Source organism: Pelobates fuscus, chromosome 9, assembly GCF_036172605.1.
Source record: "Pelobates fuscus isolate aPelFus1 chromosome 9, aPelFus1.pri, whole genome shotgun sequence".
NCBI lineage: Eukaryota > Metazoa > Chordata > Amphibia > Anura > Pelobatidae > Pelobates > Pelobates fuscus.
Genome location: NC_086325.1, coordinates 69,823,750 through 69,895,838, shown reverse-complemented (window position 1 = coordinate 69,895,838; position 72,089 = coordinate 69,823,750). Strand labels below are relative to the sequence as shown.

Sequence of the window (72,089 nt, the reverse complement as noted above, 5' to 3'; positions counted from 1 at the left end):
GTAGAACAAAGGGACAGCACCAGCAAACTCCAGCACCAGAAAACTATACAGCACTGATTACTGTATCTTTATGGTCCATGTCCATTTAATCATTGTGGGCTGGTGTCCAGGGGGCCATCAATGCCTACCTGCAAGCCTTACAGGCCTAATATTGAATCTGCAGCAACTATATTCAATGATGCCAGCAGACTCCATACTGTACTATCTCAGAAGTAGTCTAATTCAGCTGTGGCCGTTTACACACCTATCCTAGAAAATGAATATGAAGAAATGTGCATTTGTGACATTGTGGGAATATACTGCATTTTATTATTTTATAATGGGTTTTTTATTGGATTAATTTGATTCCTGTCATTATGATTCACTAGTTGATATTCGCTCTTGGTTTATTCTTAGAGGAGAGACTGACTGTTTATTAGCTGTTACTTCTCTATATAGCTAGTTATATAGGTTAGCTTAATTTGTGATTTAGAGATGGTCTGGTGTTTTTTTTGGCTGTCTCTTAGCAACTGAAATAATTATATGCAAGGACCATTATTACCCTCTCTACTTTTTATCCTTCCCTCTTTATCTATATCTGTGCATAGATGGTATAGTAGGCTGCCCACTTGTTTATACACAGTTGAGGTATGGAGATTTACAGAGGTTTAACCCCTTAAGGACACAACTTCTGAAATAAAAGGGAATCATGACGGAATATTTCCATCATGTGTCCTTAAAGGGTTAATTAATCATGGCGCTATTGGAGCCTTTGAGGATTCACTATCGGATAGCTAGCCTCATTAGCCATCACAAGTGAGAATTACTCTTTTTCTCCAATCACCATAGGGGGATATATAGCCAGATTGATATACTATTGGAGCCTCTGTGGACTTATTATCTGTCTGGCAGCATGTGTGAGGGACACCCTTTGACCCTTAGTTATCTTAGGATATATCTCCAGATAGGGAGGTTTTGTTTATTTGGATCTCTTCAGCCTGTCACCAAGGATACCTTAGTCTTCTATATAATCTAGTATATTTAGCTTTTACTAGTTTATAAATGTTTTGGGCTATATGAACCTTAAAGTGTGACTTACAGTTTAATGAGATTAATAAATAATAACCATACCGATATTGGAAGTTTACGTCCTTAATATAACCCAGATTCTTAACCATATGTGAAGTTATCCTTGAATCATTCTGGAACTTCAGTGTTTATTTTGATGATAATATATCCAGCATTACGCTCACTGGAAAAACAAATAATAAAGCCATTTTGAGACACTGTCCTACCTAATTTACATATTTTACTATTAACATGACGTAAAGTCATGATTTTATTAAGACACGGAGGCTCCTATTATGCTGCACTCTTTCTTTATTTACCTCAGCAGCAAAGAAAAATAACATTAAATCAGTATAAAAGAAACCAGTAAATAACATGAGGTATATCTTCCTAGCAACAGGAACAGCCAATCAGCATCCTCTTTGTAGCATAATACGCAGTGTCCAGTATACAACTTCCTCTTTCTTGCGATCCCGAACAAGGACAACAAATCCAAATAAAACGTGGGCTCCAATTAGAGGGTATACGAGCCTTAAACTGGATCTCGAAGTCAAGCTGGAAGAGAAAGGCGAATATGGTAATATTGGATTTATGCATAAATTCACATTACATGGAATATCAGATATACATACATAACATGAAATTCATTAACAAGGATAAAACCCAGTAATCAAAAAAAGACTTACCGTGAAGTCAACTTACCAAGAGAAGACCAAACCTCCAGGGATGGGAGGGAGGGATAATAATCGCCTCCGTGTCATTAATAAAATCATGACTTTACGTCATGTTAATAGTAAAATCTGTCAATTTTATTAAGACACGGAGGCTCCTATTATGCTAGTTCAAAGCTGTGAAATTATGTCTCCAGTGAAGTGTTGAAAAGGTCTAAAGTAGAAATCACGGAATGTAGACTCCGAAGACCAGCCACTCTCATAATATCCTCCAAGCGACAACCAACTGAGAAAGCCTTAGAAGCCATTGCCCATTGAACCGAATGAGGCACAGACACATAGGTATCAATACCTGCTAGAGACATAACGTATTTGACCCACCAGGCTAGAGTAGACACCGGAAGATCCGACTTTTGGAAGGAGATGAAGAGTTCCTGTTTCAAAGGATTCCGTAACGTAGTGGAACGATGTTCACACACCCATCTATTAGGGAAAACTGGGTAAAATTGGTTTTAGAGGAGGTTTTTGTCCTCTGTGAAATGTCAAAGAGGACACCTTCTGGAGTAAAGGAACGAGCAACCACCTCAAGAGCTCGTACGTCAGAAAAACCTCCTGCAGGAAAAAAATTCAAGACAATAGAGACGTCCCACAAGACAGAGTATCGTGGTAAGGGTGTATGAGCAAACCATATTCCTCAGAGAAGTCAATATATGACAGGATGTCAACCGACAGGCGTCCAATTGAAACTTTGATGGCCAGCAGAAATGGACGATCGGTAAGGTCCACAGTGCGATAGGCTTTACCTTCATCATAGAAGTCAGAAAAATGGAGGATAGACATAAAAGGAGCCGATATGGGATTTAAATTTAATTTCATGCACCAATTATGCCATCTGCTCCAAGCAGATTTATAAGCCTAAAAAAAGGAGAAACTGTCCTTGAGAAGAAAGCTGATAGAGGGATATTAGTATCAAAAGAGATATTAAAGTAGGTTTGGTATCCTGTAGCAATTGGCGTTAAAATATCATGCTTTAATAGGGTAAATTGACGCCAACTCTGAGTCGCAGTAAGTGCTGGCTAGCTTTTGGCTAGCACCCAGACTTACTTGCACAAGACAAAGCGGGGCGTGTAGGTAGGGGGTAACAGGTAATAGTACTTTATTAATGTATACTAAAATCACATAGTACAAACCAATTACAAAAATAATAGAAAATCAATCCACCCTGTCCTTTGCTCTTGGTCTGGTCCAAAATAATGGACAGTGGCAATAGGAAGGGAAGAGCGAGTTTAGGAAAAGGGGAGGGGGAGATGGGTGAACGAAACTAGGCTAAGCGGAGTGTGCAGTGCCTAGAAGAAAAAACTCATTTCAATTACTGCAGTGTACTAGTAGCGTCCTATGGTAGTTGACCACTAGGGGTCGCTACAGAGTTAACTTCAAATCTGGTAAGCTTACTTCATTGACACAATAGTATCCGATGTAGGTGTATATACAAGTAAAGGCATAAACTAGTGTCAGACAGTCTAAAGTAGAATGTAACAAGTCTGTCACTCTGGTACTGAGCCAAATACTGCGTTGACATCCAACATGGAAAAATGAAGTCAGTCCGTGGTATGAACTTTTACTCCAGTTCTGAGAGGAATCGTATACATCTTAATCGTGGTTTCTCAGAGAAATGGTTGATCCAAAAGTCAGACACATTTTAGCTAATCTGTTAGTTTGGTATTGAGCCAATCCTGACAGGATACGCCAACCAAAAAGAACGGTTGCGTATTAGGTTGCTACTGTGTCTGAAAGGGTGTTAAATGCATGTGTGATCTTGCAAAATTAACACCTAGCTCGGATAGTAAAGTAGATCCGTTGCGTGGGCTATATCTATAGTGCTGTATGGAATTCTGTGTATCCAATAGTACACTGTAATCCCAGTACCTAGTTCCCTGCGTTTAGTATTCTAGATAATTTGAGTCCTCTGTTGATCCTGTGTAGCATCCGATTATGCTCACGATTTATCAGGATACTAACAGTGGTTGGATTAGCAGGTATAGCTCACATGCCAGAAAGTCTATGTTTAGAGAAACCCGGAAAAAGAATAGTGCCTTCATGGGCACTAGTTATAGTAAAGAGAGTGTGCCAATGAGACGGCACAATAGTAAATAGGTAAAAAGAATTATGTACACTGTGAAATGGTTTAGATAAATGAATACCCAAATCGGTATAGAGATAGCTTTCCGATTCAATTATGTCAGAATGTCAAATCCCCAAGACAAATGTATACAGTGTCCCCTCATAACGTAATCGGTCTGTTAGCTGTCTGCACTTCCAGGGGGCTATAGAGACCGCTAGGGTAAATTTTCGTGAGGCAGGTACTGAGACCCGATCGTCAGATATTTGGAGGAATGAAGTCTTTTCTTAGGAGATGACGGAAAGCAGGTAACGATCTCAAGCTGATGTCGGTGTAAACCCGACGCGCGTTTCGCCCTGTTTAGGGGCTCGTCAGGGGGAAATGTCTCCCTCCAGTGGTAAAGTTTATAAATCCCGCCCTGGCAGCTGATTGGTCGGATTTCGGCTGTCATGGAGTGAGAGGCTACGGTGGCTCACTAGAGTCAGAAATGTGAGGAGGTCACTGTAGTGTAGTTTCGATGTATATACATGCCGGAATTCTTGTACAATTAGTTCACAAACTTGTCCCTGAAATTAGAAGCCTTTCAGGATAGTGTTCTACCAAGTTGTGTGATATAGTACATAGGAGGTGATTGGTGTATTTATGATCGTGAGTCCATATTATTTATATATGATAGTAGATACTCCATTCGTCATCACCTCTTAGTAGTGTCATATTTTAACATATTGTATCCAAATAGGAAGTGATACAATGGGGTTACAGGAGGTGATCTTTTGATACAAGAGTATTATAAAGATCAGTGGTGGTATTCTTCCCTTGTTTTCTAAGAATAATGTTGGTCCATATGGTCGGTAGCTCCTCATTATATTATGTATAGGAGCATAGAAAGTATAGGGACACCGTTTTGGGAATACATCGTTTATGATTAGGCACCAGTGGGTGAGGAGTGATAATTGGTTGTACTTAGTCACCCCAAATTACTGGTGGATAAATGGTGTATAATTAAAGTCTTCGTTTAGGCCATGAGGGGCTAAAGTTTTAAAGGTGAAAATCCAATGTGATTCTTTTTGTAATAGGATTTTATTGAAGTCACCTTTCCTTGGGTTGGGCATTAGTTTTTCAATGGCCTGGAATCGTAGGTTGTCACTGATGCCATTATGAAAATTAATGATGTGTCGTGCTACTGTAGTTGGAGTAACAGTATTTTTGATGGAGTTTATGTGCTGCAAGACCCTTCGTCTGAACTGTTGGAAGGTCTTGCCTATATACTGGATACCACAACTACACGTGATCAGGTAAATCAGTCGGGTGGTGCCACAGTTTATCAAAGCATTGGTGACTACGCTGATACGTGTTTGAGTGGAGATCACTGATTTGGTGGGTGAGATGTACTGGCAGGCCTTGCAATGGCCGCATTTGTAGGTCCCCTTTATATCAGAGAGCCAATTTGGTGGTGCTGAGGGGGAGGAGAGATGACTGTGAACCAGTTGATCCTGTAGGTTAGGGGGTCTCCGTGCTGTTAGGGAGGGGTAGCTGGGTAATATTTTTTGAAGAGCGGGATCATGTTGGAGAATGGGCCAATTCCTTTTGAAGATATTGGTCATGCATTCCCAACCTTGGTCGAAGGTAGCGATACAGCGGGGGGTCCTGGAGTCTTGTACAGGTCTGGTGAAGTGAAGACTGGTATGTCGATCAGTGCCACTTGCTCGTTGAAATGCCCGTTTGAGAACCCGATTTGGGTATTGTAGTTCTTTAAAGCGGGATTTCAGGAGTTGGCATTCCTTGTAAAAGGTCTCATCTTTTGAACAGTTCCGTCTTGCCCTAAGATACTGCCCATAGGGGATAGATGCTTTGCGTCGATAGGGGTGGTGGCTGGTCCAATGTAATAGGCTGTTTGTGGATGTTTCTTTTCTAAAAAGTTCGGTCTTGTTCCAAGATAATCTTGAGGTCCAGGAACACTAACTGGTGCTCATCAATCACGTGTGTCAGGCTAAGATTAATGTCATTGTAGTTTAACAACTTGACGAAATCTTCAAACAAAGTCACGGAACCTGTCCATAGGAGCAGCATGTCATCTATGTACCGGTGCCAGGTTAAAATGAATTCATGAAACTGGCTGAATTTGGTGGTCGTGACGACATGCTGCTCCCACCATCCCAGGAATAAATTGGCGTATGTGGGCGCACACGCTGTCCCCATAGCGGTGCCGGAGATCTGGAGGTAGTAGGCACCGTTAAACACAAAATAGTTGTGTGTCAACACAAACTCGAGTGAGGCCAAGATGAAATCCTTTTGCGCATCATTGTATGAGGTGTTGTCTAAAAATAACCTGCAGGCCCTCAATCCCATCTGGTGGGGTATGTTAGTATAAAGAGAGACCACATCTAGGCTAGCCAATTGTGTGTATGGGGGAACGGTCATGTCCTGCAACATGAGTAGAGTCGATTTCGTATCCTGGAGGTAGGAAGGTAATTTTAGCACTAGGGGGTGTAGAATTTTTTCAATAAATTTACTCAGACATTCGGTCAGACATTTATTGCCCGAGACGATGGGTCTCCCGGGGGGTGGTCGAATACCCTTATGCACTTTGGGTAAACAGTAAAATGTCGCAATGGTTGGGGTTCTGTTTGGATGCAAAAATTTAAATTCATCTTGGTTAATGATTTGTTGGCTAAGAGCGTCATTTAGAAGAGTTTCAAGTTCATTAACGTAGATATTAGTGGGATCTGAGGGAAGTGTTCTATAGTAAGTGGTGTCATTCAAATGAGAAAGGCACATAAGGACATATTCCGAGCGGTGAAACGCGCGTCGGGTGAAACGGGCGAAACGCGCGTCGGGTTTACACCGACATCAGCTTGAGATCGTTACCTGCGTTCCGTCATCTCCTAAGAAAAGACTTCATTCCTCCAAATATCTGACGATCGGGTCTCAGTACCTGCCTCACGAAAATTTACCCTAGCGGTCTCTATAGCCCCCTGGAAGTGCAGACAGCTAACAGACCGATTACGTTATGAGGGGACACTATATACATTTGTCTTGGGGATTTGACATTCTGACATAATTGAATCGGAAAGCTATCTCTATACCGATTTGGGTATTGATTTATCTAAACCATTTCACAGTGTACATAATTCTTTTTACCTATTTACTATTGTGCCGTCTCATTGGCACACTCTCTTTACTATAACTAGTGCCCATGAAGGCACTATTCTTTTTCCGGGGTTCTCTAAACATAGACTTTCTGGCATGTGAGCTATACCTGCTAATCCAACCACTGTTAGTATCCTGATAAATCGTGAGCATAATCGGATGCTACACAGGATCAACAGAGGACTCAAATTATCTAGAATACTAAACGCAGGGAACTAGGTACTGGGATTACAGTGTACTATTGGATACACAGAATTCCATACAGCACTATAGATATAGCCCACGCAACGGATCTACTTTACTATCCGAGCTAGGTGTTAATTTTGCAAGATCACACATGCATTTAACACCCTTTCAGACACAGTAGCAACCTAATACGCAACCGTTCTTTTTGGTTGGCGTATCCTGTCAGGATTGGCTCAATACCAAACTAACAGATTAGCTAAAATGTGTCTGACTTTCGGATCAACCATTTCTCTGAGAAACCATGATTAAGATGTATACGATTCCTCTCAGAACTGGAGTAAAAGTTCATACCACGGACTGACTTCATTTTTCCATGTTGGATGTCAACGCAGTATTTGGCTCAGTACCAGAGTGACAGACTTGTTACATTCTACTTTAGACTGTCTGACACTAGTTTATGCCTTTACTTGTATATACACCTACATCGGATACTATTGTGTCAATGAAGTAAGCTTACCAGATTTGAAGTTAACTCTGTAGCGACCCCTAGTGGTCAACTACCATAGGACGCTACTAGTACACTGCAGTAATTGAAATGAGTTTTTTCTTCTAGGCACTGCACACTCCGCTTAGCCTAGTTTCGTTCACCCATCTCCCCCTCCCCTTTTCCTAAACTCGCTCTTCCCTTCCTATTGCCACTGTCCATTATTTTGGACCAGACCAAGAGCAAAGGACAGGGTGGATTGATTTTCTATTATTTTTGTAATTGTTTTGTACTATGTGATTTTAGTATACATTAATAAAGTACTATTACCTGTTACCCCCTACCTACACGCCCCGCTTTGTCTTGTGCAAGTAAGTCTGGGTGCTAGCCAAAAGCTAGCCAGCACTTACTGCGACTCAGAGTTGGCGTCAATTTACCCTATTAAAGCATGATATTTTAACACCAATTGCTACAGGATACCAAACCTACTTTAATATCTCTTTTGATACTAATATCCCTCTATCAGGTTTCTCCTCAAGGACAGTTTCTCCTTTTTTTGTACTTTATACTTTGAGAGTTACCCCCTCCCTGTCCGGTCACACTTGATAACCTCATTGGCCAACCCACTCCTTCATTACGTTAATTTCAGGTTTTAATACCAAATTGGCCACGCTAACAAGCCTCTCTATATATAGATTAATGGTGGTTGTCCATTTTCCCACTTATTTGTCTTCGTGTGTAATTATTCCTAACTTTATCCTCACTAATGACTGACCTCCTTGATAAATTAGGTTACCCTAATTTAGGCCAAGAGGAAATCACGAACGTGTTTTCTACCAACCCCTTATCCCTGCATGGCATCAGCAAGGATAACATCAATTCTGCATTCTTCGAAATTCAAAAAACATACCAGGAACAAATAAAAAGTTTCTGGGAATTAACAAGCCTCAAACAGTACCTAGAACAGAAACTAGTACCGAGAGGTTTACCAATAGACTGATGACTTGTACCCATCTATGGAAATCAAACTACAGCAAAATATTATTAATTACAAACAACATTTGAAAACAAAAAAACATAATAAATTTCAAAGAGACTATAAAGATTTCAAAAACGGTAACATCTTTAGGCAAACTAATACTAAACGCAAAAATAACTACAGGGGATCATCGTCTGGGGAGACGGACTGGTCAGATCAGGACCAATATCCATTAAACAGACGGAAACTTCCAAACCCAAGGAATAGGTCACGTCCAAGAGATACCAGCTCACAACCAAATCCCAACAAGAGCATTCTTAGGAATCTAGACAAAACTGTCTCATTTCTCGACATTCCCATTACAGGCGACACTAATAATCCTGAATCAAGTGCATCCACCTCAAATCCTTTTTTAGACCAGGTACAACCACACCAATTACGGGGACGCCTGAGAGACAGAGACCGCTGGTCATACAAATCCCAAAATCGGACCCAAAGACAGCAACAACCATGAAAATAATTAACCTCTCCGATTTCCAACTCTCAGCACACCACAAGAGCCTGCTGAACAAAGGACTATCTTTTGTACCGACACCTATTTGTAATAAATTTAACTGGGCCAAAGATCTCAACCTTTTTGGAAGAAAATTGGCCCTTAATATTATGCATACCAAAAAAGACCAAGCAACAGCAAATGAACTGGGTCTATCTCTTCAGGACTATGAACTGTCCAAAACATTGGACAGTCTCTTGCAGGAAAATAACCCCATGAGACCACTAACAGATTTTAAGCCACCAATTTATTTCACCCCCAGTTTTTCGGACACCCCCCATGTTGATTTATTTCTCCAGATGTCACTTAATGAATTTGAAACTGACAGCAATGTGAACCACAGGAAAAGTAATCTGAACTTCTCAGAGCGTAGAGCCCTGAAAGATCTACAAAAACAACCCGACCTAATAATTAAACCAGCCAATAAAGGCGGAAATATCGTGCTCCTAAACCGCTCGGAATATGTCCTTATGTGCCTTTCTCATTTGAATGACACCACTTACTATAGAACACTTCCCTCAGATCCCACTAATATCTACGTTAATGAACTTGAAACTCTTCTAAATGACGCTCTTAGCCAACAAATCATTAACCAAGATGAATTTAAATTTTTGCATCCAAACAGAACCCCAACCATTGCGACATTTTACTGTTTACCCAAAGTGCATAAGGGTATTCGACCACCCCCCGGGAGACCCATCGTCTCGGGCAATAAATGTCTGACCGAATGTCTGAGTAAATTTATTGAAAAAATTCTACACCCCCTAGTGCTAAAATTACCTTCCTACCTCCAGGATACGAAATCGACTCTACTCATGTTGCAGGACATGACCGTTCCCCCATACACACAATTGGCTAGCCTAGATGTGGTCTCTCTTTATACTAACATACCCCACCAGATGGGATTGAGGGCCTGCAGGTTCTTTTTAGACAACACCTCATACAATGATGCGCAAAAGGATTTCATCTTGGCCTCACTCGAGTTTGTGTTGACACACAACTACTTTGTGTTTAACGGTGCCTACTACCTCCAGATCTCCGGCACCGCTATGGGGACAGCGTGTGCGCCCACATACGCCAATTTATTCCTGGGATGGTGGGAGCAGCATGTCGTCACGACCACCAAATTCAGCCAGTTTCATGAATTCATTTTAACCTGGCACCGGTACATAGATGACATGCTGCTCCTATGGACAGGTTCCGTGACTTTGTCCAACATCCAAGTGCCAGTCGCTGGAATCTCTGAGTTGGCGTGAATACCAGTTCGCCGTAGTGTTGGAGAGACCTTGAATATATTCTGCCGTGACTGAAATGCTGTGTCTCAGGCAAAATTGCCAGCAATCACGAGGCATGTAGGTCAGAATTTTGTATTTTGTACCTCCAAGTGATTGATGTAGTGGACTGCTGACACGTTGTCCATCTTCAGAATGATAGCGCATTGGGCTTGAGTTGGGGAGAAACTGTGGAATGCAAAGGGACCGGCCAGATGTTCCAAACAATTGATGTGGAGTGTCGATTCCAGGTTTGATTATCTGCCCTTGGTGGAAACTTGCGTCGGATTTGATTATCAAATCTGGAGCTGTTCAAAATATGGTGCGCTTATTCCAAGCTTCTATGTGAAGAAGCCACCATTGGTGTTCACCCTCCGCTTCTGAGTCCAGAGTTACCATATCTGTGTATGATGCGCTGCCCTTGAGATAAAGTTTGTAATCGTTGTAGGGCTCGATAGCCAAGAAGACCTGGAAAAATGACATGTATAGATGCCAGTAGAAGGCCTAACATTCTCAACAGTTGTTTGAGAGAGAGTTGAGAGGTTGCTAGTGTTCGCCTATCTCCTTCTCGATATTGGCTAATTTTGCCACCGGAAGGTGTAGAGTTTGAAGGGTAGAATCTACAATAATCCAATATAACCCAGAAATTTGATTTGTTGCGTGGGAACGATAATGGATTTCTCCCAATTGATCAGGAAGCCTAGGTTCTCTAACAGAGTTAATTGAATAGACTGAGCCAGAATGAAAATGCCGTCTAAATATATTATAAGACGTGAGCTTGGTGAAGCACCATGGAGCCGAAGACAGTCCACATGGGAGGCACCTGAACCAGGGCTGGATTAACATAGGGGCTGATGGAGCTGCAGCTCCAGGCCCAGGCCCATGGAATAGGCCCATTTAAAAAAAAAAAAAAAAAAAATTTACTTTTTTTTTTTTTTTTTTACACACTATTCTGAGGTTTGCCACCTGGCTGGTATTTTAATGGCACAGCCGGTATTTGAGGCTGCCTGGCACAGCCGGTATTGCAGTAATACCAGCAATACAAATGCAGGTCATTTTCTTAGTATAAACGGACATTACTCTGCAATGCCAGCACCGGCCAGTAGGGGTCACTGTGTGTGGAGAGAGGCAGGGATAGGAAGTTACAGCATATCCCTGCCTTCTCTACTACTCACTGATCCGTGGGGGAGCAGCTACACAGCACAGAGAGTCCAGACAGCAGCTCTACAGCTCAGGTAAGTGAGGGATAGGGTGAAAGGCTGCAGGGAGACATGGGGACACTGAGACACTAGAGGACACATGGGGACACATACACTAGGGTACACTGGGAGACCTGGGGACACTGAGATACTTGGGGACACTGGAAAACATGGTGACACTGAGACACTAGGGGGCACTGGGAGACATAGGGACGCCGAGACACTTGGGGACAGTGTGAGACCTAGGGACATTGGGAGAAGCTGAGACATTGGGACACGGAGATTCTAGGGACACAGTGTCCCCATGTCCCCAGTCAGTGTCCCCATGACTCTCAGTTTCCCCTAGTCTCCCAGTGTCGGTGTCCCCATATCTCTGTGTCCCTATTGACTCAGAGTCCCTATGTCTCCCAGTGTCCCCATGTCTCCCAGCCAGTGTCCTCTGTGTCCCCATGTCTCCCAGTGTCCACAAGTCTCCCAGTGTCTGTGTCCCCATGTCTCTCAGTGTCCACATGTCTTCCAGTGTCCCCATGTCTCCCATGTCTATGTCCACAAGTGTCCCCATGTCTCCTAGTGTCCCCAAGTGTCTGTCTCCCAGCCAGTGTCCATAGTGTCTCAGTATCCCCTAGTCTCCCAGTGTCCCCTAGTCTCCCACTGTCTGTGTTCCCATGTCTCTGTGTCCCTAGTGTCTTAATTTCCCCCAAATGTTTCAGTGTCCCCATGTCTCTGTGTCCCCATGTCTCTGTGTCCCCATGTCTCTGTCCCCATGTCTGTATTCACATGTGCCCCCATGTGTCCCCAGGTCTCTGTGTCCCCAGGTGACTGTGTCCCCATGTCTCACTGTGTCCCCTAGTATCCTAGTGACACACTGAGACATGGGGACAATGGGAGAAATGGGGACACAGACACTGGGAGACTAGGGGACTGGGCTACATGGGGACACTGACACTGTGATACATAGGGACACTGAGACACTGGGTGACTTGCAAGACTGGGAGACAGGGAGACACTGGGAGCAATTCCTCTATACAGCAGAATCAAACTGTGAGTAGTTTGTTGGTGATTTTACAGAATTTTCTCTCATGTCACTCCTTGTGATTTACATCATGTGATGTCACGCATAGCTAATTAATTATACAAATGATTAAGGCTGGTATTTTTTTTCCAAGAAAGGTGGAATCCCTAACTACTCTTCACATACTCTTGCTTAAAGGAACACTATAGGGTCAGGAACACAATCATGTATTTCTGACCCTATAATGTAAAAACCACCATCTAGCCCCCCTGGTCCCTTCTTGCCTCCCTAAATATAGTAAAATCTTACTTGTATTCTGTAGTCTGCAACTGACTGTCTGCTGACATCATCAGAAGTGGTGGTCTGAGCAAATTGCAATGCTTCCCTGTAGGATTGGCTGAGACTGTCAACTAGGCAGATCAGGGACAGAGCCAGCACAAGTCAAACATAGCCCTGGCCAATCAGCATCTCCTCATAAAGATAAATTGAATCAATGCATCTCTATGAGGAAAGTTCAGTGTCTGCATGCAGAGGGTGGAGACACTGAATGGTAGTGCTGCACACTAGGCAGTACTGCCCCAGGAAGCACCTCTAGCCGCCATCTAAGGAGTGGCCAGTGGAGTTATTTTCTCTGAAAAGACATTGTTTACTGCAAAAAGCCTAAAGGGAATGATTCTACTTACCAGAACAAATACAATAATCTGTTGTTGTTCTGGTGACTATAGTGTCCCTTTAAGTTTGTTTAAGAGGGATGTATGGCAACAAAACTTGTGTGGACTGGCTGACAATAAAATTAGGTAATTAGGTAATGCAGACTTTGGTTTCTCTAACACTGTGACATGTCCTCTTTCTTCTACACTCACTATATACACCTTTACTCTGTCCCAGACTATATACCAGGAACATCTGCCTGCTAGTAAGATATTAAGGAGGCAAGTGGACGTGTGAGTGCTAGGGGACAGTCCTTAGAAAGCGTGGGGTAGGCGCATCATTTGATGCATTTATGTCAAGCTCTGGGTGCTGCCTTCATAGTATGCCCTTAGTTGGACAGCATTCATGCCAGGCTGGCCTTCCAATTCTTTGGACAGACATGCCCCCTTTTTGGGCATGTTCACCCCTTTTGGCAGGTCTGGTCACGTGATTTGCGTCAGTGGCACACCCTTTTACCCTTCCCTTTCACTTCCTGCTTCACTGGACACTGCTGTTAGGGGTTCTGGATTTACTTGAAAGATGAAAGCATAAATTAGAGAGAGATTAGCATAGAGTATGTGTTTTCATATAGCTGCATCCTTTGAGTTTCCCTCCAACGCCATCTCCATCAGATACATGACGCTTGGGAGGTATGTTTTAGTGTTTTTGGTCGATAAGATTCTGTAATTAGGCCCATCATAATTGTCAGCTCCAGGCCCTCTAGGCTCTTAATCTGGCCCTGACCTGAACCTCTATTTACTGCCCTACCATGTAAATTGCAGGAAGTTCCCGATCTTGATGTTGTACTGGGATAGGCACTGTGAGATATGCATCCTGCAGATCCAATGTGGCCATCCAATCTGCTGGTTGGAGAAGATCCCGTAAACAATGCCCTTCTTCCATCTTGGAAGTGCTAATATGCTCATAACTATTGAGCTGTCTCAAATTTATCACTGGACGGATACCTTTGCCTTTTTTGGGAAACAAGAAAAGGTTGCTCACGTAACCCAGGGTATGTGCCGGAATCTCTACGATTGATTGTCCACTGAGACAAGGTCTGCGTCTCATTGGGAAAAAACAATTTCCCTTGATGGGGAACATTGAACAGGTAGAGAAAGGAAGTCTATGCAATACCCTTTCACAGTGTGAAGAACCTGAGCATCTGATGAAATGAGGGATTATACATGGGAAAATGTGTGAGCCTGCCCCCCACTATCAGTAAGGAAGAATGGAAATTGTGAAGACTTCTTAGGAGCACCTCTTAGGCCACTAACAACCCAGGGTATATCACTTTGTGGGAAGGAGGTTGGTATAGTGCATTGTTCAAAGAAATCGGCTGGGCAAGTATAAGAGCCTTGGTTCTGTCTAAAAGAACTTCTGTTTGTTTAGCCGGACAAAGGAGCCCAATTCTTTTACAAATTTGTCCCATAACCTTTTGCCTGTGTTATCTGGCTTGTTCAGAGCCGTAGTTAAACGTTTGGGCTCAATCTTGAGCAAGATCGATTTGTGGCGTTCTGTGACAACCGCATTGTTGGCGTTGCCAACTTAAATCACTCTCTGGATCTAACCACTTAAGATGGCGCAATCTAATTCTAGATCATCCTCTACTGCTTCAAAGATCTTGGCTGCTGAGCTCAAGATGCCCAGGATTTTATCCCGACAGTTTTGCAATGAGAATTTAAGCCTTTAGATGGCTTGCATCCTGTCTTACTCAGGATTTGAATGATCTTAGGATCGACTGATAGCGTTTTACATGAGTCATCAGGGACTGTTCGGCATGGCCATTCAGCCTGCCATTTATTTCACTTTGCCTTCTCAAAAGGCTTGCGTACTCTGGATGCAATATACTTGGCTACATGGTCTGAGGAGACCAGTGGGTGACATAGGTCGTCAGGTTCGAATAGGGGTTCACATTGAGTGTCCAAGATCCTATTGGTGTCCCTGAGTCCACATAATCTACCTAAATCTTGGTAGGTTTAACAGGACATGTATCCCAAACGGGATTAGCATCCTCTTCATCAGTAATTTCATAATCAGGAAATATCCTCTGAATCCTCATATAGGACTCAGGGAACTCATCCTCAATATCACTGACCTCAGATTCAGAGTTTAGTTGGGCTTTTTACCTTTTCCAAAGTCTAGTCGATTTTGCACGACTAGTAGCTCTTTTGCGCGGTGGTAAATTAATCGCGCCATCCATGACAGGTATGGTACTGTCCATCTCTATTGTTTTGGAGGAGTGTTTAGCCTTAGATGAGGCCTTGCGGGCAGGCTGAAGCAGAGCAGGTGTGAGTACAGATACACCTCCATATAGTACTCAGGGAACTCCTCCTCAATATCCCTGAGCTCAGATTTAGAGTTCAATTGGGCTTTTGCCCTTTTTCAAAGTCTAGTCGATTTTGCCCGACTAGTAGCTCTTTTGCGCGGTGGTAAATTAATCGCGCCATCCGTGACAGGTATGGTACTGTCCATCTCTATTATTTTGGAGGAGTGTTTAGCCTTATATGAGGCCTTGCGGCCAGGCTGAAGCAGAGCAGGTGTGAGTACAGGTACACCTCCATATAGAATGTGGGGAACTCCTCCTCAATATCACTGAGCTTGGATTCAGAGTTCAATTGGGCTTTTGCCCTTTTCCAAAGTCTAGTCGATTTTGCCCGACTAGTAGCTCTTTTGCGCGGTGGTAAATTAATCGCGCCATCTGTGACAGGTATGGTACTGTCCATCTCTATTGTTTTGGAGGAGTGTTTAGCCTTATATGAGGCATTGCAGCCTGACACCAGGGCCTAGTCATGGAGTTTGCCATGGAAGTGTCAATTAAAGCCTGCATGTCAGCAGGATCAGTAAAGCAGAAATTCATCCTCACTTTCAGAGATACCTGGAGAGGCTTCTACATTAATCTGCATGTTTGCTGTAGACCCAGAAAGATCCTGTCAGACTGCATCATAAATATACAAACAAACCTAAGGGGATGAATAAAGTAAAATAATACCAAAAGGAAAGGGTTGAGTAACCCTCAAGTAAAAAATAAATAACTAAACAGGATAAAGAAATGAAAGTACTCACAATAGTGAAAAAAATAGCAATTGTAATATAAAAACACAGGAGCTGCCACTATACCTAAACCCCAACTTGGATTTCTGGCAGTTGGTGGCAGAGCAGCAGCCACACAGATAAATGAAGGGGAAAAAAACAGCACAATAGCACTTTACAGGGGATAAAGATCTTCAAAGACGCCCCTGAGCCCCAATTGATGGTAATCTTGGGGGCCAGGGCGGTCAGAGGGGAAAGAAATTATGAAAGGATATACAATAAAGCATATAACTGAAGCAAATGAAGTAAATACATCAAATTAAGTTAAAATGAAGTAACTAAATATATTTATGAACATGAAAATATTATAATTAAAATGTAATAACTATATTAACCACAGTAATGATATGAATAAAGTAAAATATCCCACAGTTTAGAACCATGGGACCCAGTGTCACTTAACTGAGGTAGCAGCAAAGAAAGAGGAAGTTGTATACTGGACACTGCCTATTATGCTACAAAGAGTATGCTGATTGGCTGTTTCTGTTGCTAGGAAGATATACCTCATGTTATTTACTGGTTTCTTTTATACTGATTTAATGTTATTTTTCTTTGCTGCTGAGGTAAATAAAGAAAGAGTGCAGCATAATAGGAGCCTCCGTGTCTTAATAAAATCTACAGTGTTTCCCTTTTTGCTTCATAATTACTGCTGTAACTCCAGCTCCGCAAAACCCTTACTGTCCTATTAGAGTTCACTTTATGGATTAACTCTCCTGTTTTTCAGTAAATTAACAGAGCAACAGTCATTTCATATGGACATTTTTTCAAGCAGGGCTGTCCTTCTCCATGATGCTAAAATGCCAGCTTCATTGCCAAGCGTATTGGCATCTGAATGAAATTACATTAGTCACTCCTTCCCTATACTCCCTAGTCAGTAGACCTGGAGATACGTTTAGTTCAAAATTTTTAATTTGTATGAATTTGGGCCAATCCGGTAAATGTTTTCTATCACTTACACTATACATTTCCTAGCAACTTTCAAACACACTGTATAGATATAATTTAGTTTTCTATTAACCGAAATAAACTTGTGTGTGACCATGATAGGTACACTTTAAGTAAAATTGACGCACGTGATTGACGAACATCATTGACGAACATCAATTAGTGTTTCTGGATCTCAAAATTCTCTTAGAACAAGATGGCACTATCCAGACGGAACTGTTTAGAAAGGAAATGTCTACAAATAGTTTGTTACATTGGACCAGCCACCACCCTTATCGCCTCAAAGCTTCAATCCCCTATGGCCAATATTTGAGGGCAAGACGTAACTGCTCACAGGATGAAACCTTTTACAAAGAATGCAGGATCCTCAAATCCCGTTTCAAAGAATTACAATACCCAAATCGGGTCTTGAAACGGGCATTCCAAAGGGCTAACAGCATTGACAGAAACTCTAGTCTCCATCTCACAAGACCAGCTCAGGAATCCAAGGCTCCTCGATGCATAGCCACTTTCGATCAAGGGTGGGACCACATGACTAACATCTTTAAAAGGAACTGGCCCATTCTGCAACATGACCCAGTTCTCCAAAAAATACTTCCTAGTCACCCTTCCCTAACAGCACGGAGACCTTCCAACCTTCAGGATCAACTTGTCCATAGCTACCTTTCATCCCCCGCAACACCATCCAACTGGCTGTCTGATCTCAAGGGAACCTATAAATGCGGCCATTGCAAGGCCTGCCAATACGTCTCACCTAGCAAGTCGGTGGTTTCCACTCAGACGCGTATCAGCATTGACACAAATGCCTTAATAAACTGCGGCACCACCCGGCTCATCTATCTTATCACCTGTAGCTGTGGAATCCAATATATCGGGAAGACCTATCAACAATTTAGAAGGAGGATCCTGCAGCACGTCAATTCCATCAAGAATACGGTCACCCCAACCACAGTTGCAAGACATATCCAGAATTTCCACAACGGCATTGCTGACAATCTACGTTTTCAAGCCATCGAGAAACAAATGCCTAATCCAAGAAAAGGCGACTTCAATAAGACTCTATTACAAAAAGAATCCCGCTGGATATTTATCTTTAAGACCTTAGCCCCTTGTGGCTTAAACGAAGAATTTAATTACACACCATTCATACACCGATAATTGGAGGTCATCGAGCACCACTGTTCCTCCCTCCTCTGGTCCTTTTGTAAATATGTAAATAGCCAATAATTATCATGTACTTACAAGTGACCTCATCTCGTGCTCTCAAACACGGCATGCTTTAATTGACAAATAAATGTCATGAACTTCCTTTCTATAAACATCGCTAGGATGTTCACCAAGGGCTGGAATCCGGACACTTTTTGATCTGTGCACTACTTCCTTATCACAAAACTTTCCTTGTAAAATATATTCAACATATAATTTCTAACAATGCAACTAGGGATTACGGTACCTTTATGCATCTATAATGAGGGGTGCTTTAGCCTTATCTGGCTTAAATACTCCTGTTTATCATACTTCACCTCCTCTTGGCATAATAACAATAATCTGCGTATTATGCCACACTCTAGGATCCCTAACAACTTCTGAGAGGATTACTAGCACTACAGATATGCTCAGAAATGGATACGATGAGAACTCTTTTTGGAAACTCAGTCAGTAATTTTTTTTTATTTTTTTTTTTGACACCGACAGATTTTTGACCCTACTGAGCCACCGTAGTTCTCCATTTTTTGCCTGCTGAAAACGGACCAATCGGCTGCAAGGGTGGGATATATAACTCTGCCACTGGGGGGATTCATTTCTTTCCCCTGACGAACCCCTAAACAGGGCGAAACGCGCGTCGGGTCTCTAGACATTCCGACAAAGCTCTTAGTACTTTCGTCAAGATACTCATCTATGACTGCCTCCTGGGTTTTTGAGCAAACCAATTTGTTCGCATTACTGACCGCGGTACCGGGAAGGTAGTACAGTGACGAGTAGTATTGAGTGCTATTCCGACCGGGGTTGTATATACATACACACTTTTACTAAGCTCTCTGCACTTTCGTCAGCATACTTACCTGATGGTAGTAAGTGACGAGCAGTATTGAGCTCCATACCGTTTGTGGTGCCAACCATCTGGTACTATAGCCACTCTCTGCCAGTACTTACGTTTTATACCAGCAAGTTCTTTCAAAACCTTTCTAAACCTCTCTTTCCTATGACTAAATGCCCATGAAGGCATTTTTTTCCTACTTTGTAGCAATCCTAAGGCTTTGATTTGTATCTCTATGGCGCTCTCTCAGCTATCACCCTATGCTGGACTAGATATTACCACACTCCGTATCTAGCCAACAATACTTCTGTAGCATTGAGAACTATCAGGATCAATATGATTTCTATGATCCGTGCAATAGTTATCCCTCTATACGGACCCCCCAAAGTATCTTGGTGTGGTGCCAAGGGCTACACTGCTTACCGTAGCACCTGTGAAATTGCTGAGACCGCTAGACTCACTTGTACGGATCATCCCCATTGTAACACAGTATCTATAACGATACATTATTATAGTGACCACCTCAGGATAACTTGGTTAACTTCCTGTAGCGCTAGAGATTCACTAAGTGATTTCCTACTGAGGCTTCGACACTTCCTGTAGCGCTAGAGATTCACTAAGTGATTTCCTACTGAGGCTTTGACACTGGCTAATAGTTTGGCTATAAGGTCTGGACCACAGGGATTCTCAGAGGTATATCCTCATCCCGGTCCATCCAGACTACCTGTACTGGAACCGACAAATTATTTGAATGGTTGTCACTACAAGCTTACCATTTTAGTGAGAGATTTAACTATTATGGGAGTATTGGTGTAGTGGATCACACTTATCGTGGCAACACATCTTCTGCTACACTTTGTGTCTTTTTGTCCTCCCAACCCTCCCCCATTCGTTTTCCTGTTTCCCACCTCACCCCCTAGGTACACGTCTCCATAGGTGTTATATCCATTACTCTGGCTACCAGCTACTAGTTAGCCACGATACACTGGATTAAATACACTGGGGACAGTTTACCTTAGGAACGTTTTTCTGTTACTTATTAAAATATTGATTTTTAAACGTTTTATATTCTAGAGCACATTATTTTGAATAATTGTGACACTTGACGTTGGTAACGTCCCTTGTGATACCAATATTCACTATTGTGTTTTCATTCTTTAGGACAGTGTTCTCTCTCTTTGTTCTTGTTCAAACTTTTGAGGGTTACCCCCTCTCTGTCCAGTTACATTATAATTATCATATGGGCCAACACATTTTCCTATCACTTTAAGTAGCATCAATAATCTTAAATCCAGTCTTCGGACCAATGTCAGTCTTTTGACTTTTAACTTCAAAATGTGGACTCTTTTTTCAGGGTTTTTCTTTTGATTAAAACAGGTCATCATTTACTGATTTATAGTTATTAAGAATATCAGATAAATGGACTTCTTGATATAATTCAAGACTGGACTAAAGGAATCAACTGCAAGAACAGGACTTTACATATTGACTAGGGATGTGCATGGGCAAAAAATTTGGTTCGGTTTGGAATTCCGGGTAAGAAATATTTTTGTGTCTGCTTCAGCAATTCGGACCAATGGCATTCGGTTCGGTTCGGCACTTCCAAAATCCAGGACTTTGGCAATTCGGAACTTTGGTAATTCGGACCCTAACCCTACCCTTAACCCCTAACCCTACCCCTAACAGCACAGTTAATTTGAAAGTGATTTTTTGCCAAGTGACTAATCATTGATCTGTCATTCTGTCATCTGTCATTCTGTCATGTTGCACAACTCTTTTTATAAAAATTAGAGTAACACTCTCTGTTTTTACTTCAACATCCAAGTAGGTTACAGTGGTAGAAACATGCACAAAGTTATCCATAGTACATAGTAGGATTTAGTCTCTGGATAATATTACCTAATTAGTCTGGAAATCAAATTATTTGTAATTTGTTTTGTGCTCATAAATCTTTATATATTTTCTTTTTACTCAATTAATGTTTTCCCCCATAAAGAAATGTAAGATATAATGCAATTGAGTCTGTTAGTTACAAAAAGTTTATAGCACAGCTTTTGTTTATAATCCATAATTGATTACAGCTGTAAGGTTATTATTTCTAAGTTTACTTTTTTCTACCTCCTTTTTTATTTTGTACGTTCTCCCTACAATAGCTGTTGCGGTGACAAGACCACAGATGGATATCACAGAGTTAATCCTCAGTGCCCTCCTCCCTGCTATTCCCTTTCACAGCTGCTGATTTTGTGTCCACCCATTCAAACTTTAAAGACAAGTAGCTCCCACACCTGGTGACCGAAAGGAACCAAAAATACATTAGATGGATGCCTGAAAGAGTAACATCTTGGGCTTGAGGGAACTCCTTTGGAAAGTCAAGTGCTTGGAGAAAATACCTGGGTGTCCATTAAAAAAAACAGCTGGCATTCAAAGCCTGGAGAATGCTATGATAGGGCGGAATCGGCAATCAGAGGACAATGGACAATGGATGAGGACAGAGCACAATGTCTGACAAAATACAGCTTTACAGCAGAAATCATATCTCCTCTTTAATGCTCTGTCAATCAGAAGGTAAACTTTTGCTCTCAGGGAGCAGTCACATCACATCAGCAGTGACATACCAGCTCATTGGTAAGAGTTTGTTTGTGAAATGGATAGTGTAATTCCCCGTGCTCTGATTGACAGAACTTGTATGCAGAGGTGGGGACTGCAAATATTAAAATGATGTTACTTAAGAGTGAGATGAGGACATTTATTGGTTAAGTGGAATGATGAGTTGAGCGGTAGGCTTCCTTGAGCAAGAATGTCTTTAGGGAGTATGTAAACAAAGGCAGATTAGGGGTAAGTCTCACTGCATGGAAAAGTGACTTCAAGATGGTTGGTGCTACATGAGAGAATTCCTGCAGTCTAGCTATGAGAAGAGGTGATGATAAAATATGCAAGGAGCAGGTCAATGTTCGATCTTAGGGGGCGTGTTTGAGTATATTTGTTGAGTGGACTTGGAGTGATGGGAAGGTAGTGATGCCGCCAACAGTGAAGTCAGAAATCTGAGTAGAGCTAGAGGGAGTAATAAAAAGGAGCTCAATCTTAGACATGTTGATTTTTAGGTGGCTACAGGACAGGAAAAATTTGCCATATAAATAGTCGCTGACATAAGAACAGACAGAGAGAGATCAGGAGTGGAGAAGTAGATCTGAGTGTCAGCTATGAATGGAGAAAAGTAGAGGACCCAAGAGAGCTTTGAGGTACAGTGGGTACATTGAAGGAGATGAGTCACCAGAAAATTACACACAAATTGACTGTTAGAAGAGAGGGAAGAGTCTGTAGGAGGATGGCGATGTCAACTGTGTTGAAGGTAGCTAAGAGGTCACGTAAGATAAGTACAGAGTTGTGGCCAGTACTTTTAGCAGAAATATATAAATTGGTAACAATACTAAGTGCAGTTTCCTATGAGTGTTGGGGATGGGAGCCAGATTGTAATTGAACAAGTGGGAATTGGAGGACAGGAAGTGGTTGTAAGCTAGTTATTTCCACACGTTTAGATGCCAGTGGAAGCCGTGAAATAGGTTGGTAGTTTGTAGGAGATTTAGGGTCAAGGAATTGTTTCTTGGGTGTGACCTTTGCATGCTTGAAAGTGGATGGGTATTAACTGGTAGGAAAGCTAGACTGAAGATGTGAGTAAGAGCAGGAGTGACAGTGAAAGACAGAAAAGGTATTAGATGGGAAGCGAGAGGGTAAAACTGATAGGTAGTGAGGCTTGAAGACCGTAAAGAACAAACTTTGTCCTCGGTGGCTGGAGTGACGAAGCAGAGAATCACGGTGGGAATGACTGGAGGTAGAGACAGAATATTGCAAACGTGTGTTGAGATGGCCCTTTGGATGTATTTGTTTTAGTATGTGTTTTAAGAAAATATGGCCCACAATGAGCCTCTACATGTTACTGCTTTTGCATACCTAGCTGGCGCTAAAATTGTATTTAGCTGCCTCTGGTAAATTCTAATCTCTGACAGCTTTAATTTATTTTATTGGATTAGCAGAACATTAGGCGAAACACTTGCATTAAGTCTCCTCTCATTATGCATGTTTCTTGTGGGAGGAAAAGAACAAAGTCATTATTAGCAGAAAGTTTATTTTGTTTAATATCATTAAAATCACATCCAGATAAATATTAAAAAAAAATGCTTGTATTCGGAGAGGTCTGCTGTCCCCCGGGGTGCACTCAGAATATGTAATGTGATTCAGCTCCTTTTATCTGCCTGTCATATATCATAGCCTGGCATCATTTTACCTCATATTCAAGATTTAATTGTTTCTGCTACAGAGCTAATTGTTTTAAAAACATTTAACACTGACTGTCTAGAATATTAGAATATTATCCCTCTTTCATCTTTTTACAAATTAGATCTCATGATTCTTTTTTAGAATTTTCCACATTTCTTTTATTTTTTTGCAAAAGTTTTTTTAATACATTTTTCACACCTCAATGAATACAGCAGAAATACATACATTTATCCCAAATGCTCTGCACTAGATGTTCTTTTATTTTTGTCTTAAAGGTTCAAGACAATGAATTATAAAAGAAGGCTTTATTTAAGTATCATCAAGTTTGTATATGTTTATTTTGCGCAGTTGCGCACTAACTTTTTGGGTCGATTTGATTGATAGTAAAACCATTTTTTTTAATGCAGGCTGTGTGAGACACAGTCAGGAGAGGTGTGCCTAGGTCTGTATGAACAGAAGCAAAAGTGATTTAACTTCTAAATGGCAGAGAATTGGGCAGTGAGATTGCAGGGGCATGGTATATACACTAAAACGGTTTCATGAAACTTCAGATGTTTTGACGCCTATGGTATCTGTTTAAGGCCAAAGTACCTGAACTGGAAGCATAGCTAACTTGGAGAATTTCTCCAGTTTGGCTATTTTTGCCTTACATATAAAAAGCACTTTGAATTTCTTACAATTTTCAATTTAGCAAGTAGCCCTGCAGGGGAGAGATTTGTCAAGGCAAAACAAGTGCCTGTGTTTCTAAGGTTTCTAAGGTTATTACTATTCATTTAACACTGTGCTCCAGAATAGCATGTGTTTATTTCTACTTGATAAATCTCACCCTACAAGGGATATTTTAACTTGAAATATTACAGAAAGAATCTGTAATATTAGCTTTTTGTCCTTGTGTGTGAGTCAAAAATAAATAAATACAAATACCCAAATTCCTTCTTATTGATGTTTGAGAGGATCCTGGTGACATCTTTGGAATTTAGAGATCATCACAGAATGTAAAAACGATGGATGTAAGTAGTTGTAATGCCAACATAAGAAAGTATAATTGCACTAAATCTTGCAGAGTGTTATTGTAGCCTATAAATAATAATTTCAGGGTGCGGGAATGCAATCTTGCTGTTGGAATGCAGTCATGAAGTCTAACCCTATAAAAAGTTGCTATAAAGTTTTTGAGGGGACTGTTAAGTAGTCTCCCTTCCTTCTCCACCCTTCCTAGCTGTTAGAATTAAGCCCTGCTCTAAAAAGGGAGAACAAGGACAATATAAATATCATCCCTTTACAGTAAGATAGACTGGATTCCCAGCAGTGAAATGTGTTTGGTCTTTGGTGGGTGTAGACCAGCTGCAGAACCACTGCCTGTGCAGCATAGCTGCAGGGGGCCCATTGAGTGGCCTACGCACTTTGGTCCCCATATGAGCATGTCTATTCAGGGGCCCAGGTGGGCGCCGCGGCCTTTTAACTGCATAACAGTCAGATCGGAAGTGCAGGGAGGAAGTGAGTTTAGGTAACTTCCTGCAAGCTTACTGGGATAGCTGCACAGAGAGAGAGAGAAGATGCACAGACAGGAGGGGTGGGGGGAGAAATTAGAAAGCCTGCCCCAGACCCCAGACTCCCATCAGCCTCAACCAGCTGTTGTATGACAGCTGGGAGTGTATCTCTGATCACCATTGCGCTAGAGACGGGGCCATAGAAATCTTTGCACCAATCCTCTCTCTACATTAGTTCCATCGCTGGTGACATAGTTAGAATTCCAGGTACCAATAACTATATTATTAATCATGGTGGCAAATTAAATACTTATTTGCTGTAGGTCCTTCAATAAATTAATCTCCTATCCAGCAGTGACATTATGGTCATTACTGCAGCTTGGTGTGAAGAATTACTCTACTGTAACATTCACCTTGAGTTCTCATTCTCCCTATCCTTCCTTGATAGCATGCCAGTGACTAATACATATTTTGTATGTGTCTATTATTTTTAAGTGGATATAACACAATACATGATTTACTGGCTTTATTTTTTTTATTAGTAGGAATGAATATTCGATTCTTTTCATTTTTGGTGTAAACAACTCCCTATGCATATTAGAGATGTATGCAGGGTCTTTCCATTAGTGGTGAGTGTATGGGATTGCTGGATAGGGTATGCTTAGTCATATAGGAGGCATTTAAAATTAGGTCTTTAGGACCAGAGGCCTGGTCATTCCATGGTTCTTTTTCTGGACTGAGTAGGTGGGAGCAAAAATGATTGCATAAGATCCAGAGCTAATATTTATCTATAGGCAAACTGGGCATTTTCTGCCCTGGTATTATTCATATAAATAGCTTGAGTATCCTCCAAATCCATAAAGATATTACCATCCATTTTACCACCGGAGGTAGAGGTGGGATTACACTATTCACCTAGCTCTTTAAGAATATATTCTGTGAATCTTGCAGACCACAGACTTTTTTTTTAAATCAATGTATGTTGCTATATATATTTTATGTCCCTATAAACTTTTATTTAGAGTGTTGTTATGTAAAACCATGTATGTATTATTTTCTGTGTTGAGCTGTTTTAGAAGTCAACTTTACCAATATTGTAAGTTGACACATAAATCAAACTAAAAACTCTCTCTCTAGCAGTGGTTCAAGACTTTCCCCTCCATTGCCATGGTGGACGTGACAAGGAGAGCAGTCCTTAGCCAGGATCATATTAAGAAGTGTTTATTTAACCATACTAAGGAAAAATTGTAAGAAAAGTGTGTGGTTTACATCAAAACTGCAAAACTGCAAAAAAAAAACCAACAAAAACCCACCAAACAATAACAAAAGAAACCAAGACACATAAATTGAAAAATTAAAACTTGTAAAACTACTATACTAAAAAAAGCACTAGTGATTTCTTTATGGCACGTATTGTAGACATTTCTGGGAATAGGTCTTAAAAGTTAATTATGCATTTATTCCTAACAGACCTGCCAAGCAGAAAACTGAATTCATAACTCCTCTCCTTCCAAAACTCTTCATCTAGCGTCGTAATTCTATTTTTTTCTTCGTCATTTTTTTTTAACATTTATTCACATTTAAAATGAATTCAATATATATTATACATATATTGACTCATAAATGTATTTAATTATTTCCCATTATAAATGCAAAACGTTTTGTGTAACGGCACTGCAGACAGATGCACAGTGTTTCTGTGCAAGCAGACAAGTTGTCTACGTGCAGCCTGTCCTGCTGTAAATTTACATCTGCCAGGTTTTACAGACACTCCTTTCACATACTTGTTCTACTCATCATGACTAAGGTAAATCTAGATGACATTTGTTACTACATGCAGAAACACTGCTCTAATGTGACCAACTTAACAAGGAATCTTGTATATCCAGTGTCTGTGCAGTAGGTGTATGAACTCAGGAAGGCGCACAGCTATCTAGCAACTGATCTCACGCTTACTGAACAACTTCTGGTCTCCGCTGTACTGTGCACACAATGTCTAAATTAGGATCAATCAGCTTCAAGGCTCTTATCAGAGGCGTGTACGCTGCTAGGTGCAGCACTCCAAAGACAATAAAGAAAAGGCAATATTGTCAAAATGTTAACGTTCCAAAACCCCAGGTGACTGAAACATTGTCTGGTAAGTAAATGTTTAAGCTATATGAAATTGTACTAAATAGAATGGAAAGTGAGTCTTGTAATAATGCTAGACATGGCAGCCATCATTTTTTTTGCAGCCTAACTTTTTGGTGCATAATTTATATTATTATTATTATTTATATATTCTATAAGTGCTATGAATGACCACGGTTTTACGTTTGTGAATTTATAGAATATTATACGATGCTGGTGAAATCATGTGTTTAATTTATTTTAGTGCTTATATCATGAAAAATTGTTATACGTTGACCCTTGTATATTGCAATTAGGGAGAGGGCCTTTATTAATAGGGCTATTTAAATTGAGTTAAAACTGGGATTTAATATCAAAGCACTCTGCAGCTTGAGAAAGTCCCTTAGACTAAACTGGTTGGTGAGATTGTGGTCTGAAAATCCTCTTTCACTTTGCCAGAGCTCACTGCCTTAAATGACAGCTACTACTTATTGTGGTATAATGTGCTTTTCCCCACAGTGATAGATACTACTTCACAAAATTAAGAATTTGTGCTTTGCTGCTTTTAAGCACAATTTTAATTTGTACGTTTAAACTCGTCTGCATCTTTACTGTTTTTAATTGTGTTACATAATATAGATACATATTTTTTTATTCTTCTTTATGTGATTAATATGTATGTCATCTTCTGATACTTTGTGGATGAGATAAATTATTAAGTAATTGCAACTATCCGTTGAGGTAAAATTATTATATCTTTTTAACTTACTTAGTGCCATTTTTATATAATTTCTTCACAACTAGTACAACTAAAGAAAACCTCTCAATACATTCACTTATTAGTCCTGATTGCATCGTATAACTAGGATTTTCAGTTACATTTTGAAAGCAAACCATTATCCAAATTAGGCATCATGATATTTTAAATCTAATAACATTCTTAAAATACATAATCAGTACACAAAAAAATATATTTGTAGAAAGTAGACCTATCAGGGTATTTAACCATCATCAGTATTCTGAGCCAAACTGCTGGGTATATGTTATCTTTTTTTTTTTTTTTTTTTTTTTTTTTATGTATTTCCCCATGTGTGTCATTTTCTGGATTAATTTCACAGATCATGATTTGTATGACGAGTACAGCAATGCCCCAGGTATATATATTTACCTGATTTTTTGGCTTTTTATTGGATCACATTATGGACATTAAAATAAAATTGTGGGCAACAAATAATAATAATGAAATGTGTAAAGAAAAGGCAGTAGCTCAAACAGTGACTAGTAAAATAATATAAAAATAGAGTATGGGTACACTACAAAAAAAATCTTTGTTTACACATAAAGTAAAAACAATAAACTTTAATTGAAACTTGTTTTTGACAATAAAAAAACCAAAAACTCACATAATTAGGGCAATTCTCATATGCACCACATACATATATAATTATCAAGCAATAGCAATATAAAGCTGGTCAACCTGGATGCAGTATCACTTTTTTTTTTAAAGTAACCACTAAATAGCAACAATACATCACATTGTAGAAATGTCCAGATTTTGACTTGCCTCTTTAAGTTATTCCCAGATATGCTATTTGGTGATGACACGGTGTCACCATACTGACCAGCATCAAACTTTGACACTATTTCTAATGCTCATTTAACCCTATTCCATAAATGCTAACACCCTAATAATGCACAATTTAGTAGATTGGCTGTAAGGTTGATAATTTAGGCAGGTGATTCCTGTGAATGGTTCCCAGGGTGATCAGCCATCAGTCAGGGACTATTGTTGGCCTGCCTCATTGTGAGAAGCCAACTGACAGCTGATCCTGGCATGCACTGTAACAACCGGGCATCAGCTGTCAATCATGCCATAAGCTCTGAAAAAGTTGTTATAGATGTTTTGTGGCTGTAACATCTTGAGAATACAAAACCCAAGGTGCAAGATAGTACTGAGAAAGGACAACACCTCAAGTAACCTACCCTTCGGTGGGTTTCTGCTCAAATCTCAAGTTGGTTTTAGTTCAGCTTCTACCATTACGAAGAGAACCAGGTCAATTTGCATATCAGACTGACCCCACCAAAAAGGGCATTCCAGATCCAAAATGCAGGCCGGGAAATATAGCATCCCCAGAAAATGTGCATATAAACATTGTCAGTGAGGTATAGCTGATACCCCTCTAGGCACCATGGGCCAGGGGTCCACATCTGGATTACCGTTTAAACTTTGAGAGAGTAAAAAAAAAGCAAGGTACAAGAGAGTACTAAGAACTGACAACAGCTCAAGTAGCCTGCCTTTCGGTGGGTGCCCGCTCAGATCTCATGCTGTTTTTCTAAGCTTTTGTCCGTTCTCAGAGTTCTCATATTCTCTGTTTTTATTGCAATGCATTAACTTTCCCCAAGTTTAAAGGGAAATTAAGGCATGGACACCATGCACACTGTACCTAGAGGGGTATCAGCTACACCTCTGCTGGCGAGGCCCAAAGAAAGTCTAAACATTCGTCCGTTGTTGCTGTATTTCTCGTGCAGAGAGAACTTGCCAGCATTTCAATCCTGGACTGGTCTTATGGGTGGGATCTGATATGTCCTAGAATAGGTTCTCTCTGTAATGGCACAAATCAGCAAAAACTATTTTGTGAGACCTAAACTGTGATTTACAGAAGGGCAGGCTATTGAGTTTCTCTAAGCTTTTGTCCGTTCTCATATTCTCTGTTTTTATTGAAACTTCTTGAGACTATTGCAGGAGTGAGGCTTACAGTAACAGCACGTACAGGGCCAACGCGACTGTTAGGCAAATTAGGCAGCCGCCTAGGGCGCACTGGCCCAGGGGTGCACTTTCCGTGTGACTGGCAGGAGGCGAGCGCACAGTGCTCCCCTCCTGTCGGACTCTGCATGTAGTGTGGCTGGATCGCAGTAGAGAAGCTTCTGTAACCTCTACAATGTTGGACAGGAAGTGCTCACTGAGAGCACAGCACTGCTACCTGTCAGGCCAGGTAGAGGCTTAGCCACGCCACAAGGATTAGGGCTGTGGGGGAGAAAGATGCAAAAAAAAGGCTTGTGGGGGGAGAAAAAGGCACATAGGGACTGGTGAGGGGAAAAAGATGCCCAGAGGGTTGATGGGGGTAGAAAGAGGCATGCAAAGGTTGGTGGGGGGGAGAAATAACCACATAGGCTGGTCGCAGGAGAGAGGCACTCAGGGGCTTATAGGAAGAGAAAGAGGCACGCAGGGTCTGGGGATGGTAGAAAGAGGCACAAAGTGGCTGGGGGTGGGAGAAAGAGGCACAGGAGGGGGAGAAGGAGGTACAGTGTGACTGCAGAAATCAAAGAGACACACAGAGGGGCTGGGGGAAGCTATGAGATGGAAGGAGGGACTGGGGGATGAAAGAGACACACAAAAAGTTGGCAATTTTTTGGGGGGAACGGTGGAAGTAGCTGGTCTTGCCTAGGGTGCAAATCACCCTTGCACCAGCCCTGAGCATGTATATCCTGCGATTACTGAGATTGCGGCATCTACAACTTATAATATAGGTCCTGCGACTGACTGGGGTTAATAGGCATGCAGTCCTCATAATTACCTTCCTTCCGGGACTTTCATAAACCTACTTCTGTAATGTCTCACTTCCGCAACAACAGTAATATCGGGGACATTTAAACTGAGACCATCACTAAGTACTATAATTAGTTCTCCATACCACATACAGATTCCGAAAGGAAGAGGTTAAAATGTTTAATTCTGAGATTTAAATATATTTTTTTTGCATGAAAGTCTGCCTCCCTGGGCTGTCTATCGGCTAACCAATTTACTCTCTTCCTGGCTGGCAATATAGTTTTGTACAACTTCACTTCATATAGCAAATCACATTTTAATTGACACATACAATTGTATACTTAAAAAGGACACGTTACTTAAAGAGCTGTAAATCTTTTATATGTATACCGAGATCTCAAAATAAGCAATTCACAATATATTTGTTTTGCAATTTTGTCTGTGCGCACATGGCAGAGCTGGGTTTGCATTAAAACTTACAGTGCGATGGTGCCAGGGAATATTTGGGACCATAACCACTGCAACATACTGTAGTGGTTATTGTGCTTACAGTATCCCTTTAAGCACTTGGCAAACACCTACTTCTACTTTCGAAGACTGTAGTTTTAACAGGTGTCTGTCTGTTCGCCAGAATCATTAAACATTTCTTGCACAATCTTGGAAATCTACTTTGCAAGCCACCATCTCCCTATGCTGTAATTACTGACAATGTTATTAATAACAGCTGCAACAAACACAATCTCACACTTCCATTAGCAAGATATAATTCACTTCTCTGGTCCTCTGGTAATGCTGAAAAGTGCTGTCCGATGCTCACAGTTCAGTATCTGCTGCCGACCAACACAATTTGTCTTACTGTGCAGTGTTTATAGCATAGAAAGTAACCTCTCTGATTACATCAGTATCTATTGCTCTTAGCAAATATCTGTGATTGCAAGTCACTAGCTGCCAAACAATATAGCAGAATTCTGTACCACTCTAGTTGAAAGGGGTTAATATAACAACAGTGTACTCTGTCAGTTCTGGGGCTACATGTTCAATAGGGGATTAATGTGTTCTATTGAAATCTGTGGTTCTGGTCTTATGTTCCTAACCTCAGTTTACAACTTGGCTTTACAACCATATATAAACCATCAAAATAAAATGTAAGATCTCCACGAACAAGCTGAGCCACAGAAACATTTGCCACGAAAGCAAGGAGTACAAGGGTCACAGCCTGTCCTATGGATTATGAGGAACAAGGATTGAAATGGGAACTATTAAAACGCATAGGCTTAGAGCTCCATTAGCTCCTGTGGCTTGGTGAATGGTGTCGGGAGCAAGGATTTGGCTTTATTTCTCATGGTAGCTCTGTTTGGAATGGAAATAAACTGTACAAAAAACATGGTTTGCATCTTTCTCAAAAGGGAACAAATGTTCTCAGTGAGCAGTTCAGAGGTTTTGCTAGGATGTATTTAAACTAAGAGGGGGGGAGGGGGGGGGAAACAAGGGTGATAAAACATCAATCCAATTGTCCCCCAAAACAAGGACAGAAGGTGCCTGTAGCAAGTGTGTTAAAAAATGATAAGCTTAGAATCATGTCTACAAATGCTTGCAGTTTAGGGAATAAGATCCATGAACTTGTGGCAATAATGGCAACTGATAGTGTAGATTTAGTCTCTGTTACTGAGACATGGTATAATGAGAAAAATGACTGGGACATAGCAATACCAGGGTACTCTTTATATAGAAAAGACAGGGAAGGCAGGAAAGGGGGAGGGGTGGCCCTGTATGTGAAGGATAGCATAAAATCTAGCCTAATAAAAGTTAGTGAGGTGAACATAGAGTCTGTTTGGGTTACGTTAAAATTTGGTAATCACACAGTCATTCGTGTAGGTGTGATTTATAGGCCCCCAGGACAAATTGAAGAGTTAGATAATCTACTAGTTGAGGAAATAGCTAAAATGACAATGAAGGGGGAAGTTATCATCATGGGTGACTTTAATCTTCCTGACGTGAATTGGAAAACAAAAAATAGCTGCTTGTGCCAGGAGCACACATATTCTAAACTCCCTACTGGTATTGTCTCTAAAACAAGTTGTTGAGGAGCCAACTCGTAAAGAGGCCATACTAGATTTAGTGTTAACAAATGGAGATTTGGTATCCGATATTACTGTAGGTGAAAGTTTAGGATCCAATGATCATCAATCAGTGTGGTTTAATATAAGAACAGTGACTGAGTCACACCACACAAAACAAAAGTTTTAGACTTTAGAAAAACAGACTTTTCTAAAATTAGAATATGTGTAAAGGAGTCATTATCAGACTGGAGCAATTTAAATGGCCTCCAAGAGAAATGGGATTATTTAAAAGTTGCACTACTGAAGGCAACAGAAAATTGCATTAGGCTTGTCAGTAAAAGCAAAAAAATCAAGAAACCACTGTGGTACTCCGCAGATGTGGCCAAAATAGTAAAAAATAAAAAGTTAGCATTTAGTAATTATAAAAAAAACTGAGTGAGGAAGACAGAATGATCTATAAGATTAGGCAGAAAGAAGCTAAGCAAGTTATAAGGGCTTCCAAATCACACACAGAATAGAAAATAGCCCAGTCAGTAAAACAGGGCGACAAAACTTTTTTTAGATACATAAATGAGAAAAGAAAAGTAAAACAAGGATTAGTTAGATTAAAAACAAAAGAAGGAAGGTATGTAGAAGAGGATAAAGGTCTAGCTGACTGCCTCAATGAATATTTTTGTTCGGTATTTACAGATGAAAATGAAGGAGAGGGACCTCAGTTAAGAAAAAGGATAAATGAGTTATTTATTACACGTGAGTTTACAGAGGAAGAGGTTCTATTTCAACTGTCAAAAGTAAAGACAAATAAGTCAATGGGACCTGATGGAATACACCCAAAGCTATTAAAAGAGCTTAGTGGTGTACTAGCAAAACCATTAACAGATTTATTTGACCAATCAGTGATAACAGGAGTAGTCCCAGAAGATTGGAAGTTAGCGAATGTTGTGCCCATTCACAAGAAAGGTAATAGGGAGGAGTCGGGCAACTATAGGCCAGTAAGCCTTACTTCAGTAGTGGGGAAAGTGATGGAAACCATGTTAAAGGATAGGATTGTTGAACATCTAAAAACACATGGATTTCAAGATCAGAGGCAACATGGGTTTACTTCAGGGAGATCATGCCAAACTAATCTTATTGATTTTTTTGATTGGGTAACTAAAATTATAGATCAGGGTGGTGCAGTAGACATTGCTTACCTAGATTTCAGTAAGGCTTTTGCCACTGTTGCACATAGAAGGCTTATCAATAAACTGCAATCTTTAAGTTTGGATTCCAATATTGTTGAATGGGTGAGGCAGTGGCTGAGTGACAGGCAACAGAGGGTTGTAGTCAATGGAGTATATTCAAAGCTTGGGCTTGTCACCAGCGGGGTACCTCAGGGATCTGTACTTGGACCCATTCTCTTTAATATTTTTATTAGTGATATTGCAGAAGGTCTTGATGGTAAGGTATGTCTTTTTGCTGATGATACTGAGATATGTAACAGGGTTGATGTTCCAGGAGGGATAAGCCAAATGGCTAATGATTTAGGTAAACTAGAAAAATGGTCAGAGTTGTGGGAACTGACATTTAATGTGGATAAGTGCAAGATAATGCATCTTGGACGTAAAAACCCAAGGGCAGAGTACAGAATATTTGAGTCCTAACCTCAACATCTGAGGAAAGGGATTTAGGGGTGATTATTTCTGATGACTTAGGTAGGCAGACAATGTAATAGAGCAGCAGGAAATGCTAGCAGAATGCTTGGTTGTATAGGGAGAGGTATTAGCAGTAGAAAGAGGGAAGTGCTCATGCCATTGTACAGAAAACTGGTGAGACCTCACTTGGAGTATTGTACGCAGTACTGGAGACCATATCTTCAGAAGGATATTGATACCTTAGAGAGAGTTCAGAGAAGGGCTACTAAACTGGTTCATGGATTGCAGGATAAAACTTACCAGGAAAGGTTAACCCCTTAAGGACACATGACATGTCTGACATGTCACGATTCCCTTTTATTCCAGAAGTTTGGTCCTTAAGGGGTTAAAGGATCTTAACATGTATATTCTTGGAGGAAAGATGAGACAGGGGGGATATGATAGAAACATTTAAATACATAAAGGGAATCAACACAGTAAAGGAGGAGACTATATTTAAAAGAAGAAAAACTACCACAACAAGAGGACATAGTCTTAAATTAGAGGGACAAAGGTTTAAAAATAATACCAGGAAGTATTACTTTACTGAGAGGGTAGTGGATGCATGGAATAGCCTTCCAGCTGAAGTGGTAGATGTTAACACAGTAAAGGAGTTTAAGCATGCATGGGATAGGCATAAGGCTATCCTAACTATAAGATAAGGCCAGAGACTAATGAAAGTATTTAGAAAATTGGGCAGACTAGATGGGCCGAATGGTTCTTATCTGCCGTCACATTCTATGTTTCTATGTTTCTATGTTTCTGTTAATCTGGCCCTGCACTCCATTCCAAACTGATTAAGTAAAAAAATGGGTTTAGTTATATAATACGATCATGCATTGCATGAGCTACATTGCCAATGTAGCTCATTTTTTGCAGGTCCTATGCTGTCCTAATCTAATGACTAATCTTATAGACTTAACCAACTGCAAGTAAAATCTATCCACTGTGGTTCTCTGCAGTAGAAGGTTGAATAAGGGCCATGTAAACTAGGAGTAACCTGGCACCATTCTCTGGCAATGGGGCAAGCTTCTTCTTGGGTCCTACCAGGTGCCAAGCCTCCTAACATGTCAGGTGTTGCACATTCAGCTTCTGCAGAAGCCGGATTCTATTAATGCCAATTATTCATTGGCTGAGAGGTTCAATTAAGTGTACTCAGCTAACGAATGATGCTCTGTGCTAGGAATATGCACAGAATTGACACTAACCAGCATTGTTTTGGACTGGCTAATGAAGCTTCCAGAGGTAGAGTAAGAACACAGTGCACTGTTTCTTACTGAAATGCTGCACCAATCACAGAAATGGTCATGGTGATTTGAGTAACCCTTTAAAGGGACACTCCAAACACCATAACCACTGCTACTTGTCATAATGGTTATAATGCTATGCATGAAACTGACACAGTCAACAAGATAGCACAGCCGAAACCTTTTTAAATGTACAAATATTTTTGACAAATAGTGAGGAAGTGCAACTGATTCATAACTGAGTCCCATGCAGAAAGAGTGACCTATATGCACTGGGAATCCACTGTTGTTTTCACAAACAGCTTGAAAAACCAAAAACACTAGGGACTGCACGGACAACATCATAACCACAATAAGAGGAGTGTCTCTTTATTCTCTGCAGCTAATCATACCATATTCTGTTCCATATTCAGAATTTCCCTTTTAAGTTAGATTTATTTGTAAAACATAATGTAATCTGTGCTGATTTTACACAGCCTTGAAGTTTGGGTTGCTGAACTGACTTTTTTTTTGCTTGCACGTATACATTTGCAGAGTTCCCTTCTCGCTCATGAATAGGGCCTTTCATCAGTATTTAGAATTTCTATGTTGCCAGTAGAGATGTCAAGTCCGCCTTGATCTCCTGGACACAGCTAAGTCCATGTTGGCATAGTTTTATTACTAATAGTCTGTGGGTACCATTGCCCTCAAAATTCATTTTAACAATATAGCACTGGCTTGACATAAAATGGATCTCTCTCTTTCACCCAGAGACTACCCTCTACAATTGCATTGATAATGCAGAATGTACCCTTCCTTGTTATCATTGACAATTTTATGTGTCATAGGTGTCATGGATAGCAGTGTTTGGCTGATAGTGCTGGGGAGAGGTGACCTCTGGGAGCCAGAAGAACCATAGCTTTTGTCAAAACTATCCTAAATGGTTTCTGACAATATTCTGGTTGATGTTAAAGGGACACTCGAGACCCCTAAAGCACTTTAGCGTGCTGAAATAAATTTTATAGAAGTGTCTCCTCTCTTTTTATTTTACTAAACGTGTAGATTTCAACAGAAATTGGCACTTTTATAAATTAAGCTTGTCCCACCGCCTGACTGCCAAGCAGACCACAGGTCCTGTTATTTCCTGGTTTGGGTAGCTCAGTGGAGCTAAAGTCAAGAGGCTGCAATTGTCCAAAGCATCAGCCTTGGATAGACTTCTTAATTAACTGTATTGAGAAGTCTGTGATTGGACAGCCACAGAAAGTATGGGCAGGGTTAAAAGGAGAGGGCTTGCAAATGCTGCAGACAAGAAATCTTCAGCTTTTGCAAGCTGTGTTTAGATTTACCACAATGCAAAAAATGCACACTGGTTTTCATTTTTGGTATAGCTGCTAACCAGTGATTTTTAAAAAAATGTGGGCATTAGATTATCTATTTAACAACGTATCCACAACATTGTGCTGTTGTGGTTATGTCACTTAGATTGCCCTTTTAGTTTGTGTTAAAACTATGGAGTGCAGTGAAATAAAAGGATGATTCGACAGCTACTACATGCAATATGCATGTTATTGCTCATGTTCCTTTACAAATGTCTATTGCTTGGTAACGATAATATATAACTAGGAAATGTTTTTATGAGGTTTCTAGTAGCAACTTCATGTGACCTACAGGATACAGTTCAACTGAAAATATAAATAGCATTGTTTTTTTTGTCCTTGAATGCGTAACAAAAAAATACATTTTAATCACAATTATGTTCTGGATGCTCATAAATTAGGCTTGATTAGCTTCAAAAGTAATGAATCTGTGATACTTTGTGTTTGGCACTTTGCAAGTGTAATATGTTTCTGTTTATTTTAGGTCAACATTTATTTCGAAACCAAAGAAAACCAACCAACTTTGATAAAAAGGTACTTGTTTGGGGTGGACGATACAAAAAGTCTGAAGATATTCCTGCATATGTTTCGTAAGTATATACTCTGAGCAGCCCATTTATAAAATAACTTTACTAATGTAGAACCTGTATAAATGTTTGTGGAACAAAGTACTAAAAAATATATAAGCAGTTATCCATCAATCGTAATGATCAATTTTCCTCAAATTTTAAGATGATTGATTGAAAGCAGAACAGTCACAGATATTTACCGTAAATATTTGTTTTTTTTCGATTCACCCAATTTTGGCATTGTGAGAACATATAATTTGTACCGTTGAGCTGTTTTCTGTTTATCACTGGTTTCCTTAGGTTCTCTCTAAATATCATAACATATATGTTTTTTAAAAGTATTGTGATAAAGTGAAGGCAGAGAGGCCTTTGAACCCCAGGGGAAGTACGTGTAGTTTGTGTGTTGCACAACACAAAGCCATGTTTAGTTATGGGCCCCTGGGGTGGAGCATTTGGAGAGAAGGGTGGGCTAATGCTCCACTCCACAGTTTAGTGGTTTTTTTGGGAGACATAGATCCAGGTCAGGGTTTTTGGGACTGTCTCCAACCCACTGCTCAGCTGCAGATAATCAGCTGTAGCAGTGAGAATAAACCCCTCCCTGCTAGGCAGGTAAAAGGGGGATTGCTTTCGTGGTTTAGAATGTCTCCAGAACCCCAAGATAACATTATTTCCCCATTGCATACTTACTGTTATGCATTTTTGATATTACATGCTATTTTTGGTTAGGGTTAGTGGCAAGTGATAGTTTAATGTTAAAGCTTAGTTGTAGTATTGGTGGTAAAGTTTGGTGTAGTGTAGGAGATAAGGGGAGGACTTTACTGTAAGGACAGTATTGACACCTATATGTTTTAGTGCTGCAAAAAAATAATGGGAGTTACAGTCCCACCTGAGAGCTATTTTAATTTTGCAATCAGCAACCACTAGGAATTGTAACACTCACTGATCTTTTGCCTAAGCTTAAAGCCCCTATAGCGCTTGGTGTTCTGTTGTTATTGGACCCATTCATTGCTCAAATTATGTCACTATCCATGCAGTTCTGTGTTGGAAAACATGATCTGTCCGAATGCTTGATAAGCAATAAAAGAACTTGGATTGGGATCATTAATCCTTTATGAATTATAATATATGTATTAATATATTTAGTTATAGTTAAACTATGTTTCTAAACATATTTTATTTTTGTCAGTATTGTACTATGCTAATATGCTTTGATAGATTTAATTTAATAAACTGTATACACTTTTTGGGACTGGTCTCTGACATGTTAAATGATGTTTCTATAAATTTCTCTCTAATTAGACAGAGCTCATGATGTTCTGGTTTAGATAAGCCTTTGTTGTTGGCCAGTTTCATGCAATGTTGGCTATATTGAATGCTTTGAACATGGATGTAACCGGCTTAATTTCATTTTAGTAATGGATATTCTTCAAATGGGAAGCAATCATCAACATTTATTGAATATTAATTTAATTGTAAGAGATTAAGTATTGCACTTCATTTTCATATAATCTCAGATTTGCATGTTTATGTGGTTTTAATAGTTGCTTTAATGGAATGCACTTCATGATTAATATTTTCTAGAAATTAATACGCTTTTTTTTTTTAGTATAATTGTGGGTAAACATTTTTTAAGAGGACCAGTTGTCACGGAAACCAGTAATATACAGTATTTCATATACATTGTTTTAGTCCTTTACTACAAAGTTCTTCCCGTCATACACATTTGCTTCTTCTGTTGTTACAGCTTTCATCTTTTTTAACTATTGCGCAACTGTTTTCCTTGAAAGGATAACCAGCACAGTCTACACGAAAATATAATTAAAAAATCAGCTGGATTTTTATTACACATAAAGGTGCCATACGATTTGTGATCATGGGATGCACTCCGTAATTTTCGTCTTTTTTTATTTTTTAGATATAAATAAAATATTATTTTTTTTTTACCTCGAACTGGAAGCAATCTGCTAGCAGCAAATCATGTAATCTGTGTTTTAAGAGACACCATGGGTCTATAATTTATATTTTAAGAACCATCATTCTGTCTTATTTGAAATACCTCTACTGCCAAAGGGGAATCAAAAGTTGCAATCTCATCATTTCTCCAAACTTCAACACTGCTTTTATTTTAATAACTACAGAGAATATATTAAATTTCCGCTATCATTTTAACCATATGAAATGTACTATATATGTCCCAGGATCTGGGAAACAGTCTAATGAGTTTGGGCAATGGTGCAGCTTTGAGAAAACATGAGTCATATTCTTTTAAAATTAACACTATCATGAAAATATTTTCTTAAACTGCCTTTAAATTCTGGGGTTTGTTATCATGTTGTAAAAAGCCATTTTAGTTATATATTGTTTCAACTACAATTTACCATTCTCTGACTTTCTAGTTAAAGGGGCACTATAACCACTTTAGATAATTTTAGATGTTATGGTGCTTTAAATCTATGGGTGCCTCCCACAATTTTGGGTCGAGCTATTTTGGAGCTCTTTGCCAAAATTACAGTGCTCTCCTTGTGACCCATAACCCACCTCCTCTGTATTCACAGTGACTATACATCTAACTCTAACATAGAGTGTTTGTTTCTCGGAATACATTTTTTTTGGGGATGTTGACACATTCTTTTGTTTTATTTAAGGTGTGAGGTCTTGTCAGCAGCTAGAAATAATGTCCGAATAAAGACCTGTATGGCGATGATTTTAGGAACAATTATAGGTTGCATCGTAATGGTGATATCTGGCAAAAAGGTAAGTTAATTTTTTATATTTTTTTATTTATACTAATTTCACCTAATAATTGTGTTAACAATCTGGAAACATCTCAGAATTGGTACATTAAACTGTATAGATTTTTTCCCCAGCTGTGACCTCTTTCATCCATGGGGGTGAGAACCACAGGACCTCCTTTAAGATATATTAATTAAAACTTTAAGAGAGAAAATAAATATTCATGACACATGCACTTTATTAAGTGTTCTTGCATAGCAAGACCACTTAATGTTATCTCACATATATATTATTCTTATTCTTATTATAGCCAAATTTGCCACCCTAACTCCTCCCACAGTTTTTACACTACATAGACAAAAATATACCAAAACGTGCAGATTGTTCCCGATCGGATTGCTATTACTTTGTGGAATGTTTCGCCGAATGGTTCACGGAATATCGTCGTTCTTGTGGTGAAATTTGTCCCATAGGAATGAATGGCAAAATGTTCAAAACTAGAGTGAGCTGGCAAAAGCTGAAAAATCAGGACATGATTTCTAAACTGCCACCACTCCTTCATTTTCCAGCCCACCTACACAAATCTTATATCAAAACGTTCAGCTATCCCTGCTGCCACTAGAAATGTCTACGGCTAAGCCATAGTCCTGATAGTTTTCACAATATGACCATTTGTTTGCAACTCACGCCGTCCATTGACATTCATTGAAACACCACTCTGCAAAGCTCACATTTGAAGGGCAATTTCTAAACTGCGACTGTGCCTTTGAATACTTCAGAGACATACTATACATCAAAATTTAGGTCTGGGTCTTGTGATTCTCACAATATAAAGCTCTTCGCTGTAGGGTTTATAGTTTTTAAAACACGACCGTTTGAAGATGGCAACCGCCAAAAAACTCTGACCTGTGCCAGGCTGCAGCAGCAAGTGATGTAATAGACTGGGCCTTTTTTACACCTGCTAATATTTTTATAAATGTATGTTTTAACCCCTTAAGACCGCAGGATGTTCTATGCCCTCCTTATTTTGGTGGCTCTAAACGCCGCAGGACGGCATAGAACGCCCTGCGATCTTTTCTACTTACCCGGTCGCCGGCGATCCCACGCCGGCAATCGCGGTATGGGGGACTTACCTGGGAGCCCAGGGAGTCCCCCTCCGTCCTCTTTGGCCCCCCAGGGGTATGTGATCGTGAGGTCCTTGCGAGGACCCCGCGATCACATAAACGGCATAGCCGTCCAAGACATTGCCAGCAGGGGGAGTGCCTGTAATGACAGGTACTCCCCTGCTGTCTGAAAAAAAATAAAAAAAATGTTAAAACAGTGTAAAAATAAGATTATATATACTTTATTATATATATGATCTAAGTACATAGATACACATATACACACATACACATAAATATACATACACTGTCTACGTGTAGTTTAATATTAATATATACATACACGTACAATGATATTGATTAAATATATATATATAATTTTCATTATATATATATTTATATATAATAAAAACTAAATATATAAATGCGTAAAAAAAATTATTAAAAAAATAATAAAAAAATAAATAGATAAAAAATATATAAACATGCGTAATTTCGTTCTAACTGTATTTTAAAATGAGTATATATATATATAGATATTAAAATACATGTAGAACAAAATAATATATATCTATATACATAAGTATATACGTATATATCACTATATGTACCTATATATAAATAAAAATAATAAAAACAATTATATATATATATATATATATATATATATATATATATATATATATATATATAATTCTACATATATATTTATGTAATCATTTTACATAATTAGGTTATTTTATTAATTACAATTTGCAGGACCTGCCTGACAACCCAGGGCGAAAGATCAGGGAATTAAATTTTCTAGCACTATATTTAACCCTGTAACTTTCCAAGACACCATAAAACCTGTACATGGGGGGTACTGTTTTACTTGGAAGACTTAACTGAACACAAATATTAGTGTTTCAACAGTAAAATACATTACAACAACGATATCGTCAGTGACAGTGACATTTTTTGCATTTTTCACACACAAATGGCACTTACACTGACGATATAATTGTTGTGATACGTTTTACTGTTTTGAAACACTAATATTTGTGTTCAGCGAAGTCTCCTGAGTATAACAGTACCCCTCATGTACAGGTTTTATGGTGTTTTCAAAAGTTACAAAGTCAAATATAAGGTTTGCGTTTCAGTTTTTTCACATTAAAATTCGCCAGGTTGCCTTTGAGACCGTATGGTAGCCCAGGAATGAAAATTATCCCCATGATGGCATACCATTTGCAATAGTAGACAACCCAAGGTATTGCATATAGGGTATGTTCAGTTTTTTAGTAGCCACTTAGTCACAAACACTGGCCAAAATTTGCGTTCAAATAAATTTTTTGCATTTTCAAATATTAACACTAACTTTGGCCAGTTTTTGTGACCAAGTGGCTACTAAAAAAGACTGGACATACTCCATTTGCAATACCTTGGGTTGTCTACTTTTGCAAATGGTATGCCATCATGGGGGTAATTCTTATTTCTGTGCTACCATATGGTCTCAAAGGCAACGTAACCAATCTGGCGAATTTCAATGTGAAAAATCTGAAATATGTAACATGCTATATTTGCCCCTGTAACTTCCCAAAACACCATAAAATCTGTACATAGGGGGTACTGTTTTACACGTGAGACATTGCTGAATACAAATATGTGTATTTTATTGCAGTAAAAGCAAACAGTATTTTGACATTCACAGTTAAAATGTCACATAGAACTAAAATAAATTTTAAAATTCTTATTTTCTCCCATTTTTTTATATTTTTTTTATATTAAATTATGTTCCATACCTAAATATTTGATGTTAAATGAAAGCCCTGTTTCCCCTGAATAAAGTGATTTATAATAAGTGTAGGTGCATTTAATATGACCAATCTCGTCACTGTGCATTGGAGGAGCCTGGTTGCCTGCCTGCTGCCTTTTGACTTTGGACCGGCATTTAAATACTTTATTTTCCTATGCAGAAAGTTCTATTCAAGTATTTCTGCTCTGGCATTCGGTAGATTCTCGGATTTACTGAATGAACTAATTTAACCCAGATAGATATGCCATGGAGCCTATTCGTGTAACAAAAGACTTTGGCTCCATGGCAATTTAACTGTATGTGTGTGGTCTGAGAGCTATTCAGTAATAATATGCGCTCAGACCTAAGCTATCTGGGGATATGTTGCATGTCTGTATTTTATGTAATAAATGTAACCTTGTGTATTTTATTGTATTTCACTGTCTTTTACTGCCATGTTCTTAATGGAGTTTTGCCTCTGTCCTTGGAGATAATTGGAATTATAGAGATGTCGCAAACATAACATTTTCCGTTTGTGAATGGCGAACACGAATTTCTGCAAATGTTCGCGAACGGGCAAACTGGGCAAACCGCCATAGACTTCAATAGGCAGGCGAATTTTAAAACCCACAGGGACTCTTTCTGGCCACAATAGTGATGGAAAAGTTGTTTCAAGGGGACTAACACCTGTACTGTGGCATGCCAAAGGGGGATCCATGGCAAAACTCCCATGGAAAATTACATAGTTGATGCAGAGTCTGGTTTTAATCCATAAAGGGCATAAATCACCTAACATTCCTGAATTGTTTGGAATAACGTGCTTTAAAACATCAGGTATGATGTTGTATCGATCAGGTAGTGTAAGGGTTACGCCCGTTTCACAGTGACAGACCAAACTCCCCGTTTAACGCACCGCAAACAACCGCAAACAGTCCATTTGCACAACCGCAAATTCCCCATTTGCACAAGGTTGGATACCAATCTAGCCATGTCCCGTTCCTTGTCCTCACTGATGTCATTGAAGGTCTCTTCCTCCACCCAACCACGTACAACACCAAGGGTCCCCGAAAGGTGACAACAAGCCCCCTAGGACGCGTGCTGTGTTTGGTCTTCCACCTCCTCAAAGCCACCTTCCTCCTCTTCTTCAGACTCCTCTCTCTGCATTGCCTCTCTCTGCATTATTATAAGGTGTGTTAAGTAGTACTATTCCTATCAGTTTAATCCCTGTTACGTCCCCTATCAGGGGACGTGTATATGGCATCGATTTTAGGAACCGGGAAATGGAAAAAGATGCTTGGTCGGTCCTCCTACTTCAAATTTGGGGCACTGCACGTGCAATCTAATGTGCCACCAGATAGGAGTGGTGTGTTAAGTAGTACTATTCTTATCAGTTTAATCCCTGTTATGTCCCCCTATCTCCTCTTCCTCACAATCCTCTTCCAGCGTTGCCGCAGGTCCAGCAAGCGATGCTGATAAGGCTGTTTCTGTTGGTGATGGTGACCACAACTCTTCCTCTTCACGCTCATCTACGGCCTAATCCAGCACTCTTCGCAGGGCACGCTTCAGGAAGAAAACAAATGGTATGATGTCGCTGATGGTGTCTTCAGTGCTACTGACTAGGTTTGTCACCTCCTCAAAAGGACGCATGAGCCTACAGGCATTGCGCATGAGCATCCAGTAACGTGGCAAAAAAATCCCAGCTCCGCAGAGGCTGTCCTAGCACCCCGGTCATACAAATAGTCGTTAACGGCTTTTTCTTGTTGGAGCACGTGGTCGAACATTAGAAGTGTTGAATTCCAATGTGTCGGGCTGTCGCAAATCAAGTGCCTCACTGGCATGTTGTTTCGCCGCTGGATATCTGAAAAGTGCGCCATGGCTGTGTAGGAACGCCTGAAATGGCCACACACCTTCCTGGCCTGCTTCAGGACGTCCTGTAAGCCTGTGTACTTATGCACAAAGCGTTGTACGATCAGATTACACACATGTGCCCTGCACGGCACATGTGTAAACTTGCCCAAATTCAATGCCGCCAACAAATTTATTCCGTTGTCTTCCGTTGTCACAAACCACTTTGCTGATCTCCAGTTGGTGCGGAGTCAGCCACTGATCCACCTGTGCATTCAGGGTGGACAGGAGTGCTGGTCCGGTGTGACTCTCTGCTTTCAGGCAAGTCAACCCCAAGACGGCGAGACACTGCCGTATCCGGGATGTGGAATAGTACCTGGGGAGCTGGGGGGGTGCCATTGATGTGGAGCAAGACGCAGCAGCAGGAGAGGACTCAGCCGAAGAGGTTATGGAAGAGGATGGAGTAGGAGGAGTAGAGGAGGTGGCAGCAGGCCTTCCTGCAAGTCATGGCGGTGTCACCAACTCCTCTACAGAGTCACACATTCCATGCTTGGCAGCCGTCAGCAGTTTTACCCAATGCACAGTGTAGGTGATATACCTGCCCTGACCATGCTTTGCAGACCAGGTATCAGTGGTCAAATGGACCCTTGCCCCAACACTGTGTGCCAGACATGCCATTACTTCCTTTTGCACAATCGAGTACAGGTTGGGGATTGCCTTTTGTGCAAAGAAATGTAGGCCGGGTACCTTCCACTGCGGTGTCCCAATAGCTACAAATTTTTGGAACGCCTCAGACTCCACCAGCTTGTATGGTAAAAGCTGGCGGGCTAAGAGTTCAGACAAGCCAGCTGTCAGATGCCGGGCAAGGGGGTGACTTTGTGACATTGGCTTCTTACGCTCAAACATGTCCTTGACAGACACCTGACTGTGGGCAGATGAGCAGGAACTGCTCAAGGCGAGAGACGGAGTGGCGGATGGTTGAGAGGGGGCAAGGAGGACAGCAGTGGTTGACGTGGCTGAAGATGCTGGACCAGGAGGAGGATGGCGGCTTTGAGTTTGTGTGCTGCTTGTACTCATGTGTTGATCCCATAGGTGTTTGTGATGTGCGATCATGTGCCTTCGCAAAGCAGTTGTACCTAGGTGGGTGTTGGAATTCCCACGACTCAGTTTCTTTTGGCACAGGTTGCAAATGGCATCACTGTTGTTAGAGGCAGACACACAAAAAAAATGCCACACTGCTGAGCTCTGCAATGACGGCATTCTGGTGGAGGCAACAGCATGCGTTGATTGGCGTGCTGTCTGGCTGACCACGGGTGCCGATGCATGCTGTATGACTGTGCCACTAGCTCCTTGCGACGACCTCCCCCTGCTTCCAACTCATCTCCTTCTCCTCTCTGTCTCCCCATCTGAACTTTCCCATTGTTCTTCTTCTCTTCTAGCGGGCACCCACGTGACATCCACGGATGCATCGTCATCATCAACCGCTTCACTTTTATCTGACAACTCAGCAAAGGAAGCAGCAGCTGGTACAACATCATCATCATCACACCGTACGTCCATGTGTGTAATGCTGCCTGACTGAGACATATCCCTGTTATCTACATCCTCTGGCAATAATGGTTGCGCATCACTCATTTCTTCCAACTGATGTGTAAATAACTCCTCTGACAGATCAAGTGAAGCGGCTGTGGTGCTAGTGTTGGTGGTGGCGGCAGGCGGGCGAGTGGTAACTTGAGAGGTGCCCGAAGCTAAGCTGGAGGAGGATGGTGCGTCAAGGTTCCGAGCGGAAATTGTAGAACATTGGGTGTCCTGTGTTAGCCAGTCAACTATGTCCTCATAACTTTTCGAGTTCAGGGTATGTGGCCTCTGAACACTGGGCATTATTCTAGGGCCAAAGGGAATCACAGCACCACGACCACGACGGCCCCTGCGGGGTGGCCTGCCTCTGCCTGTCATTTTTTTTTCGATTAGCGGTACTATGCGTGCAAGCTACTGTGACAACAGATATGAGTGGCACTGTGCACTGGCAGAAGTTGGCAGAGTAGACGCTGTAGGCCTGACATACACGCTTGCAGACAACTAACTGCTATTCAATCTATTACAGTCAAATTTTTATTTTTTGTTGCACTGGTGTGACACTGTGCCCTGGCAGGCCTTGAAACGCACACGTGTGAAGGAAACTGACTGCTATTATATTACAGTCAAAAACGTTTGTTTTTTTTAAATGCAAGCTATTGTGACACCAGATATGAGTGGTGGCACTGGGCAAGTGGGCACAGTATACGCTGTGAGCCTAAACACACGCTGGCAGGCAGGCAACTGCAATTAGATTACACAGGAAAAAAAAAAAAGCAGACTGATGTTCTTTTTAGGGTGCTGTCCTTACAGCAGAGATCAGATGTGTCCTTCAGGACTGTAGTGGACACTGAATACACTAGCCTAGCTATCGTTTTCCCTATTAAATCAGCAGCAGCTACACTGTCCCTCCTCTCACTAAGAATACAGCTTCCGGGGGGCGGGGCCTAGCTGTCATGGAGGAAAGATGCACTTTGTGTGAGCTCCCTCAATATCTCACTTTAAGCAGCTATCAACAAGCGAATTTCACCCCAGAAGGGGATGACCCAGCAATGTTGCTCCTACCTGACTGACCCGACATGCTTATTAGCGGTCAGCAACTCGACAGTCTTACTTACCTCCGCGTGGCAAGTGTGGCCTGGTGCTCACCGGGCGGGAGATCTCCCGATCCTGGGATGCCCAGGAGCAGCTACTTCCTGGCAGGAGCTCTGTAATCCCCTCCTCAGACCGGTGGGAGTTATCCGGTCCACCCCTGAGAGGCTGTCTGGAGCTAATGGACACACAGAGCACAGCCGCCCAGGCTGACATACTCATCTGCGACTCTCCCAATATGGCAACAGCCGCGTGTCCTCCTGGTACCAGCAAAGCATGGCAGGATATTGAGTGTAAGCTAGACATACTCTTTAATCAATTTTGGAAGCAAATAACAAGCAGGAAGCCCCAACAAGCGCCACCACAGCCCCAACAAGCTCCACCACAGCTAAGCGAAGCAGTCCCCATTAAAATCCACCAACGCAAAAGGCGTCGAAGACGGGACCGGAGGCACAAACAGAAATGCAGAGGCTGCCCCACGTCAAGCACTCGCCTCCACCTTAAGCCACCACAATCCCGCACCGGACGTGAAGCACCACCGGGACAGATCCGACCACCCGACTGTAACGAAAATATACCCCAACTCGCAGGATTCAACTCGACAAAAGACAACACAGAGGAGAGATACGTCTACTGGACCTTAGAATGGCCGGACTAGATGTATATGAGAGGAGACAGAGTCAGGAACGATCCGAGGTCAAGGGCACAGAGAGACAGCGTAAACTAGGACTAGCCGGGGTCTGGTACACAGTAAACAGCAAGCCGGCAAACAGAACAGATAAGGATAAAGAGATAACGTAGTCAGAAACAAAGCCAAGGTCAATACGAAGGAACACAACTGAACACCACAAGCGCTAAAGGGAACTGAAACAGAAACCACGATAGGGCAGGGAGTAAGGGGAGAGGTAAGTTTAAATAGCTTCTAAACTAATGTGATTGGCTCCTGTCATATCCACACCCCCAAAAGGTAAGTGTATGGGGAGTGTGGCATGACAGGGGCCAATGGGAGCCTTTTGGCAATTTAGGCTCCCACTGTCTCTTTATGAGCGCTCGAGACTCGGGGCACGCTCTTAGATTCAGGCGGGACACGTGACCGCTTCTCGCGGTCACTGCCCCACCTTCCTATTGAAGCCGTCAGATGAGCCGCGCGCGGCTCGTGCAGTTGCAGGACCGCGCGCGGCTCAAAGAGAAGACAGCGGCCAGCCCCTGGATAAGGTAAGTAATGCTACACCGACAAAACAAGCTTCCACCACCTCAAGCCGCGAACCCGGCACTCAGCCAGAGACTTGCCTTTGTTGTTCCAGGTATCAGGGACTCCCAGGGTCTGCACCTGGCGCCCAGAAGGGATCGGATGAGCACAAGCAGTAAACAGCAGCCTGCCAAGCATGTCCCACTATAGACGATCCTCCACACCATGCCTTTGATCACATGAACTGCTCTCTGCAGATTAACTAATCGTAAAGTAGCAAGCGTTTAAACATGTCATTATTTCACCTCCTAAAGAGTTTATTGTCGTAGTTCCTTACATGCCTTTACCTTAACCGTTCATGTATTATGTTATTCACTAGTCTCATCTCATGGGGCGACTCACACTTGATTTATAACTAGTGGTGGAGCTGCTGATATAAATACACAGTTGATAACGTGCAAGCTACACCCTAAACATGACAGCCATCTTTCACAACAATGTACTGCTATATACTCATACCCTCAGTGCAACTAGCCATGATATACGCACGTTCAGCCTAGCATGCTCAAATATAACACACTTCTGTCTAAAAAAAAAAAAAAATACAAAAAAAGAAAAAAAGAATGCAGCTTCCGAATGAATCTAAAATGGATGCTGTCCAGGAGGTGGGAGGGTCTGGGAGGGAGGGTCTGCTGCTGATTGGCTGGAATGTGTCTGCTGACTGTGAGGTACAGAGTCAAAGTTTACTCAATGATGACGAAGAGGGGGTGGACCGAACATCGCATATGTTTGCCATACTTGGCGAACGCGAACAAGCAATGTTTGCCGGGAACTATTCACCAGCGAACTATTCGGGACATCTCTATTGGATTACTTCCCAATTATCTCCAGGATAGAAGACTCTGTGGAACTGGTTTTGTGCAGAAAAGCCATGCTTCCTTTGGTCACAAAGGACTTCAGTCTATTTTTTGAACCAATGGACCAATGTGGATGATTTTGACATATGTTCGTATTTGGAGTATGCTGATTCTGAAAATGTAAGTATGTAAGTTCATGTGAATGTGATGCATACTTTTAAAGTTATGAATAATGTGGAAAAACTGTATTTCTCTGCCTGTGATAATTACATCTACACAGGCAGAGGGGAGGATTTTGTGTGGGAGTGTCTGAGTGTATTGTAAGTGTTTATTGGTTGTTTTCCAAAACCCTGTGGGTGGTACTAATGTGTATATAAGAACAATAAACCCACAGCTCTGTCTGTTCCTGCTTGACCCTCAAAACGGAGCCTTGTCTCATTCTTGGGGGGGGATTTATTGTATGCTGTTTCAGTTTGACTGCTAGGAGTGTAAACCTATTCGTATGGTTTTTCCTTTTCGGCTGTTTACGGCATTCGTATGCTTCTCTGGTTCAGTGGATTGGTGTCTACAGTAGCTGCCTGTATATCTGGAAGGGAATATCTCCTAAACGACTTTTAACCCCTTTTATGCCTGGGGGTGCCGTCACAATGAGTTTTTAGCTAATATAAAATTAACCACCTCTTCCACGTATCTAAAGAGCAAATTGTTTATCACATTCATTCTACAGGTACAGTTTTATAGAGCAACTACTGTGGTTAATCCCAACACATTGAATCTTGCTTACTTTTCCCACTATGTAGTAAAACTCTTATATTTTGTCTTAAATAAATTATTGAGACAGCCCAAATATTAATTAAAATGTTGGAATATGGAAGGGAGGCATAGATGTAGAAAACTATTCTACTACTTACGTAAGGGTACTTTATGCCAAATAGAGTGAGTATGCTTCTAAGATTTGAGGTAGTGGAGGTTGGTGATAAGGATATCATTGTTAAAAGGAGGACTGAAAGTCCTTAATGTAACATTACTATTAGTGCTATAAGACTGAGACCCTGTTGACAGCATACTTAATGATGAGGAATGCCAAAATCAATGCAATTGGTCTCATCTCACCACACCTGAGTTCAGAACGAGAGACCCTCTATTCCATACATTAGCTGATAACCTTCCTCACAAAGGGATGTGGTGGATTTAAATTCTGTGAGTGGGAAGGAAGGGGGGTGGGGGGACAGGGGGGTGGGAGTTGACAACAGCCCTGTACGTAGGAAATTGAGTTCAAATTACCTGGGACACCTTGGTTAGCACCGAACCTTGGACTCTGTTAGAACTTTAATGCAATGTTGTCTCTCTGCTCTCTGTTAGAACTTTTAGAATTCATGAAACAAAGCTGCCAATGATGAGTGTTTATCACTCGAACATTTGATCTTGCCAGACAAGTAATGTACTTCTCCAGAATCAACCAAAAAGCCAATAGTTGTATTTATTTGTTTTGTTTGTTAATACCAATCTTATTTTTATAGGCTCTCAAAGAAGATAACACTCTACTTCAAAGGAATTTAGAAAGAAAGGCAAAATTGAGAGAGCAGGCTGCACAGGAACAGATGTCTTCTATAAAGAACCATTGACGCAATGGATTTTTAATATTGTCTGGATATTGATTGTGTTCAATAGGCAGATACAATATAACACATACTAGATCTCATGGGAAGATACAACCTTTATTGTATGTTATTGATTTATTACAGTGTCCTGAAAGCTGAAATAAAATATATACGACTGTCATCATTTATAATGTTTTCATATTTTATTGTAAAGGTCAGAAGATTTTCAGTGAACATATGTGAAATAGCTTCTTCTTTTCATTTTGTAGATGTCAAATATTTTTACTCAGCAGAAAAGATAGCACAGATGATATGAGAAAAATCAAAATTTGTTTTCGAACTAAACTATTTTTTTTAAACAAACAAACATTTGGTGCTATGTTATTCCTTGGCAATAGGCTCTTTCTTCCTTAAATAAATAAAATAAAAAAAGAAAATTCTACAAATTCAACTCCATTTCTTTCTCTCACTCCCTTTTTAAATGTTTCTTTTTTTAAATATTAAAAACTTGTATATTTTCTTATGTATGCATACATAACATTTATAAATATAACTCCTAGAAGGCATTTGGCACAATGTGTACCAGAGTCATCAATGCTTGTATTGATATCTATTCACTAACTTTTTGTGAATACATTTAATATACTAGAGAATGGAATGACTTGTTATCTCTTATTTTATGTTTTATATTTTCTCTCTTTCATTGACAAGCTTCTATATGCCAAACAGGCTTTGTATTTATCAAGTTCTTGAGGTGCTGTATACTCATGCTACTTTAGATGTATGTTAAGTTGCTCTTTGTTTCTTCTCTTATATACAATATAATATCATAGTAAAATTGATTTCCAAAATAACACTGTGCATATTCATTTACCCCATAAGCAAATAAAAGTGTGAAGTAGAATACTAACACTATGGAAATTAACTATAACTCTTGTTTTATGTTGTACTATGGACTTCTAAATGTACAATGTATTAAGGGTTAATAACATTACAGCACAAGCTAGTTCAATTGTGGCATAACCAAGGCACATATTGCACTTCAGGAGGAGAAATCGAAATATTGTTTCCAAATGTGTTTGTCCATTTTTTGTGCTCTCTCTATGCGGACTAAAGTGAAGGGCAGAATTAATGAATATGTTGAAGGGAGCCAAGATGGAGCCTCACAGTTAAACAACAGACGTAAACATAGCAGTGCTAATTTCTATATTTAATTTTATTTTTTAGAACTCACAGACAAGTATCTGTTAAATATAGGGAATAATTAAACATAACATTAAAAATGTATTTAATATAAATGTATTATAAATATGTCTCATGTGGCTTACAGATCAGATAGCAAATGCAGTTGGGTAGATTTATTCAACCATCTTGCCCGTGGTTATGGGGTGCTGTCGGACAGATTCTCTATTACAAACGGCACAGGTAAAGTTGTCCATTGTCACCTTTACTTTAGGTTTTAACTCTGGAAATATTGTCTCATGCCATATCTCTTCCTGTTGTTCATGAAGTTTTTGCTGGCTTTAGAAATGTATCATACAATAAAGTTAAGCAGCAAAAATCACAGGCATTGAATATTAACAAAGGATCTCATGCAACCTGATGCGTCCACGTACCTAAACCGTCAGAGGTCTGGCAGGGGTTAAGGAAGACTTATTTAGATGGTATAAGGTCTCCTGGCTTGGTAGATGTGCTGCTATTAAAATGATGGCACTTTATGAACTCCTCTATTTTCTCACTACTTGCCATCCCTTTTTAAAGTAGATTTACATGAGATTCAGAGAGACGTCAATAAGTTCTTTACCACTAATAAACAACTTTCTAAAAAAAAAAAAAAAATACAATCATAAAAGCACTGTGGAGGGAAGGGAGCCGGCTCAAAGCGACCTCTTTGTGGCATAGGCTGAAATTAGTCTGTCCAGCATGAGACCATAGTGCAGCTAAGTCTGTCCTTTCTCTGTGTCCTTAGATTAATTCCCAGCGGCTACTATGCTACTGAATAGATTGAGAATTACCTTTTTATATTTACTCACTTAGTGTCAGGCTACAAAGCATGTCTTCATTAACCCTTATGCATATTCTCTTGCTGACACATCTTGAGTTCACATGTTTAATGGTTCAATAGCGTGTTACCTTACTATATTTAATCACTCAGTGTCAGGCTACAAGCATTTCTCCATCAACCCTGATATATACTCATTCACTGACACATCTTGATTTAACTTGTAAAAAAAAAAAAAAAATGTGCAGTTATCAATTACATGCCATACTATCCTGTCTCTTGAAATGTTTATGGTTGCCGTTGTGGCATAACAAGCATGATTGCTAATCTTTTTGCGCAACAAAAATAAAGAATGAAAAAAAAAAAAAAAAGCACTGTGGAATATGTTGGTGCTATATAAATGCTAATAATAAAAATAATTACCTATATAGAGGTTCATTGAAAGGTATATACTTACACTCAGAGGAAAGAAAAGGGCACGGAAAAGAGTGTTAGGATTTAGAACAACACAGGTTTTGCACAATGAAGAGGAAGAATAATAGTGAGTTAATACACTTATATAACGACTGACTCAACATAAAGTTGAAATGGTGTGGTGTTTAGCTCTGTACGGTCTCCTTCTGTCCCTACTTCTTCCCATAATTTCAATTCTATTTGTCTATTTGGTTGGGGTTCTTGTTGTTTTTTTTTTTAACTAATAGTGTCTTAAGGTAGGCTTGCCCTGGATCGTACACCCTCAGTAGGTGTTTTTGCCATACATCACATTTGTCTTAGGTTGACATCATCATTTGGGATCAACCCGTCTTATTATTATGTAATCACAAATAAAGATGTTTTTTAATTTTTCTATAATCAAAACAACAGCACATGGAGAGACAAAACAATATAAGAACAGCCAGGTGCAAACCATATAAGCACTCCCTCAAGTGCTTTAAATATTCAAATGTATATAGAATATAGAATGCACACCATAACAATCTCAAAAAAATATTTACATTTTATTATGTACAAAAAAGTACCAGAATGAAAACATATAAGAAAAAAATGAATATAAACAAAGTAACAGAAGTAAAGGCAGATACAATAAAATAATAGTAATACATTACCACAAAAATCCTTACAAGCCTCAGACAGAAACACGAGTCACCCAATCCCCCTTATAAAGCCCTCTTACAGCTGATGGCCATCAGCATAAGATTGTTACCAGCACAGGAAGTGACATCATCACCTCAAGTGCTGGCACAATATCCTGATAATAGCATAGCAATATCAAATAAAACTGATTAAATGTACTGGAAACATATATGGAGTAAAGAGAGTCATGGGACCTAAACAGTAATAACAGGTGTCAATATTCAAATAACCCACCTCTAAAGGCAATAAGTGTACTCACACTTTATCAAGCAACCAAAACCATCTTGTTTGTTGGCAAAAAAATAATAATAAAAAAAAAGGGGATATCCACAGTCATCCTAGTTGCCGCCGCGTGCGTCAATAATCTGCGCATGCGCCCTTTAATGAGCACCGCGCCTGCGCGCAATAACCTCCCGTTCGCGCATGCGCATAACGGCAAACTGTCGCGCATGCGCATAGTAACATCCTATTTGCGCATGCGCAATACTAAGCCAACGAACTGCAGTACCTCATCGCTCTAAATGACTGCCCACACTTGTGGATGGCAACTAACATGCAAATTGAAGCAATGACTGTAAATAATCCACATTACTCATACTCCATGAATATCTATACTCCACATACAACTACTTTAACCATATATTGCATATATACATACAAAAAAGGGGACTAGTAAAAAAGAAAAAGGAAATATAAATAATCTAAAATCCACCTTATAAATAAAAGAAGATCTGTGAGCCTATACAAAAAATAACTCCCACCAGTCTTATAAGACAAAACACAAAAGAAAAAACACCAAAAAGTGATGTGCAAAAAAAAGTATTTTTAATTCCACAAACACCCAATGTGTGATAATTAGATCACTGCAGATGCCAGATAGGCAATAATTTCCCCATGCAATTTTAACTGTACCGCTGTTCACATCCAAGGATGGGTAGGAGATACCCGATTCGGGAATTCTGTAATTGCCAGTCACAATTTGTGGTATATATGCTCAATTTGTGGTATATATGCAATATATGGTTAAAGTAGTTGTTTGTGAAGTATAGATATTCATGGAGTATGAGTAATGTGAATTATTTACATTCATTGCTTCAATTTGCATGTTAGTTGCCATCCACAAGTGTGGGCGGTCTTTTAGAGCGATGAGGTACTGCAGTTCGTTGGCTTAGTATTGCGCATGCGCAAATAGGATGTTACTATGCGCATGCGCAGCAGTTTGCCGCTATGCGCATGTGCGAACGGGAGGTTACTGCGCGCATGCGCGGTGCTCATTAAAGGGCGCATGCGCAGATTATCGTCGTGCGTGGCAGCAACTAGGATGACTTTTTTTTTTGCTAACAAACAAGATGGCGGTTTTGGTCGCTTGATAAAGTGTGAGTACACTTAATGCCTTTAGAGGTGGGTTATTTGAATATTGACACCTGTTATTACTGTTTAAGTCCCATGACTCTCTTTACTCCTTATATGTTTCCAGTACATTTAATCAGTTTTATTTGATATTGCTATGCTATTATCAGGATATTGTGCCAGTACTTGAGGTGATGATGTCACTTCCTGTGCTGGTAACAATCTTATGTTGATGGCCATCAGCTGTAAGAGGGCTTTATAAGCAGACACATTTGAACATGGATACAGGTACCCTTGATAAAGGCAGCCAGTTGGTGCCAAAACGTTGGGGGGGGTTTGGTGACTCGTGTTTCTGTCTGAGGCTTGTAAGGATTTTTGTGGTAATTTATTACTATTATTTTATTGTATCTGCCTCTACTTCTTTTACTTTGTTTATATTCATTTTTTTCTTATATGTTTTCATTCTGGTACTTTTTTGTACATAATACAATTTAAATATTTTTTTGAGATTGTTATGGTGTGCATTCTATATTCTATATACATTTAATTTTTCTATAAAAAAACGCTGGTAACTTTTGGGGAGAGCGAGTCCCGAGAACAGATAAGAAAACACAATTTAAGTTGACCTCAATTAATGACCCGGGGATCAACACACCATGTAAAGTCTATAATTGTGGACTTCCTGATAAAAAATCAGATACAAATCTGTGCCCTGCAAGAAACCTACTGGTTAAGATCCAATGGAAATATAATTAATTCATCAAGATACCCCACTATTATAAGTGCGGCTCTAGAAAGAAAAAAAAAATAGGCGTGGCATTTATGTTTGCAAAAAATATTTCCCTTACCATTAAATATCAGAATATTAGACCCAGAAGGCTGTTACATTATTCTAATATGTGAAATAAATATTAAGCTATTCACATTAGTTAACATTTATGCACCAAATAAATCTACAATAAAATGTATCACAAAAGTGTTTAAGAAAATAGAGCAGATCAAGCAAGGGTTGGTACTAATCATGGGGGACTTTAATTATGTAGTGGATAAACATAGCGAGAATGACAGAAAAAGCAGGAAAATAATTTAAAACAGACTGCTAAACTCACTAAATAATCATAAACTAAGAGATATAGGGAGAATATTTCACCCCTCCAACCTAGTACTAATCATGGGGGACTTTAATTACGTAGTGGACCCTCTGATAGAGCGAGAATTACAAAAAAGCAGGAAAATAATTGAAAACAGACTGCAAAACTTACTAAATAATCATAAGCTAAGAGATATAGGGAGAATATTTCACCCCTCCGACCTAGATTACACATGCTGTTCTAGAACATCCAATTCATACTCCAGAATCAACCTTATCCTGGGAAATGTGACCATGCTATATCTTGATAAAAGAATAGAGATACAGGATATAGCATGGTCAGACCATAGTCCTATCATGTTGGAATGCAAAGATAATTTTGATACATTCTGTAAAGAGTCACGCATAAAAGATTTTATATTACACAAAAAACACAATGTTGAAGAAATTAAGAATATAAAAAATCTCTAAAAGATATTAGTCTGGAGCGCTTATTATTATTCTAATTATTATTATGATATTGATAGAGCGCCGTCAAATTCTGCAGCGCTTTACAATTTACAATTGATGGACGAACAGACATGTAAAGTTGGACACACAGGAACAGAGGGGTTGAGGGCCCTGCTCAATGAGCTTACATGCTAGAGGGAGTGGGGTAAAATGACACAAAAGGTAAGGATAGTATTAGACTAGTGACAGTTGCAGAAGAGGAATCAGTTGGGAGCTATTAACAGTTTATTACGCTTTTATGAAGAAGTGGATTTTTAACGATTTTTGAAGGAGTGGAGACTGGGTTTGCATCTAACGGAGGAGGGAAGCGAGTTCCACATGAACGGTGCAGCCCTCGAGAAATCTTGAAGGCGAGCATCAGAGGTGGGATTACGGACAGAAGATATACGTAAGTCTTCAGCAGATCGTAAGGGCCTAGACGGGACATACTTGTGTATAAGGGAGGATAGATAGGTGGGAGTAGCATTATGTAGAGATTTGAAAGCAAGAACCAGAATTTTTAATTCAGCTCTATATTTTATAGGAAGCCAATGTAGGGACTGACAGAAGGGTGAGGCATGGGAGGTGCGGGCGGACAGGAAGATGAGCCTCGCTGCCGCATTCATTATGGACTGTAAATGTTTAGCTAGAGGCAACTTGATAAAAATGGCAGCAACTGCAAATAAAAAAGGATTACCGCCTCTCTCCAAACTATTTATAACATTAAGCGAATACAAGAGGCAGAATAAAACAACACCTTCTACAGACATAGCAAAGAAAATTGCAGAAACAGAAAAACAGGTAAATATCCAGCAAATGAATAAAGCAACCAAACAGTTAAAAGCACTACAATCCAAGTTGTATCTAAAGGGCAACAAGCCAGAAACACAAATGTCCAACAAATTGAAAAAAGAGAAACATAAAAGAGTAATATTTTAAATAAAAGACACATACACCTATCTAATGGCCCAAGAAAAAATAGGTAGAGCGTTTCAGAGATTTTATCGAAATCTATAACCTACCAAAATAAATATTTGGCAAGGAAAAAGAGATTGAGGAATTCTTTGAAAACGTACCCATGCCAAAATCTTACACGACCAATTAAAGCTGATAAACCAGCCTATAACAGAAGTAGAGGTTAGTAAATCCATAGATAAGCTTAAAATAAAGACTGCCCCAGGCCCAGATGACTTTAAAAATAAATTCTATAAAATAATGAAAGACCAACTAAAAGGGGAACTCACCACCATTTTCAACTACATAATGAAAACAGAAAGCTGTCCTAGAGAGTTGTTGAGAGCGAACATTGTCCCCATCCCAAAAGCAGATAAAGACCCAGAACTGATTGGCAATTACAGACCTATATCACTAATTAATACAGATGTTAAAATATTATCTTCCATCCTTGCTGATAGATTAAAATAGTTATACCACAATTAATCAATAATGACCAATTAGGATTCATACCAGGAAGGTCTTCAATCAAGAATCTCAGAAAAATAATAAACATTTTAGAAGAAACAGAGATTAATGGAACTCCTCTAAAGTTTCTGTCAAAAGACGCAGAGAAAGCGTTGTACAGGGTTTGATGGGGTTTCATGTGTTGCCACCTTAAAACATTTTGGAATCGCTGGATCAATATTACAAGCTATATCCATTCTCTACAACTCTCCATCAGCTAAAGTAACAGGGTAAGGGTTCACAGCACAAAACTTAAGTGATAAAAACGGGACTAGACAAGGGTGCCCTTTTTCCCCTCTACGGTACATAATGGTGTTAGAACCCCTTGCGATTTTAATAAGTAGAATAAAAAAAATTAAAGGATTTATGAATTCCTTAGGACAAAGTAAATTAAATATTTACACAGATGACATCTTACTAATATTAGAAGAACCTCAGTCCAGAGCCTCAGTCCAGAGCTACTGAAGGAGATAAACAAATATTCTAAAGTTTCAGGATACAAGATGAATCTAGAGAAATCAATATTTATAGCTCAAAATATAAATAAAAGGTTAATTAATTTTCTTGTACAAAACCTTGTGCTCCCCGAAAACAAGGACAGGATAACTATTTAGGCATAACCTTAACCTCAGATCTAAAAGATCTAATAGAAGCACATTTTTTACCTTTACTAACACAAACTAATAAAAAATTGAGAGACTGGAAAAGTATAGGCTTTTCTTGGTCGGGTAGGGTAAACATTCTAAAAGCATACATTTTACCAAAATGGCTGTATCTATGGAGCATGATCTCACTCAATTTCCCAGAAAACTGTCTATCTTTACTACACACATCCATTAAATTTGTATGGGGTGGCAAGAAAGCAAGAGTTAAAATGAAAGTTTTGGCCAGATCAAGGCAGGATGGACGTTTGGGGTGCCTGGAAATTTTACAATGTTATCAGGCTAGCTGACTCATATATTGCTCTCGCAAAATAATGCTGCAACTCAAGAAACATGGTATAAAATGGAAAAGGCTACAACTGGGGTAGAAAACCTAACCTCACTATTTTGGGTCCTAGATGTGAATAAAAAAAAAATTATAAAAGAGGCACAAACTAAATCCCAGATACTCAACGACAAGTTGGTGGGACAAATTCACAATCAACATAGGAATCAGAAATAGAATAATAGATGTGCTCCCATTTTCCAGTATTTCAGATATGTTAGAAAACATAAAAATAGATGCATACAAGAAAGTGGAAAAGAGCCCAAAAAGCTTTTAACCTCAAGAGTGGAGCGTAAAAAATGGTGGAAATATTGCCATCTACCCTAATTGCGGGTATGTCAGACTATTCCAAACTTGGATGATATTCCAATCCAGTAGATATCAAGGCATATATAACAGAGAAGAATAGGGAAAGCACATAGCATAATTCTATGATAAAAAAGAAACATATTGAAACTACAAAATGACATGGAGTAGAGCCTCAGATAGGACAGGCTCAAATCTCTTCAGCAATAGTGCCGTCTGGTGGCACTTTCCCCTTTGTTTCCAAATGGTATTCCTCAGAGAGTAAGACAAAATCAACACAACAGGAAACACCTTCTGGTGTAGTAGGTCACAATATATGAATGTGAAGATGATAAAGTGCAAATGATTGCTCACCTTGTCCAGAGCCTATGGATCTGGCTCTGTGTAAAATGGCTTGGGTGTCTATAAAGAGGACACTACCCTTCTTTGCAGCAGGACCCAAAACAGACCTGAAGTGTAAATTAATTTATTATAAAACTAAAACACTGCACAAAAGTGGATTAGGGTACGTGGGAATAACTACTAGGACCCTAAATGTGTGAATTCAAGAACATGTTCGCAACATTCGGAATGGCTTTGCGACACATAGTCTCTCGGCACATTTCAAACATCACCACATTAGTGACCCGGCACAATTAATCTTTATGGAGATTAAAATAGTACACCTGAATTGGAGAGGAGATGATCCCATTAAAAAGATGGGACAACAAGAGATGAGGTGGATCTTTAATCTCAACACTCTCAACCCCTTCGGTCTAAACAATAACATTGAAATGTGGCACTTTTTATAGTAGTCTATGATGTTTTATTTTCATTAGCACGGTCACTTTAAGAGTAAGGTTCTACTCACAAAGGGTGTGGGGCATAGCCATAACAACATATACAGAAATTTATGCAAGACGCTAAATAAGTTTTAGTGTGTATAAGAAAGGAAACTCCTATGGACATAGATAGGACAAATATTGCATTTGTATTTTCATTTTAGTTTCTTAACCCCTTAAGGGCTGGACTGTTTTTGCGATATTGTACATTTGCGACCAGGCTTCTTTTTACACTTCTGTGGTGTGTGTTTAGCTGTAATTTTCCGCTCTCTCATTTACTGTTCCTATAGAAATTATATATTGTTTTTTTCAGGACAAAAAGGGCTTTCTTTACATACCATTATTTATATAATCTCATGTAATTTAATTGAAAAAAATAAAAAAATATAATGAAAAATTAAAAAAAAACTACGTTTTTTTACTTTTACTTGAAAAATCTTTTACTCATCTACAAAAGCGAATGAAAAAACCTGCTAAATAGATTAAAAATGTTGTCCTGAGTTTAAAAATACCCAGTGTTTACATGCTTTTTTTTTTTTAAAGTTATAGGGCTATAGGTACAAGTAGGATATTGCGGTTTCAAAACATACATTTTTAAAATTTATCAATAGTGACATTGTAACACTATTATCTGTCATAAACCTCTGAATAACCACCCAGAGGAGAGCCGAAACGTTGATGTCTTTTTTTATTTTTAACATGAATTAAAAGTTAAAATTTCTTTTCATCTGAAAGACCCTGGAGTGCTATCCATTTATTGGAATATTTGTAATAATAATAATAATAATAATAATAATATAATATATATATATATATAGTTATTATATATTATATATATATGTGTGTAATTTAATTATAAGTGTATTTTTATATCAATATATATATATATATATATATATATATATATATTAATATAAAATACACTTAGTATGACATTATATATATGATATATATAGACACATAGTCTATATGATATATAGACATATATATATATATACACACACATATATATATATATATATATATATATATATATATATATATAAATATATATATATATATATATATACACATATATAATTATTTTAGATTTATTAACATTAACAGTTATTTTTATTTTGATTTTACAACTAGCACAGACAGTCCCCCTGCAGGCAGAGACATGGACACCTATTGTGACCATGTGATTGCTCTGTTGAGCGATCACATGGCCACAGGGGTTCTAATCCTGTCTGGGCTACAGGCAGTGTCCCCACACCGGGAGGAACGCCGATCGCCACCGGGGGAAGGACGGCGATCGGGTAAGTACACCTGACCATTAGGACGGTTCAGGACCGTCAGCGGTCGGCAACGCAAAAATGCCGATGACAGTCCTGAACCATCCTCGGTCCTGAAGGGGTTAATATAATTTTGATTCCATTTCATAATATTTTGAATGTATGCACGTATTAGATGTCTATCCCACATATTCACCCTTAACTACTTAGTCACTTTAAAAGTCATATCTCCTTTTTGTATATAGTTTGAGAAATAACAAGAGAAATTAACACACACAATACATATAGAGATAGTATTATAGAGATTTATGGAAGATGTTGAAAAAATGCTTTTATTTCAATCGCTAGAACATGTAAACCAATTATGTCTTTAATTATTCATCAAAATATTCACCTTTTGAATACCATTTCCTAATGTGTGTTATTGTGTATTTTTCTTTTCTCTCCTTATATGGAGACACCTTGTGAATAGCTATTTACTAACATTGGACTGAGATTATATTGCCCTTAACCATTTCCCAACTCCAATATGGCTCCATCGGGCATTAAGGAAATGACATACACGGTATGTTGTGTAATGTAAATTCCTGGCAAAAACTCAATACTCATGCGAAGATAAGTTGGGGAATGTAATTTCGGAAGTGACGCTGCTTATATGCATTACGTCACTTCCGGTATGGAACCACTGAGTTAATAGGAACCAGCTGACACAAACATACCTTCAGATTGCCGGATTCCTATTGGTCGAACCCCACGGAGAACCACCAATAAAGAGAAACACCGCCATATTTATCACATGGATTAGAATTGGAGCAGCATACACTGATTGAAAAAGTCCTTATATAGGGTGAAACGCGTCTCGGAAAGGGATCCATGGTGGACATGATCTATTTGCATAGTGATACTTTTACTTGTTTATTTTTTAACTGTTTGTGCAGTGTTTTAGTTTTATAATAAATCCATTTACACTTCAAGTCTGTTTTTGGTCCTCCAATTAGCTGCTTCAAAGAAGGGTGGTGTCCTCTTTATAGACACCCAAGCCATTCTACTCAGAGCCAAATCCATAGGCTCTGGACAAGGTGAGCAATCATTTGCACTTTATCATCTTCACATTCAGATATTGTGACCTACTACACCAGAGGGTGTTTCCTGTTGGTAACATATTTCATAAATAAATAAATATAAGCAAGTTGGTTATTAAGTGCTCTTCTTTGTAACCAACTTATGGTGCTATCATCTATTCTAATGAAATATAACAAGATAGATGACCAATTTTGTCTTGTAGATATAGAAATTTGGTCATTTACAAAATAAGTTCTATCACTTATTACAGTTTGCAATAGTTTGGGTGCTTCTGATGTCCTGGCATTAAAAATAGAGGACCTCCAGATGATTGATATACCCCTTGCCACTTAGCAATTATCCCATACATATAGAGCCTTTTATTTATATGTACTAATAAAGCATTCATTATTATTTTCTGTCTTGGCATTTTTTTGTAGTAAATTCCACTATTTTAACTCTGTGCTTATTTCCGGATTGGTCATAATATAATTTATACCTTCATAATGTCTTTCACTTTCCCTGACTTTGTTTAAAACCAGATTTGGAGTTCCATTTGTTTTTGAGACTCTGTTACCGTATATACTCGAGTATAAGCCGACCCGAATATAAGCCGAGGCCCCTAATTTTATCCCAAAAAACTGGGAAAACTTATTGACTCGAGTATAAGACTAGGGTGGGAAATGCAGCAGCTACTGGTAAATTTCTAAATAAAATTAGATCCTAAAAAAAATATATTAATTGAATATTTATTTACAGTGTGTGTATAATGAATGCAGTGTGTGCGTATGTGTGTGTGTATGAGTGCAGCGTGTGTGTATGAGTGCAGTGTGTGTATGAGTGCAGTGTGTGTGTGCATGAATGCAGTGTGTGTGTGCATGAATGCAGTGTGTGTGTGCATGAATGCAGTGTGTGAATGCAGTGTGTGCAGGGCCGGTGCAAGGATATTTGCCGCCGTAGGCAAAACATTTTTTGCCGCCCCCTCCCCCCCCATATGTCCTGACTTCCCCTCCTCCTCCCTCAGTGGTCCTTACCTCCCCACCCCCGTGTTCCTTCACTCCCCCCCCCCAGTGGTCCGGACTCACCCCTCCCCTAGTGGTCCTTACCCTCCCCTCCCATAGTGGTCCTTACTTCCCCCTCCCCTCCCATAGTGGTCCTTATCCCACCCCCTCCCTCTCATAGTGGTCCTTATCCCCCTTCTCCCTCCCATAGTGTTCCTTATCCCCCCCATCCCTCCCATAGTGGTCCATATACCCCCCCCCCTCCCTCCCATAATGGTCCTTATACCCCCCCTCCCTCCCATAGTGGTCCTTATCCCACCCCCTCCCATAGTGGTCCTTATACCCCCCCTCCCTCCCATAGTGGTCCTTATACCCCCCCTCCCTCCCATAGTGGTCCTTATACCCCCCTCCCTCCAATAGTGGTCCTTATCCCCCCTCCCTCCCTCCCATAGTGGTCCTTATCCCCCCCTCCCTCCCATAGTGGTCCTTATACCCCCCTCCCTCCCATAGTGGTCCTTATACCCCCCTCCCTCCCATAGTGGTCCTTATACCCCCCCTCCCTCCCATAGTGGTCCTTATCCCCCCCCCTCCCTCCCATAGTGGTCCTTACCCCCCCCCTCCCTCCCATAGTGGTCCTTATACCCCCCCTCCCTCCCATAGCGGTCCTTATACCCCCCTCCCTCCCATAGTGGTCCTTAACCCACCCCCTCCCTCCCATAGTGGTCCTTATACCCCCCCTCCCTCCCATAGTGGTCCTTATCCCCCCCCTCCCTCCCATAGTGGTCCTTACCCCCCCCTCCCTCCCATAGTGGTCCTTATACCCCCCCTCCCTCCCATAGCGGTCCTTATACCCCCCTCCCTCCCATAGTGGTCCTTAACCCACCCCCTCCCTCCCATAGTGGTCCTTATACCCCCCCCCTCCCATAGTGGTCCTTATACCCCTTTTTTTTTATTATTAATTTTTTTTTTATTATTTTATTTCTTATTTTATTTATTTATTTATTTTTCGTCCCCCCTCCCTGCTTGATATATGGCAGGGAGGGGGGCTCTCCTTCCCTGGTGGTCCAGTGGCAGTTCAGTGGGGGGGAGAGGGGGGCTGGCAGAGCTGTAACTTACCTGTCCTGCAGCTCCTGTCAGCTCTCTCCTCCTCTGCGCCGTCCGTTCTGCTCTTCTGTCAGCTCCCAGTGTAAATCTCGCGAGAGCCGCGGCTCCCGCGAGACTTACACTGGGAGCTGACCGAGGTGCTGAACGGACGGCGTGGAGGAGGAGAGAGCTGACAGGAGCTGCAGGAAAGGTAAGTACAGCTCTGCCAGCCCCCCTCTCCCCCCAGTCTGTATTATGGCAATGCAAATTGCCATAATACAGACTCTGACTCGAGTATAAGCCGAGTTGGGGTTTTTCAGCCCAAAAAATGGGCTGAAAAACTCGGCTTATACTCGAGTATATACGGTAGTTTATTTATTATTATTTTTTTGGATAAAATATTGGGTTTAAGCCCTACGGTGGAGCTGGTACCACCAATTCTGACCTCTGTGTGTCTTCTTCCACATTTAGTGAAAATTGTTTACACAAAGTTTTTTTGTTGTTTGTCTATATATTTTTATTTCTGACTAAATAATTGACTCACATTTGCAAAATTTGGATTGATAACAATGATGGCATCTATATAGCTTCATGAACATCATGGGAAATATAATCCACTACTGCAATCAAAAGCCATATTTTAGTGCTCAAATGGTTCAAGAAATAGTTTTATGCAGATAGTTTAAGTTCCTTGCAGTCATTGTCACCGTCTACCACTAGGGGGCAGTGTTGCTATTAAAATGTGTAAACTTTGTTTATTTTAGACTTTGAAATATATTTCTCTATTAAACTGTATGACCTCACGAATGAAATGTATGTATATATGTAACAGCAGCTCTTTAGTCACAAGTTTTGCAATTTGCTAAAATATTTTTAACATCTCATTATTTTAAGCCTTTTTTTTCCCCTCACATAAATGTTTTTAGATATTTCCTTTTTCTCACTTAATTTAGTTTTCTTTTAAAAAATGTGCACTTTTTACTTAAGGAAACCTATGAACATATAGCATGTCATTTAAAACAAAAATAAAAAAATAAAACGTTAAACATTGAGGACTTCATTGAGGACATCATATGTTGTATTTGTGATCAGGAGCTGTCTTGGTACTCTACTGGTAATCATCAGCTCTAGGCAATACAGTGATAATCCCTGGACTTCATTGAGGACTTCATTGAGGACACCATATGTTGTATTTGTGTTCAATGGCTGGGATTTTTATTTTTGAGCCAATCAGAGTGATTTTGCAGTATGGGGAAGATTGGGGATGGCATACGGAATGGTATCCCTTATACATTGGTAATTTTTTTTTTATTTTTTTTTTTATTCTTAAAACTTTTATTAAACTAAAGAACCTGACATTAGACATTATGTACAAATAAACTTCAATTATTTCTGTTTGACCGGTTATGATGAAATGGTCCTGTGTTCATTAATTGCAAATCTATGAGTTTTATTTATTTTTTACTCAAGGGACAATAGCTATTGAAAATAAAGATTAAGGACTCATCCTCGATTCCTCATTATATTTAGCAGCATTTCATATTAATATAAATTGAAAGAAATAATCTTGCTCAGTAAAAAAAAACAAAAACAGCAAAAGAAAAACCATAATTATCTTTTTTTCCTTCTCAAAGCAAAGTGTCTGAAAGCAAAAATCAAAAAGTATCTCCGACAATCTATGATTTGGTTTAACCCCTTCAGGACGGAGTCAATAGTGCACGTTCTGATCAAAACAAAACGTAAACAAAAACTGGAATTTGCGCTATGTGTCTGTTCACCCATAGTTCCCCTCTTTCAAATTATATGCACCCACACTTATTATATATCATTTTGTTCAGGAGAAACAGGGCTTTAATCTATCATTAACTATTCATATATGGAACATCATTTATTATGAATAAAAGTAAAAAAAATGTGAGAAAATAAGATTTTTTTTTAAATTTGCATTTCCGTCTGACATTTTAACTGTGAATGTCATAATACTGTTAGGTTTTACTGCAAAAAAAATGCACATATTTGTAATCAGCGATGTCTCACGAGTACAACAGTACCCCCCATTAACAGGTTTTATGTTGTTTTGGAAAGTTACAGGGTCAAATATAGAACATTACATTTTCAAATTGAAATTTGCCCGATTGGTAATGTTACCTTTGAGACGGTGTGGTAGCCCAGGAATGAGAATTACCCCCATAATGGCATACCATTTGAAAAAGTAGACAAGCCAAGGTATTGAAAGTGGGGTATGTTTAGTCTTTTTTAGTAGCCACTTAGTCACAAACACTGGCCAAAGTTAGCGTTCATATTTGTTTTTGTGTGAAAAAAGCAAAAAACGAATATTTGGCCAGTGTTTGTGACTAAGTGGCTACTAAGAAAGACTGGACATACCCCACTTGCAATACCTCGGGTTGTCTACTTTTGCAAATGGTATGCCATCATGGGGGTAATTCACATTCCTGGGCTACCATACGCTCTCAAAGGCAACATAACCAATCTGGCAAATTTCAATGTGAAAAAAATGAAATGCAAGCCTTATATGTGACTCTCTAACGTTCCAAAACACCATAAAACCTGTACATGGGGGGTACTGTTATTCTCGGGAGACTTCACTAAACACAAATATTAGTGTTTTAAAACAGTAAAACATATTACAACAATAATATAGACCATAAAAGTGCAGTTCGCTTGTAAAAAATGCAAAAAACGTCACTTTTACTTAAAATATCATCGTTGTAATACAATTTACCAGTTTGAAACACGAATATTTGAGTTCAGCGAAGTCTCCCGGGTAAAACAGTACCCCCTATGTACAGGTTTTATGGTGTCTTGGAGAGTTACAGGGTCAAATATAGTGCTTGCAAATTAAATTCTCTGCACTTTCTCCCTGTGTTGTCATGCATGTCAATCAAATTTTAATTAATCAAATCACATAATTACGTTAAAAGATTATTTAAATATACATGTAGAATTTTAATATATATGCATTTATAGGTATTTAAATTCTACGTGTATACTGATGTAATCTTTTATGTAATTATATGTATTTATCTATATATATATATTTGCGGTTATTTGCATTTTATATATAGATAGATATATATAGAATGTCATTCTAAGTGTATTTTGTTACCGATATATATATATTAATAACAAAATACAGTTAGAATGAAATTACATATGCATATATAATTTATATTAAATTTTGTTTCAATATTTTATTTATTTATTTTATTATTTAATTTATTTATTATTTTAATTATACGTATTTATATATAATATATATATGTACATCTATTATATATATAATATATATACATATTATATATATGTAATGTCATTCTAAGTGTATTTTAATATTAATATATATACTTATATTAATATTAAAATACACTTTGTATGACGTTACATATATATAATATGTATATATATTATATATATAATATATATACATATTATATATATATAAAAATGCATTTATTTTATTTTTACACATGTCTAATTATTTTTTTTAATTCTTCCCACCAGCAGGGGGACTGTCTGATATTTCAAACAGTCCCCCTGCTGGCATATCCACAGCCAGCTATAGGGGGCCATGTGATCGCTCTTTGAGAGCGATCACATGGCCCCCGGGGGCCTCATTTGCCGTGGGAGGGCTGCCTGGGCTGTGAGGCAGTCCTCCCGAAGCGGATCGCGGCGGAGGTAAGTATAACTTACCTCCTGGGGCTGCAAGCCGTTACGGCGTGCTATGCCGTCATAACGGCGTTAAAGCCCACTTAACCCGTGACGGCATAGCACGCCGTAACGGCGTTAAGGGGTTAAATTCAAATGGCAAAATAATATGATGGATTTTTTTTTTTTTTTTTTTTTTAAGTATTTCAAATGCTTTATTGAATTTGTAACGGCATATGATCATAGAATGCGTGAGACTCGAAGGTCTCTGTAACCAAAATTAACAATGTGGCCTCGCAGGGCCTAGGAATCGAAATCAGTTATTGGTACAGGTAACGAAAATGAGGCAAACATTAACATTAACAACTTGGAGTGTATCTACCCAGGTCCCGTGTAATGCCTATCTGTTATCCTAGTTGTGTGAGGGTTAGTTATCTTATCGTGAACTTGTATCAGGCCTTCATAATATTACACATATGCCCATTGTGTTGCATGCCTTCTTTGGCTTATTCCTTTTGCATTCTATAGCCGGTCTTCTTGCTTTAGTGAAACGGGCTATGGGTGCCCTCCGTCAGGTGTGTTTCGTTGCTTTGTTAGTGATTATCGTGACTAGAATTATGTATGTGCGTTGCTGTAGTGCCCCTGAGAGTGCTTCTCGCCTCTTTGTTCCCTTGTTCCCCTGGTTATCCTAAGGTAGAGTCTGTGCTCCAATACTGAGCCAGGTCTTTTCCTGATGTGGGTTTGAATCTTATGTTTTTCCCTCCCTTCTCCCCTGTCCCCTCCCCCCTGTCCTGGACCCTGGGATTCTGTCTGTACTTATGAGTGCGGGCTATTGGTCCGAGTTCCTTGGTTCTGCTCCCCCTATTAGCATTTGGCACCTGTTGTTTCGGTCTGTTTCCACTAGGTGTGTTTGTGAGCTTCGTTTTTAATCTTCTATTCTTTCGTTTACTCCTGTATATCCGTTCAACTTTTTAGCCTATAACAATAACATTAATATTTTCCGACCTGTGAGGTATAGCCTATGCCTCTTTTTTATAGAGTGGGTTAGTCAACTTTCTTGTTCTATGTGTGGATCTGGGCGACTTTTCCCCTGTTCTCCCGTCTGTCACGGTCTATCTCTCGCTAGTCGGGGTTTCCCCAGATATCTGTTTGTCGCCCCCCCTGTTGTTTCCCGATCCCCCCTCCTCCCCTCCTGTGAGTTGTATGGTCTGGTCGTGCGTCCGTCTGGTAGTAGCTATTATGTTGTCTGTCTGTTGGTGTATGTGTTTTTCTGTCTCCTACAGGTGGGTTCCAGTAAGGGGATCACATCCTGTCCCGGCAACCCCCCCCCCCCCCGCGCCCCCAGGGACGGGGGGGAGGAAGATCCCATAGGTCGGGAAGTCCCAGGTAGAAGCTGGGGAGTTGGACTGTCCCCCCTTCCCCGCCGCTCCGCATCCGCCCCCGTGGGCTCTCGTCCCTCCGTCCCCTCTGCTCCCTCTAGCCACCTTGTCCAATGATACCAGATTTGGTGGTATTTTTGGGCCTTGTCCGCCTCTGTCATGATAAGCTCCTCGATTTCTCGAATGTCTTCCACCCGTTTTATCCAGTCCCTCATAGTCGGAATTGTCGTTTTTTTCCAATGGTTGGGGATCAGGCTGCGCGCCGCGTTGATCAGGTCAATGTCCTCCTCCGTTATCTGCATGACGGCTCTATGTACCTGTTCCCAGAAGGGTTGGATGTTCTGGCATTTCCACCATATGTGGAATTGGGTGCCCAATTCCTTCCCACATCTCCAGCATTCTGGTTCACATTGACATCCTGCTGTCGTGAGCCTTTCCGGGGTCCTATACCAATGGCTCAGTAGTTTGTACCCTGACTCTTGATATTTCGTACTAATTGAAGCCTTATGGGTATTTTCAAATACGATTTGCCATTGGTCTTCCATCAGGGGGTGTCCTATGTCCTTCTCCCAGTATCTGGTGTAGTATGGTAAGGAGTTGTCTGTTCTGTCTGGGAGTATCATTTGGTACAATGCCGAGATGCAGTGGGGCGGGAGGGTCTCTTGTTCGCACATGGTTTCATAGACCGTCAATGGCCTGGTTGCCGATCCCGGATTTGGGATGGAGTTAATGAGACTCTTCAGTTGGTGGTATTGGAATTGGGTCAGGAATCCTTGAGGGTCCGGAGCTGCCATGTCCGCTAGGGGTTTCAATCCGCTTTTCGTGTATACATGGTACAGTCTACCCTTCGTCGGTAGTCCCAGCACTGTCAAGAACTGCGGTGATGCTGCCGGTGGAAAAAGCGGGTTCCCCGCTATAGGGTACAGTGGGGATATCCCTGGCGCTAGGTTGTTCCTCTGGGCCAGTTTCTTCCAAATGGCCATCGTGGTTTTAATAGTCGGGTGATCTCGCAGAATCTCTCCCTCCACCCCATTCGTCACCCATGGTAGCGCCGTCAGTGGGGTTGATGAAAAGCTCCCCTCTATTGCTATCCAGAGCTTTCCTGGTGGGGCCTGGGTCCACTCCACGATCCTCTGCAGGTGTACCGCCCACCTGTATTTAGCCAGATCCGGTAGTCCCAGGCCCCCCCTCAGCTTTGTCCGTGTCAGGATCCCATGGTTCAGGCGCGCCTGCTTCCCTGCCCATACGTACTGGACAAACGCTCTGCGAGCCCTGACCAGGAACTCCCGTGGGACGTCCACCGGTAGTGTCTGGAGGAGGTATAAGAGCCTCGGAAGGGCGTTCATTTTCAGTACATTAATCCTCCCCAGCCATGTGATATGTGGAAGCGTCCATTGTTGGAGGTCCCGTAGGATCCTGTCCAGGAGCGGTACGAAGTTGAACTTGAATATTTCGG

At 40.1% G+C, this 72,089-nt stretch overlaps 1 protein-coding gene across 2 annotated transcripts; it reads left to right on the top strand.

Moving 5' to 3' along the window:
- The first annotated feature begins 26,988 nt into the window (after positions 1-26,988).
- On the top strand, positions 26,989-51,706 carry LOC134573761 (protein FAM162A-like). Of its 2 annotated transcripts, XM_063433540.1 has the most exons (5): positions 26,989-27,003; positions 27,086-27,333; positions 37,672-37,777; positions 40,402-40,510; positions 51,445-51,706. In XM_063433540.1, the coding sequence occupies exons 2-5, from the start codon at positions 27,189-27,191 to the stop codon at positions 51,547-51,549; spliced, it is 465 nt and encodes a 154-aa protein (XP_063289610.1). In that variant the 5' UTR covers positions 26,989-27,003; positions 27,086-27,188; the 3' UTR covers positions 51,550-51,706. The 2 variants fall into 2 exon arrangements, with proteins under 2 accessions (XP_063289610.1, XP_063289609.1); XM_063433539.1 differs by lacking the exon at positions 26,989-27,003 and having other exon boundaries at positions 27,051-27,333.
- Positions 51,707-72,089: the final 20,383 nt, after the last annotated feature.

Excerpts from the sequence above, each read along its gene's own strand:
- LOC134573761 (XM_063433540.1), top strand. The coding sequence starts at position 27,189 with ATGTCTAAATTAGGATCAATCAGCTTCAAGGCTCTTATCAGAGGCGTG. Across the intron at positions 27,334-37,671 it reads GGTGACTGAAACATTGTCTG|GTCAACATTTATTTCGAAAC; the intron begins GTAAGTAAATGT and ends TGTTTATTTTAG. Across the intron at positions 37,778-40,401 it reads GATATTCCTGCATATGTTTC|GTGTGAGGTCTTGTCAGCAG; the intron begins GTAAGTATATAC and ends GTTTTATTTAAG.